Here is a 60,948-nt window from a genome sequence, read left to right on the forward strand (position 1 = left end):
TTCAGCCCGAATGTAGTGGACAGCTTGCGCAGTGTATGGAGTGCAACTTTTTTTTATCGCTTATAGGCATTTTAGTAGTGAATGTTTACACTAACCGTAACCCTTCTAGGTTATTGCATCCTAAGTCATAATGTTTGCAGATGTTGGATAAATGCCAAGAACAGAAGTGTGCTAGTGAGATCAAGATGGTATGCAACAAACCAAATGTACATGGAATTTTTTGAGATGCCAATAGACCTAGTACACAAGGCCACAAAAAGGGATGATAGCCCTAACCCTAATTCGCTACATTGGTGTCAGAAGTGGGATGGCAGCCATGGGAGAGGTGTGTACACGAGAGTGACTTGGCATAGAGAAGCATGAGGACACGCTCTCCCAAAGGAAGGGGTAATGTAGTGAACTTAACCCAACACCTAGCAACCTCAACAACATGGCATAACTGGCATAACGGATAAGGTGTTGGCTTGAGAGTCGCTGGACACGGGTTCGAGTCCCGGTCGAGGCTACCCCTGAATTCAGTACAATATCTAATCCTTTACTAGGTTTCATTCCCCGCGTCAGGGTTTTTCATCTAATCCTCAGCCAAAACACAAATATGGTTCAGGTTGACTTCATATCCTGTTGAAATGCAATTCAATGGAAAAGACAATAGACAACCAGGCTACGTTTTTTATCTCACTTGCCCCTTGGAAAACATCAATCACACAGAAATTGTAGGGGATAGTCTCGACATATGAATTGAATTACTAAAACTCATTACCCATCACAGAACATTGACTTGAATGGGGATTTACGTTCTAGTAATTCTACTTTTATGACTCTCCCTTTCTCCTGTAGTAGTCGTTTGATCTTCATGTCAACCCTATGCATTACGGAGCTGACGGCTGGGGTCTGATTGACACAATAGGTTGTCATCGCCGTCGTGCAGGGCCTACCCCTGTGAAAACACAGGTCTCCGCGGGGGTCGCCAGCTTTCCGACAGGACTACTTAATGGCCTTCATATAATTATTAACAACCACCGTGTGGCTCCAGCTCCATAAATGTCAACTCCGAAAGTGGAGTTGATGCATTGTGGACTGGACTCTCATCTCCGTGAAATACATGATTTGAAACAACATTAACATGTGTCTGAGAGCAACTCGTGACAGGCTGTTTAGGGGGTTTAGTAATTACAGCTGAGATGGTTGAGGCTGCAGTCATGGGGTTCACCGGAGTCATTTTCTAGATCTGAATGCGAAAAAGAATACCAGTTTAAGCTGCTCCGTGCGGAATTCCATCAGTGGCACAGTTCAACAACTCTTCAGACTTCAAGTGTCTGGATAATGAATCACTGTAACTGCACAGCTATGCAATTCAGATTTCAACCACCCTCCACTGGACATGTTGGCTACTTAAACAATGTGCTATACCACTGAATATCCCCCCCCCCCCCCCCCCCCCCCCGTCCACTGTGCTTTTGGAAGTGGTGAGGATGGATTGAAGAGAACTGTTGCCATCCATAAGGGATGATGGACAGGAGTTGGGGATATACATTGAGCTCCATGTGGTAAGGGTCACATGTTTCACGCTGCCTGGTACTGTGCGGGGAGTTGTCAGAGAGACAGGGGGAGAATGCAGGCTCTTACGCACTGGTGTGGGCAAGGGGCAATGTTCTGCCAGGCAGCCACGTCACAGGCACACAGAGTGCTCTAAATTGCCTGTCTGTCTGCCTTTTTGCTTGCCTGCCTGCCTGCCTGTTTGCATGCCTATACACTACCAACGACAGATTGCCCGGAGAGAGTCCAAGCGAGTTGCCTGCAGAAGAAAGTGTGCTGAAGATCTCGACTGTCTCTCCAGTGTTATCCCGATATAACTCTCTCTGTCTCCTCTCTTGGTAATCACTACTCCTCTTCCGTGGAGGACACAACGGGCTGAGTTGCCTTGACCACAGTCAGGGAAGATCCTGCTCTACTCTGCACTAATGTTGACAAACAGCCAGAAAGACCATGCATAGAATAGAATAAAATAACTTGATTTTCCCTGTGAGGGAATTAAATTTTTGGAGAGGTTACTGTAGGCCTTTTCACATGCAAGTGTTGGGAATTGAACTTTCAGGACACAACGCTTAACACTATATGATGTGACTGTGACACAGTTTAAGTGTTGTATTCAAAGATATTGGTTATTAAAACCTCAAGTGTAGCACAATAATGAGCTATAATAACACATGGAGAATGCTTGTTTCTGTTCAGGCAACCTTATCAAGTCTAATCTAACTCATAAGTGACCAATGAGATCCCTGATCACAAGCTCAAGAGCACAATAGCCAGATAAGAGTGCAATCTGTCATTTGCATAGAAATAATGTTAGAAATTGAAATATATCTATCCTTTAAAAAAAAATATATGTTTTAACTTCTGACACATTGATTCAAATGGGCTCATTTGCATTTAGTAGACATACTGTATACTGGTAAAGACCAGCACCGCACAAAAAATTCACAGTACCATTGAATTAGCAGGATGTGTTATTGGAAATGTTATTTCCTTTTGATAAGTGACATGAAGGATATGAATGATGAGCGAGTCAGAGCAACAACTGTCAGTAGGTAACATTCTCTCGACACAGCCAGCATGAAAAGGAGGAGGTCAAACGGGAAGATTGCAATGCTACTGGGTCACAAAGAGACAAACAGAGAGAAAGAGAGAGAGAAACAAACAATCATTGATCTCTTATCTATCAGCATTGTGGGAATGAATGACAGGTTAGACGGGGGAGAGGCTAACCATAGAGACATACAGTATGGGGCCCTTTGAGATGAACAACATACAGCAGGCCATAGACCTCCAAGGAAAGAGAAAGTATGGTTAAGGTCTCTTTCTGATGAAGGTCTGTTTAGACTGAAACATCTGCACCCGAGGTTACACCAAATAAATACCAAGTATAATGGTGTCCTCCCTCAGCTAATGTGAATGTCTCATCTCCACATTTGGTAGCTATAAACCCGTGACCTACTTCATGTCAGAGGGACCAGAATCACAACACTGAGTAATAGGGTGTTCACTTTAATGGGTTGGGAGCTCAAAGCCCTGTGAATCAACATTACATAGAACTGTGATGTCTAATGTTAGGATTCCACTATCTGCTGGTGCTGGGTTGTCCCGTTAGAACGTGTATTTTTAGGAATAGACGCAATAGTCATCCACATGACTGCTTTGGTGGAAGATGCTGTGTTACTTACATAAAGGAAGTTGTCAGCATAGGCGAGGAAGGACTGAGGAATTTCTATGCATGGACAAATGACTCTTGCACTGTTTCCCGAAAACCAAACATTTTATTCATAAACATTTGTCATAAAAATAACAACATCAATATTCAATTTATCGAAAGTATTTTCGTATAAACTGTGTATATATACAAAATTCATTATATACCCAAGCAGTTAATATAACTTAAGGCGAGTTAAAACACTTTTTTTACAGTACCCTGACTGATTGGTGACATTCTCGCCAAGCCATAACCATTGTTTTTTTGCTAAAGTGAATAGCTTCCTCATCAGTAATGCCTTGTCAAGTCTTAAATCATCTCATCTGAAAAGTACATAAACTCGCAGCAATGTGTGCTACCTGATTACTCAACAGCAATGTTTTAGTGTTGTGCTGCTAGTCAATTCTGGCTTGACAGTACAATACAGTACATCGTACTGTACCAGAGCCATGTATAATGACTTACTAGTTTAACACTATAGTCCTCATCACGAACTGATTAGCAGTGTAATCAAATGATATTTCGAGTCACTGTTATACGAACAGTTAGGTCATCTTTTACTTGTCTTAGAAATATATTTATATCAAATGACAATCTCTCTAAAACACTATTTTGCTACCAGCCCTCCAAAGGTACACGCAAAACACTGTGAGTATGTTTTAAAAAAGCATTTTCCACTTTAACAATTCAAGGTTAAACAGTGGTCTTTTGAAATATGTATATACACAGCTATAAAAATACAAAGTACAGTCATACAAATATATTTATTTTCCATTTATGGTATAACTTTCACGATTTAATAATTCAACCATTTTGTTTAAATACAACACAAAGACCAATCAATAGAATACTGATAGCAAAGCAAAATAAATTCTCAAAACCTTGGCACAAATGGACTGCTTCGTGACTAAAGCCAAGAATAATGTGTTACATTCATGTCATAAAACGAAGTCTCCTGCACTTCCATTCGGCAAGTGGAGGACTAAGTTATTTGTTGGCTATATTCAATAATACCACATGAACATAAACATGCATTTGAAGAACCACTATATGACTGGTTGCAGTGTTAGTGGAATAAAAAAGCCTCGAAAGCATAAAATATAAGACTTTCTAGTGGATAGAGGATATCTCAAATTAGATATAAGTGCAATACAGCCCAGCAATTTCGATGCAGTTTGTTTTCTTATTGGTATATTTCTTCGTCGAGGTTTGAAGTTGGAGCTGTCCAGACGAAAGGGTGCTGAACTGCTGCAGGCATTTGTTATGATGCCTTGGTGTTTGGTTTGGCATGACCAAATTGGTTGATTGTAACAGAGAAATACAACAAGTGTCTGTTGAGCTGTCAACTCGGGAAGGTTTTACAATCAAGTTATGCATGTGTTGCATAGAGTCAGCAGCAGCAAGTAAACGAGGGTCGAAAGAGCAGACCCTTTTCACAATTCACTTTCCGATATAGCATTATGCAAATCAAACTCGCAAAACATCCTTATTCTAAGACTCCCTATAGAGACTTTCACAGTCAAACCAATTTCCCTCGACCTATATGTCACACCGCAAACGTTGATACGTCGACCTGTAATCAGCAATGAACTGTCAAGCTTTTTTATCTTCGACGGAAAGATTGTAATGTTGTGTGGACAGAGCTACTCCTGTGCGTAGTGGTGCCTCTTCAAATTCCCTCCGGAAGAGTAAATTGCCACGCGCTGATCACTTGTGGCTTCAGCTCCATCTTCTCTTTCTGTTTCAGGTGCACGCGACCGTGCCTTTTCCTCTCGTCGCTCCGGGCGAACCTTTTGCCGCATACGTCGCAGGAGAACGGCTTCTCTCCCGTGTGAGTCCGGGTGTGGGTGGTGAGGTGGTCGCTACGGCTGAAACTGCGCAGACAGATGCGGCACTGAAAGGGTTTGTGTCCGGTGTGGATGCGGATGTGCCTGTTGAGTTCATCCGAGCGGGAGAAGCGCCGGTCGCAGTTCTCCATGGGGCAGGTGAAGGGTTTCTCTTTGGCAGGCCCGGTGGAGGCCGCGGGGCTTTTCCTGACACGCGGTGCCTTTTGCGCGCGCGGGGTGTAACTTTGGGCAAAGGAGTCTGGCAATAAGGAGGAGTAAAGAATTGAGTCTATAGTACTGGGTAAAGCTGGTGAGGTAAGCTGGCAAGACGAATCGCACTGATTAGATAATGGCGGAAGTTCAATGTTGGGAAACATAGCTGGCTTGAGGAGGTTGTTGGTTGAGAGGTCCATGACTGGCACTGGGTAGTTGGAGTAAAGAGAACTGCAGAAACTCTGAGAGCAGGTGTCAGAATAGCACTGCTCCTGCTTGATTCCGCCTTCAACTTTGAACTCCATCTCTGGGTTAGGACACATGGGGGAAAATGAGTCCAAAAGTTCCTTTACATCCACTTGTTGGTCAGACGGGAAGTCAGTGGACATCGGGAACGTTTCTGATGATTGGAAGCCCGTTTCCAAATAGGAGTCCGATTTATTGAACGTGCCCCATTCGTAACAGCTGCTCTCGAACTCATTCTTGACCACTACTGGAAAAGACGCAGCTTCTGACTGTGGCTCGGTGGTGCTGTTCTGGTTTCGGACTTGAGCTGGGGAGTCGAAGCTCACCTGGGGAGAGGCTGAATCTTGAGCTTGGCCGCCAGATTGACCGTCGGGGTAGCTGGGACATGTCTGCCCCGGAGAGTACAGGGGCGGGGTGGCGCTGCAGGTGGAGGATTGCCTCTGGACGCCGGCGTCGCCGAAACTGCTGCTGTCCATGGTGCTCAGTTGAACTTCGGAGATTGGTAACGTAGAAATACCGACAATTTCTGTGATCATGTTGAGCAATGTCTCTGTGCTGCACGGCCCCCCCTGGGTCGCCTCCACATAGAAGCTGCCTGAGTAGGCGAGGGAGGAGGAGTAGCTGCCTTTGGGCGCCTCGCAGGGATTAAAGGCGAAATCTGAGTTGGAGGCCTCGGTTTTCAGGGTTACAGGTGCTCCCTCTGAAAAAGAAAGAGGGAAAGTTTGTCATTACAAATGTTGATTTTAGACGGATAAATGCACATAAATTAAAGTCGTTATGTAATCAATAAGCATACATGCGTAACATGCACCGCTGCAAATGGGACACATTAAATCCATGCGATGTTTTTAATAAATCACAATGTGCAACCACAAACTATGTCATTCAAACTATCAATGCATGCATATTGATTTATCACATAATGCAATGCAGCAAGAGGCTACTGCGAATTTACCATGGGTAAACTGGGCAGGTGCTCCTCTCTCTGCGTCCGAAAACATCTCCTGGGTATCTTTCCGAGCGCTATTTTCCATCCCCAGGGAAGAACCGTTACAATTCTCAAACTGAGGGTAGAAGGAATCTTTAGAGTTCAAATCCATGTTATTCAGCATGATTGCGAGATTGATTTCAAGTTTGTCAATCCAGGTAAGTGTAGGTAGATTAAAAAAAACTAAACAAAGCAAATACAAATTATGTGTCCTTTCCCCTCTGATGCACGGGTCGTCAATTATCCCCGAAAATGTGCTGGTGGTCGTATGAGGAAAAGGGTGTCAATAAATATTTCGAAATTTCCTTTTTGTCCAGATGACTGCGTGTTGTATCGCTTTGTAGCTTTTCGGCTATCTGTTGCTGTGGGTAGGTTTCACACCAGTGGCTTCCCTTGCCTCTCCTTATATACACTCCGGCGGGTCGATAGACCCCTCCCCCCATTCATCGGCTCCAGTGAGAGGATTCCCCGCTGCGTGTAAACTTCATGCCCATACATGGACAGAGGATGTGACGGGCTTCCCCAAAAAAAGGAGAGTTACGATTCTGACGTTGCAACAAGTCTCTTGGATCTGCAAGAGAGACTGCCATTGATTTACCATCGGATATGTTAATGTTATGTATGAGAATAAACGCTTGATTTATCAAATCATGTTAACAATATATCATGGCAGTGGCATGGCAAGTGTTCGTGCATTTAACTCGGTCGACTAGAAAACATGGTAGCTTTTAGACAGTCATGCGATGCCGTGTGGAGATGTACAATGTCTTCTGCCACCAATCAACACACCAACACACTTAATAACTTAATTTCTCATAAATTAAACAAATTAAGATTGGGAAGGCTTTAGGGCCTAAAAATTGATGAAATTGATGCTAACCGTAACGTCATATGGCCTAAACTTTAGGCCATATGACGTTACGGTTAGCATCAATTTCATTTCACTGTAGGGTTAATAGAATAGATATTATACAAATCAAGTTAACTGTGATGTAGCCAAGGAAGAAGCAATACCCCCCCCCCCCTTTCCATTGTGGCAGCTGAAGTTACTGCACCCATTAGTATTTAACTGGTTCTGAAAATTTGACCATGGGCTTGTATAACATAAAAAGGTAACAGTTGTAGGCACCCTGTTTCCTTTGTAGTGCACTGCTTTTGACCAGGACCCATGGGGAATAGGGTGCCCTTTGGGATGCAACCTGTAGGTTATCTAGGCAATGCACTTGCTCACATCAAAAGATGACACACCTTAAACTCAAAAGAAAGGCATTGGGTCACCTTATAGCAGAGGTTATAGACCTAATCCTTGAAACGTTTGAGATTTTTGTTGAACACTACATGACCAAAGGTATCTGGACACCTGCTCGTCGGACATCTCATTCCAAAATCATGTGCACTAATATGGAGTTGGTCCCCCCTTTGCTGCTATAACAGCCTTACTCTTCAGGGAAGGCTTTCCACTAGATGTTGGAACATTGCTGCAAGAGCATTAGTGAGGTCGGCACTGATGGTGGGCAATTAGGTCTAGCTCGCAATCAGCGTTCCAATTCATCCCAAAGGTGCTTGATAGGGTTGAGGTCAGGGCTCTGTGTGGGGTTGAGGTCAGGGCTATGTGCAGGCCAGTTAAGTTCTTCCACACCGATCTTGACAAACAATTTCTTTATAGACCTCACTTTGTGCACGGGGGCATTGTCCTGCTGAAACAGGAAAGGGCCTTCCCCAAACTGTTGCCACAAAATCGGAAGCACAGAATCATCTAGAATGTCATTGTATGCTGTAGCGTTAGGAATTCCCTTCACTCGATATAAGGGGCCTAGCCCAAACCATGAAAAACAGCCCCAAGACCATTATTCCTTCTCCACCAAACTTTACATTTGGCACTATGCATTGGGGCAGGTAGCGTTCTCCCGGCATCCGCCAAACCCATTTCATGAAGCTCCCGGCTAACAGTTCTTGGGCTGACGTTGCTTCAGAGGCAGTTTGGAACTTGGTAGTGGGTGGTGCAACAGACGATTTTCACGAGCTATGCGCTTCAGCATTCGGTGGTCCCATTCTGTGAGCTTGTGTGGTCTACCACTTCACGGGCGAGCCATAGATGGTCCTAGATGTTTCCACTTCACAATAACAGCACTTACAGTTGACCGGGCAGCTCTAGCAGGGCAGAAATTTGATGAACTGACTTGTTGGAAAGGTGGAATCCTATGACGGTGCCACGTTGAAAGTCACTGAACTCTTCAGTAAGGCCATTCTACTGCCAATGTTTGTCTATGGCGATTGCATGGCTGTGTGCTCAATTTTGTCATCAACGGGTGTGGCTGAAATAGCCGAATCCACTCATTTGAAGGGATGTCCACATACTTTTGTATCACATACTTTTGTATATATAGTGTAGCTGCTGCTACTTCAAACTCGATCAGTTCTAATGTCGTGGCCCCACTGAGCACATGTGGGCGACAGAAAGGTAGGCCTGGATGCTGTTTTCTTTTATAAATGCAACTCAGGAAAAGTCCTTGCTGGTAATTGCTTCCTACACGCTGCTGCTGCTCAGCACTGAACTGTTTTCACTCATTCACTTCCATCGTTGTCTAATAGCAAACGTGACCGCTGTGGTGGTGTTGTCACCGTGCTGAGAGCCTAAACTACAAAACACTAGGCTATCTAAAGGGTTGGCCTTTCAGGTATGCGGGGGAAATCGATCATACCCCGAAGTGTTCAGTGGTTGAACCAACCTGTCCTCACAGACGTTGACATTTCAAACAATAAAAAAGGCGTTTTATTTTCACTATCTGATGCTGGGTCCATAGAGGCGATGTAGCACATGTCCCTATGGGTAAAGTTGTTTAAATCGAGTGGACAAACTGTTATGTGCATGAGTTTTCTTTCTATGATATCAAAAAGTCGATAAACACTGAGTGTACAAAACATTAAGAACACCTTCCTAATATTGAGTTTCACCTGGTCAGTCTGTCATGGAAAGAGCAGGTGTTCTTAATGTTTTGTACACTCAGTGTACACTTTCATACCGGCAGCGCAAATCAGCCGTTGCGCTGTCCACGGTCCTGAAAGCACCCTTGTATAGCCACATTCCATCGGCCTTACATGGGTGATTTCAGGAACATGCCAGTGCAGATTTGAGCCCTGTCACCATTTAAATGCTATGGAAGCCCATTAGATCATATTCCCTGCTTAATTAATTTAACATGTAATCTATATTATTGCACAAGTGTATCGAAAACGATAGTCTAGGCTACATATTGCAATATGATGACAAGTGGTAATGGTATAGCCTACCTAAACTCGGTGAAGCCAAATGCATGAGGGGGTAGGCAATTTGAACTGAATTTCAAATAAAACACACATGGTTTGCTATCTGAGTTGTGTTCTCTCCTAGCTCGCAAATGACACCGATTTGAAGAGTAAGAATGGATCTTCAAAATCGTTGCCGTAACTGCATATGGAGAGAGGAGCACTCCCCGTCCACTTTCTAAGTTATGATAATAGCCTAATGCGCTACTGCTCGCGCCAGCCAGCGAGGCTTTGACATTCTCTGGAACAAATCGTTTTCACCTCAGTGACGTGCCTCTAGCTGCTCTAATTCTAGGGCCTCGAAATGTTACGTCTCTCGGAGATGTCTTCAAGTAAACCCATTGAAGTCTATTAAAACAGATCTGATCACACAGAGGTATCCGTCCCGAATAGCACCATATAGTGCACTACTTTTGACCAGGCCCTGGGTCGAAGCTAGTGCACTAGATAGGGAATAGTGTGCCATTTAGAGCCACGGGGTTTAGAACGCTGTTAAGATAACTGCAGAGTGCACGCTAACCTCTCTGCTCCCCGGCGAAATACCACAGGGCCAAGAAGCCTAATGGATTTGCGTAATGTCAGCACTTACCCGAGATTATTGCACGGAGCCCAATTTAGTGCTTGTAAAAGTTTAATGAGACACAGGTGTTATTGTATTCTGTGTAAAAGAAGTCTGATTTCTATTATGGAATTTGGTAGGCTAGTTTTAGGATTGGATGCTCGTTCTAGATCTTAGCATGGTGTTGACATCAAAGAATAATGTTCAACGTGTTGGCTAGTGCTAAAAAAAGGAAACATGGCTGGAATGAAAGGATATCTTCCCAGGTTCAGGAGGCACACTTTGAATAAAGTTGGTCCCACATGGCACCCTATTTCCCATATAGTGAACTACCTTGGACCATGGCACATAGTCAAAATTAGTGCACTACTGCATGTAGGGAAAAGGGTGCCATTTGGGACGCAGGATAGAAGTACAACATAATTATTGCTACACCACTATTAATAAAGTTACTAGTGTTGAAACACACCTCCTTTACCAGGACAATAATGACCTTTAAAAACTGTCCTAGCCTGGTCAACTCCTTAGGTCATTGTGAAGTTGGTGAGACAGCACAAACAGATCTGGAACCAGGCTATCTTTTGATTGAACTGGGTGTGATTTTTATTGAAAATACTGGGCTGTTTACCAAATGGCACCTATTTTCTTTACAGTGAAACATTTTTAACCAGAGGCCCTATGTAGGGAATAGAGTGCAAGTTGAGACATATCATGGATATGGATATACAGTCAACATGGTGCCTATCCCATTGCTGAAAGAGCACACAAAGCAGGATGCTTGAGGGAAACTGCAGAGCACACTGAAAGGCCCAGAAGACCTATATAAGGATATAGGATAAGGGTTAAGCATGCGCTCTCTCTTTAGCCAATCGAAGGTGTCAATTAACCCTCATCAAAGTATAACATCTGTGGTCATTGGAAGCTCCCCATTGGATATATGCAGTTCCCGGTAGAGACTAGAGAGAATACTTTATATACAATTCCTTGTGGAGGGAAGACTGTATACAGAGCATAGAGAATCCTCTCCTGAAACCATCCATATGGTAATGAAATGCATACACTATCATACTGTATAATGCAGGACTGTGTCCTAAAATGGCACCCTATTCTGTATTTAGTCCCCATAGGGCTCTGATCAAAAGTAGTATATAGGGAACACAACCATAATAATTATATCCAGTATCTAGGCTTGAGCTCAAGAGCTAGATAGGCTGTTTATTCACCGATACATTTGAATTTAATTACCTAGATTACAACAGGTTTTTGGTGGCAATACCACAAAAAGAGAAGGAGAAATCCTATAACCCCCCCCCAGTCCATTTCTGACAAGAAAGTCCCCCACATTAAAATATGAAATACCCCCCTTAGGCAACGGATGAGAGAACATCTCCGTCTAAACCTGGATGGATGTACAATAGAGCTTCTGAAGAGAAGCGAATAAAATGGATTGGGAGTGCTAACACCGGAGAAACCTCTGCCGGAAACACGACTCGCTATAAATACAAGATGCTCGCCTCGGCTGCCAAGTTTTTTTAGTTTTTTTATCCCTTCCTTCTCTCTATCTCGTTGGGCCACGCATAGTTACATATACCATCATTCAAACACCGGGTGATGGAGAGAGCAGAGAGAAAGAGGGAGAGAGAGAGAGGGAGAGAGGGAGAGAGGAGCGGAAGCGTGGTTTTTCTTTTGAAGGAGCATCTCTTTTTCTCTTTCTCTGTGGGAGTGATGGGTTAGGGAAGCCCGGGTAACTAGGCCCCTGTCTGTTGGTCGGTGTGGCAGGTTTCCCTTGTGTTCTTAAAATACACCCGTCCGCTCGCCCACCTCTGTCCCCGGCCGCCCCTTCCCTCTCTTCTCTCCTCTCTTTTCCTCTCCTCTCCAGCAGCGGTGGGATTAGAGCCTGCATTTCTTTCTCCAATCGTGACTGCAGATGGTGGCAGTGGGCTCCAGCTCCAGCGGTTCACCCAGCCCTCCCCCTCCCCAAAACACCCCCACACATCTCACACTCATCCGGGCCCCTACCCAACCCTGCCCTCCTCTCACCACAGGATCCCCGCTCGAGTAGCACTCTGACAGGCCAACTTGCTGGTCCCACTGGCCCTATGCCAGCTACCTGCCGTTACCTAACTACTCAGAGGCTTGGAAGTTAAAGTGGCGTAATGGAACACAGAGTGAAATTGTAACTGTGAAATGATACCCTTTGTGGTCGATGTTGAGGGTAAGGGCAATATTTAGCTTGGTTGGAAGTTACTTAGGGTGAAATAGAACCTGAAGTGCTAGGCTGTCATTGTGTTGTGAGTGACAGATGGCCTTGAACAGTGAAAATCAGATGTACAGTAGGGTGATGATTATACAGTTAAAACAAAGCTGAGGAAAGCTGTATGATTTTCTCTGCAAGGTGCAACAACTACCTCCAAGGGCACAAAATGCTCTACCCAAATGTCCACACAACATTTAGGCCCCACTTAAAAACCATCTGTACTATTCAAAATCAATAGGGACCAACATTCTGACTGCCTTCGACTGCCATTTGTGAGATATTCTACAAGCATATATTGACTGCTGAGTTTGAAGCAGGCTTGCTTATTTGATACATCGACAATATGCAACAGGTAGAATGGGTTATGATGACAGTCCACGCTCGAAATAAAGGATATCTGATAGGCTAAACAGTGATTCAATCACCTTTTTGATGCACAATAACAAGAGAGAGAGAGATAGATAGATAGATAGATAGATAGATAGATAGATAGCGAGAGAGAACACTGAATACAAACAAATAACTTGCAGCTGTTCTAACGCAACAAGACTGAGAGAATGCAAAGGCTCGGTCGGGCTAACAAAAGTAACTATGGTTACGGCCGCTCGGCATGGCACTAGCTTTCCACAGCTTCACTCCAGAAATAAAACTGTTGGGCTAAGAGTGAAGAGCAGGTAAAGACAAAAGATCCTGGGTGAGCACTATTTATAGCAGCCAGGCTTTACATAACCAGCACAGAGGGCAGTGAGGGTACTGTAGATATACTGGATGGAGCGGCTGCTGCTGGGTGCTTCTGGTTGCTGGAATGCACTGCAGGCTACTGAAGGGGATAGAGGGGTAGAGGTGCTGGGCATGAGGGAGGGGAGAGGGCCACGGAGAGAGGCGAGAGCCAGTCCTGGGGTGAGAGAATGAAGGGAGGGAGGGAGGAAGGGAGTGAGTGTGGTGGCATATCAGGGGAGCTCTATGTTGAAAGATAAGAAAGTGTGGAGGGCATTTGTTGTCGGTGGTGGTGAGGACAATAGGCCTAACTAGTGAGGGGAGGGTATTGCGCAGGAAGAGGATGTTGTTTTGTTTTGCTAACGGACGGACGAACACACTCGACGCTCCGCTCTTGCGTCTATCGACATCCCATGCTCCCCTGGGAGAGGTAGTGATGTCAGAGGCGAGGCGCCACCAGAGTGTACGCCCGCCGCTTGGCGTCAACATCAGCATTTTAATCATTGTGAGATGCGCTAACGAGTGTTTGGGAGCTGGGAGTGAGGGAAAAACATTAGCCGAGCTCAGAGGGGCCAGTTTAGCCACGGGGTGTGTTGTGGAATCCACACACACAGTCACACGCACAAACAAACCTAAACGTCATAACGTGAGCTCATAGACAGAGCCAGAGGCTGCCCGCATTCTCACCTAATCTGAAAACCTATGTCAGCAGAGAGTCAGGTGATTCCCCCCCCCCCCCCACATTATCATATCACCCCAGGACAAAGCCGCTGACAAGTCTCCCCTGTATCTATGAGAACACGCTCCATTGACTCTAATGTACGTGCCAGCATGAAACAATGATTTAGGATCTACGCACAGCCAGTGAATTGCCTAGAGATACTCTTCATTACCACCATCACATCTTACACAAATTGATCCATTAGCATAATTACCCATTTATAGGGCTAATGTACTGCACTTCTCAATTGTAAGTGTAAAGCGATAGTCGAACTGTATTCAAAAAGAGCTTTTCTCCAACTCCAGAAAAGCTTGATTAATTGGAAGTGTTGCTATATGCGGCCGGCAGATTTTGTATGGTGCCTGACGTCGGTCAGACTCACCACATGCCTCACCAAATCAAATCAACATTTATTTACAGTGTATTTTACAAACAAATGTGTCAAAATACTCCTTACACACAAAACAAAGAGGGAGAAGAAACAAATGACCAAAGGGAAAAAGGTGAGGGAAAACAGTCAAATCTGACCATAACTTTCACCCTAACCTCAGTCCCATTAACCTAACTCTAACCTTTAACACCAAACATTTCCTTAACCCTTAACATCCCGACGTACAAATCTGCCGGCTGTACAATGTTCAATTCCAAATGGACCCCTTGTCCTGGACACTCCTGTAGATCTGAAAGGATTGGATAAGCAAAACTCCACCCAACCTATCAGAGGGTAAGGTAAAGCTATTTACCATACTGCTTACATTTATCCAAGCCTTCCATGTCTACAGGAAGTCCTAAGGGGTAGGAGGCAGGGGATTACGGGTCCATTTGGAATAAAGAAACACACTTGGTTATTAATCAGCTCCCTCTAGCATAACTTTCTAGTCATTGCATTCTAGATAGCTGTGCTGAAAGAGGGGTTCTTCATTTCAATCTCCAACCAGCATTGCTTGAATGATGCTCTCCATATGTCATTTGCTTTTTTAAAGGCAAACTATACAATAATTGAAATGTGAGATTTTGCCCAACACATTGCTTCCTTCTAAAAGGGTATTGGGCAGTCACAAACTCTCCAGAGGAAGCTCACATATTGTTGGCTGTAAATCCATACAGAGAAAACGCACCAATGAATAGGCCGACACCACGGGCCTGACTCATCTGTTTATTATGCAGCCACATTAGTGAGCTCTGATGCCATTTGGCTATTATCCCATTTCAGTGTGAAAAAAGGGGTCTTCGGAACAGGGGAAATGCTCGGTGAATGCTTTAGTCACACTGATGGGCCGCTCTCTTCAAAGGAATTAACACATTTTTTTCTGACTGACTGCCATTGCTTGGAGGGGATGTGGAAATGTGGAATACATTTCCTCAGTGTGTGTGTGTGAGAGAGAGAGAGGGGTGTGTGCTTGTGGTTCTACCGTATGTATCACTTACTCAGGCCCAAGGCCCATGATGACCAGCGTTGCATTATCAGGTCAAGGGGTCAAATTCTAAGGCAACAATATATTAACTATGCACATTAGACCCAGCAGCACTGTGCTAAACCAGTGGTATTAGACCCAGCTGCACTGTGCTAAACCAGTCGTGTGGGAACCGGTCGCGTGGGAACTACAGTGGTTCCCCAAAATGTGATAAATTAAGAGTACAGATTATTGTATGGAACAATATACATGTGTTTTTTTAGAAAGAAAATTTGAAAGATACAATGTTATTGAGTAAATGTACTTATTTGTTTCTTTTCACTTTGATAAGAGATGAAAATGCAATGAATTTAAGGTTATTTGTTGATGTAAAAATCTGAAATTGACCCGATTTTAAGGTTGTGTCACTTGGGGTGGGGTTGCAACAAATTCTTGTAGGGAAAAAATGGGGTCCACTGAAATTCTGGCGGAGAAATTAGGGTCTCCGCTGAAAAAGTCTGAATACCACTGTGCTAAACCCTCTGCACTGTCGGCCTCTGATGTGGAACCTCTGACACATCTCCTCCCTACTGAACAACAGAGTGAACTATCACTTCCACACTCCACTCAAATTTCAGTTGCTAACATTCCCAAAATTTCAAAAAAAATTTACAATCGAAATTCCATTTGGAATGTTCCCGGAATCAGTAGGCTGGAAAACCTGGGAATTTGGGGAAAGTTACAGGACTTTTGCAACCCTGTTCTACATTGGGGCTAACGACGATAAACAATGAATGTCTCTCTCTATGTATATCAATAAAAAAGATAAATCACCATTAGCAGAATGTGAAATAAGGACTATGGCAGTTGCGCTTATGTTTTTTAATAAAACATTTCCAGTAGCCTACTTCCCAAAAGTGAGGGAAATTACACTAACACATGAAAGATGTCTGCTTTATGTTGGTGATGACAGTTTTAAGATAAATACTGAATGTTGCATTGCTCTCTTTTTCACCTTTTGCAATCATTCTCTAACTGCACTTTGGAGCCAGACTAGCTACAGCCAATGCCTCTTCCTCCTGAGCATAGGCCTATTATAGAACTGTAAACCTGACAGCGCCAAGACCAACCTTGAACTACACATCTAATCAAACGCTGTGATAACATGAAAGCCAGAAAGGATTCTGTCCCAGGGTCACGTGGAAGCTGGAAACCAACATCAGTGCAATCAGGAGCCAGGCCCTCTGTGATGGTGTTCATACACACTGCTGTGTTAACAAAGATCTAGCAACTGTACACTATGCTCCTGTCGTGTTTGTATGTGTCTCGACTCTCTGCATGTCAACGCTTGAAAAGAAGTTGACACCGGCGATGCACTCCAAGCCTGTCCATTTTATCCAATTTGCTCATGGGCCCCTTCACAACGATGCCTCGCCATGGTAACGGGCGCCGCAGAAACAATGGCTCTCTGCAGATTGACGTCAGCGGCTGTCCTTCGTGTGTCGCAGTCTGACAAAGGACCAGGATCAGGCTCCCATAGTGGCTCTTTCTCAATTAATCTTTCCTCGATTCCTCGCCTCATCTCTCCTCACCTCTTTCTTAAAACCCATCGGAGAAAGAGCTCCCAGGAAAGGATCCATGGACCATCTCGTCCAATATGGTTGAAAAGGAGGTTAGGAGAGAGGATGCAAGGAATCAAAGCGAGACAAATTGACCCAGTCACCGGTTACTGATCTGGAGGGTTATTCCTATCAGAAGTGTAAATTAACAGCTGTAGTTTAATACACTTTAATAAGCACTGCTATAAACTATTAAAAGAAAATATCTACTTTCATTGAATTGCTAATATTTAATGATTGGTTACCAAAACCAGAGGCTAGAGTAACAACACCACACAATGGTAGATATTGAGCAAATAAATGTGCCTTTCCTAAAAGGCGCTAATGACTTTTGAATGTAAATCATCCTTCCCACAGACACTGGGGGGAAAAAAGGAATCAGCAGTCAGACACAATACACAAGGTTTTGACATATTTATTGTTCTTTCCACTGAAGATGTAAGCAACCAACGCAATGAAGTTACTCATGTTATTCCGTGCCACTCAGGATATCTGCTACCAGTGGAGATACAATACATCTTCGTCTTGTTTTGCATTGATAAAATTAACAGGAAACCGTTTGTTCGCAGCAAAACATTTGACGAAATAAATCAAAACTTAAATCTCAATTTTATACTGGCTTAAATAAGATTGTATGGCGGGACAAAGCAACCAGAAACAAAATTAACTGGGGATCAAATATTTTAAGACTGAATACACAATTTCTCAATACAGGTATTATTTTGTTCAACAGAAAACATCTGTGGAGACAAAAAACGTTTGAATGATTGACTTTGAAAAGTGCATTAGTTCCTACGGTAGTCTTGATATGATACCGTATGAATGATTTATATCAAGACTATTCTTTTACTACTACTATTGTTACTATAGTTCTTAAAAGGTTTCTGCCATCAGACAGACGTCTCTCAGTCAGGCGGCACTTGGAGTTCATTGATAAGTATATGGGGTATTCAAAAATAACCTTTCATGCGTTCTTTGGGGTATGGGGGTTTGTACAAACACTCAATGAGACAGCCAAAGGTGAAGAATTGGAACATTGGAGTTGTTTAGTTATCATTTGAGAAAATCATATTTAAGAAAATCTTAAAATCATAGACCTAACATCTGTTGGCATTAAGGAGACAGATGGAGGGAGTAAAAATGGCACATTTTAAAAGAACATCTTACAAAAAGCGAGATGAGATGTTTTTTTTTTCTTCATCAGTGTCAATACTGCTCAGCCATTATCAAAACAGTTAGTGCCGACCAGCCGGTGAAGGGGTGGCTCCCTTGCCCACTACCCGTGCTGTCATTGTACTGTTCCCATATATACCCAGTCTCTGCATACTGTCTGTAAACATTGCTCATGATATTAGTTCTGAGTTCCTGGTAGAGGGTGGCCGCCTTCTCCTGATATGGCCCCTCAGTGTTGCCATAGTGGTGCAGGGCCCTGACGGCCAGGTAGTTAATGTTGATCCATATGGGGCCCCGCCAGTAGGGGGCATCGTGCTCCGTGTTGCGTTTCATGTAGAGCGGGTCGGCCCTGGACAGAGAGCGCAGGCCGTAGGGCGTCCACAGCTTGTCCGCGTCCCTCATGTCTCTGAAGATGTGCTCTAGTTTGGGCGAGTCGGGCGTCAGGACGTGCAGCAGGAAGGGGAATAGGCTGATGTAGCCCAAAGCATTGACGAACTGCGGCTTGGGGGCCCGGCGGACCGAGCGCACCAGGCGCGCCACGGGAAACTGGTGCCTCGGCTGCCCTGGGGGCACGTACACCTTCTCTTGCTGCAGCGACACCGCCTGCGTGTGGTTTCCATAGTCGCTGAAGGAGCGAAGCTGGTTTGACCAGTGCAGCTTGTCCAGCAGTGCATTGTCGCTGAGCGTCTGGTGGGTGCGCTCGTACTCCTGGTGGGGCTCTCCCAGCAGCCGGGCTACGCTGGCCATGATGCCCGACGCCAGGGCCATCCAGCAGTGCAGGTCCACGTGGCGCTCCTCGGCTGATGGGTGCGAGGCCCGCGGATAGTCATCCAGGCCGGACGTCAGCGTCTTGGGATTGAGGAAGAGGTTGGTGTCCTTGTCACGGCCCCGCCAGCGATAGGAGTTGGGCAGCGGGCCTGTCTGGGTGGTGTTGTACCACTCGAACCACGTCTGGAGCCGGGGGTAGAGCCTGCGGAGGAAGGGCAGGGTGGGCCGTGAGGACTCTGCGTCCGGGTTGGCCTGGAACTGCTCCACTAGCTTCTGCAGGGCCAAGAAGAGGGTGGGTGGGTTGGCGTTCTCGTTGCGCTGCACCACAAACTCGGCAGGAACCTTGCTGCGCGCCTCGTCGCCAAGGATCTGCTCCCGGGGAATCCATCCCTCCATATTGACCAGGTCCAACCAGTGAGCCGTGGCCTCCCGTGTCACCTGGGGGTCCCACTTGCTGAGCAGCAGCTGGTGGAAGCCTTCGTCCCACAGGAACCCCCGGGGGAAGAAGGAGCGCGAGGGCACGGCGGTGAACAGGGCACCCTCGGGGTAGAGCAGCGGGTACTCATTGTACACCGACTGGACCACCGACTGGCCGTAGAAGTAACCAATCCCGCCCAGCATGTTGCTCAGCGCCGCCTTGCTGAACTTCACCTGGGCCTGGCCCAAGCCTTTGGCCTGGAGGCCGAACGTTTTCTCGAACTTGGCGTCGAACGCCGCCTTCCTCTTCTCCAGCTCCTCTGTCATGGCCGCCGCTGACAGCTGGTTGGGACGATCGCGGAAGCTACCAGACTCGAACAGGACCTCAATCTGGAAGGGCGTCTGGACAGTGACCTGGTGCAGGACAAAGTCGCTCTCCTTTCTGGGGTCGGCTGTTTTCGGCTGGTGCGGGGGCTTGTAGGTGTCCACTGCAATGTACTGCCTCTTCTCGCCAGAGGGGGGGCTGTAGACGAATCTGCGGTTCAAGCTATTCCTCACGATGTCCGTCAGCCTCTCCAAGCCTGGCGACATGGTCTGGAGGTAGTTGTAGCTGAGGAAAGAAGGAGAGAAGACAAAGGTGAACCACCCTGAAGGTAGCAGGAATCTCTCATGTTCTCATTTTGCCAAAGCTTCCTCTCAGAATTGGAGCAAGGCACCAATATCTTTGACCTGCAGTCACCATAGGGTTTTATACCCTACAGAGTGCATTGGCCTCCTGGAAAGTGGCAAGACCTGTGACTTCATACTACTTCAGCCAAGGGTCAGGGACAAAGAGTACCACATACTGACCGATATGTTATGTTGAATGAAAACTGAAAAGGAGCCTTGTCCTTTCCTGTCTAAATGGCAGACACACTTGTGATCGGCTTGTTGTGGTTGCTGTGTTCCTGCTCTTCCTACCTTCTATTCAACACTCTTTTCTGGCCTGCAGTATGGCTTGATTGTGCAACCTCCTCATGAAACCTTGCTGTTCCTTCAATTTCTATGCATCGGAGTCTCTATTGACCTTGTCCTCACCACTGGAACAGATCAATGTATCTCTGTTCTGTCCCTCAAAAGGTTGAACAAAACCTTTATATCAGAGCCAGAACAGCAGTTTGGCTGGCCATCTTCATCGCAGACACTGAGGAAATGTCCTAGCTCTGCTTTGTGTCTCAATGCATTGCGGTAGAAGTTGTGCCTTTATTATTTGCAATGCTTTGTTTCATACTACATGATTTCTTTCACATATCATGTTTGCCTCTTAACAGGCTCACTGATTTTATTGATAAAGATTGATTATGTGCTATTTCTATTTTTCACTTAGAAAATCTTCTTCTGATTTTCTTCATATTGCTTGGTATTACTGTATTTACATGATATTAATTAGGGAATATTGTGGCATATTTGTCCACTGTTTTCAAAATTCTTTCACTCTGTTGATGGTTTTTGGGTTAGAAAATGCTAACGTTAGCAGTTTGGGAGAGTACCTACCTGGCGTATTTGGCACTGGGGGACTCCCCGGCGACAGGCTTGCGGAAGGTGATCTTGAAGTTCCCCAGCTCCTCTGAGAACCCAGTGATGGAACCCAGACGGTTCCTCTCTTCCACGTGGGCCTCCAGGGAACCCTGGGTGTCGGCAGCAGCGTAGAACATCAGGGAGATGACCGGCGCATGGGGAGCCGAACTCTGGGGAAGGAAGAACTGGGTCATGCTCAGTAGGAAGGAGAAAATGTTTTGAAACGTAGTGAAATGGGAGAGAAAATCTGTGTTCAGTAGCATTCAAATAATTTTTTTTCATACCATTAGACAATATGAATAGTTTCAAAACTCAAATGTCTTTCAATGTAAGACAAATAATGAGAACAAAATATGCCTGGTTAATTCCCAGGTGGGTTTAAAGGTGTGCGAATGTTTCCTGTCATACTCACATGCTGCTTGGCTGTGATCCTCCAGGTCCAGTCCCCTCCGTGCTCACCGCCCATCCGCTTGACAAACTCTGTGGTGAGCGTAAAGTCGCTGTCGTGGATCTCCTGCACACCAAAGCTGAGGCCGTCATGCATCAGCCAGCCATAGCCCTGCAGCCGGTCGCCCTGCTCGCACGTGTGCCTGAGGTTCACGTCCACCTCAGAGAACTGACGCATCCACATCATCCCTGGGGTGTAGAGAAATGGAAACACATCATTTATTTTATTTATTTCATAATTCCCCAAAATATGAAATCTTAAACATGTACATGGATTATGTATAAATATGTATAAATTAAAATGGCTGCTGGTCAAATGTCCGGCGCCACATTTTCTAACGGAAACCCATATTATCCAGGGTTTCCGTTAGAGAAATGTGGCTGGACATTGACCAGCAGCATTTTAATTTACCGGACATTTCATAAATGTAACGGATCCATACGCAGTTAGGTGCGTAACTTGATTAGAGCGTCCACCCACGGTGCTCAGAATGAAATCAATCACATTATGGTTATTCATCTTAACAAAACATGCAATTTGAGGATGCAATGGCGTGTGTCCTTCCTACCGAATTCTGATGAGCAATTTGACGAATAACTGTCCACATTTACTTTCCCGCAGCCAACGAGACGAGTAACGACAAGAAAAATCACTCGCCAATGTCAATCTACTATCCCCCATAGTAGAAAATTTGACCTATTATTTTGGTCAGCTTGTTCTGTGCGAGAAAGAAATATAACAGACAAGGACAGTTGAGACGATAGATCCCAAAATCATACAACCAGTTGGCCTAGGCTACATAAAAAAAAAAAAAAAGCAATGAGGCTCATAACAGATCCGAACGTTTAGTTTAAAATGTTGATCAAATATTATTTATTCACATTATAAACAGCAGCAATGCGCAAAAGGCCGTAAATTGGGTATGCGCGAATGTTCGTTCCCTAATGCAATTAGCGGTTTCATGAGACAGATGACAATATCCATTACAAATGTTGATGGAAAAGAATGGAGATCTAAAGACAACTAGTCTGGGTTTTCAATATGTCTGGGTTTTCTAGGATTGTGCCTTTGGCTACGGGACAATAAAATACAGTTGGTTTCAATGGCATATGGAAGTCTTTATAAAAAAAATAATTACCTGCACGTTTGTTTGGATTTTGGCTAGGCTACTTTGAAGCAAGGAAAGACATGCCTCATATGTAGTAAAACGTTAAGGTTTCAAACAATTAAGTATATGTTTTGAAAATGCAAACTGCCTCCTGCTCATTGCAAAGTGGTGTGTGACGCGCTGAAGCCTGCCTAGTTGTCTATGCACCTGAATGGCAAGCTCGCTTCAATAACCAGTTGAGAAATAAAAAGATAGGGTTAGTCTTCCCACACCGTCTTATCTCCATGTTACAGCGAGTGTTTACGGAAGACAAAGGGTTCCCCTGTGCTAACTAGCATGCTCCGAACACCTGTGTTTAACGGAAGAAGGCCGCCAGAAACGTGTTGTCACTGAAAAATACTGTTGGCTGCAACTGTGATAAAGCCGGATAAAACAGTGTACAGTATAATTAGCATTTGTAAAATGATTTTGATGTGACATGAAAGTAAAGGGCTTTATATTTCAAGAACCAACTCGCAATTAAGAATCGATCACGTTTAGATAAGAGCATTTGGCTGTTTTAGCTGCTAGAGCCAGTCTACCTCTGAAAAGAACATAAGATCCTTGGACCTTAAGGGGTAACGATAGGCTCCTTAAGAGGTAGGCTCCTAACATAAACCCTGATATAACTTATTGTGTTAACCTCATATTATACAACTTATTTCCATTGTGATCCTCTGGCAAGTAGCTAACAGGTTAGTACCGCTTGCCACATAGCACACACAGTTATTGCCAACTGCCACTTTAGTCAATAGTATTAGCAAATATTTAAGGGTGAATGTAGAGAAACGACAGTCTTGTACCTGTGACAACAGATCTTGGGCTCCTGGTTTTCATCCCAAAGTAGACCTGGGGTCGGTAGGAGCCCCAAAACCTCTCAGGGGACACCTCAGCGCTGGTGCTGTTGGCATCGAGGACAGGAGGTGAGTGGTGCAAAGTTACCACCCGTTTGGCCAGCGAGGAACGCATGTAAAGGGCATAGAAGAACCAGATAAGGCTGAAGATGCAGAGGCCGATGGAGATGTTGATGAAGATTTTGCCAATGTCGAGCTTCTTTTTTTTCTCCTTGCGTTGTAGGGTGGCAGGCTTCTCGTCTTTCCTTGTGGGAGGGGGGTCAGCCTCGCCGGTCACCACTCTCTTCCTCTGCCTGCCCATCCTTCCAGCTGAGGAGGAAGAAAAGATACAGGCGTCCTTCCTAACTTAGTTGCATGATAGGAACGCAACCGCTTAACGATTTCGCCATGAGGTCAATGGTGACATTAAAACAGTTATAGGTGATAGGAGAAAACTGAGGATGGATCAACAACATTGAAGTTACTCTACAATACTTACCTACTTGACATATTGAAAAGAAAGAAGCCTGTACAGAATAAAAACTATTCCAAAACCTGCATCCTGTTTGCAACAAGGTACTGAAGTAACACTGCAAAAAAAGTGGCAAAAGATTTTTTTCGGCTGTTCGTGCACATTACATTTTTCTCGAGGCAAGCAGAATTTCGGTAGTCTAAGTCTAGGCCCCTTCGTCGCTCATTGGTCAACAGTAGGGATTCTTCAATAAAGTTTTCGCTGTCATTCAACAATAGTCGACTTGTTTTCATGCACATTTTTTATTTGAGAAACACTGCATCAAACTTCCTAGTTAACTTAAGAATGTAATTTTATATTTATCTTTGATTAATTCTGGCTATTTTGTATACTGGCTATGGCATCTCACAGTACTATTGCCACTTGTTTTTCAAGTGAATGTCTTTAAAGGGAGTATGAGAGCACAGTTAGGTGCCAGCCGAACCAAAGCATGCAGAAGCCTTTAGTTTCTTCCCAGCAATGAGTCTGGATCTGAGTACCTCCCCAACGATTTCTAGAACGCAAACACATTCTAACTGGTCACTGAAACCGATGGGTTGGGCCAGAGCCACACCTGGTTAAAGCAGCGTTTTGAAATCATTCATTGGCTTTGATACTTCAATTCCTGACGACTTGTCTTTTACAACACCAAAAACGACTTAAGTATGTAGCAAACAGAGCAGCAGAATAATTCAGTTTAAATTGTCTGGCAAATCTCGCGGAGGAATTACATGGGTCTACAACAGACCTACGTTTGGGTTTTGTTTATTTATACATTCCATTAATATTTGTTTCCCTTCTGGAATTCCGCCTACAGTCAATCTATAGAGTAAATTGAAATTGTATTTTATTTAACTTCTGGCTTCTGGGGGAATATTACGTTGTTTTGTAAGCCAACTGCTAAAAGCAGCTAGCTACTTAGACCTCATCTTCAGCAGTAGGTAACAACATTGCTTGCAACTACTGTACAGTACTAACTAGTAGTAGTTTGCTAGCCAATGTAATGTTGCCTCGTCGACTATGAAAATAACTACATAACGTTACCTGCAAAGTTGTATAAATAAATACCTTTAACTATTACAACGTATTACATATTTTTTTAGGAACTGTGCTAGGCAAAGCATACATTCAAGCGTTTCGGCTAAAGCTAACTGGCTAATGAATGGTTAGCAACCCGGTGGCTGTCACTAAGGTATCGGGCAAACCTGTTTTAGAACGAGGTTGCAGAATTTTGAAATAAGCTTTCATGCCAATAATGCAGCACATTAATAAAAAAGCACCGAGAAAATGTAATATGGACAGTAAATGGGGAAAAACTCACCTTTCAAATGGACAGCATATCAGCTACACATTCGCGCTACTTCCTGGTCCCCTAGCTCTCGTGAAACACTGACGTGTACATAGTGTTGACAGCCCACGCCAGGGGCATATTCATTACGCCTATTGTTGCAAAACGTTTCTTAAAAGGAAGAAAACGAAACGGGTAAATACCTACCCGAATTAGTCCAAATTAAACTCGTTTGCTGCAAAACGCAACGTTGCAACTCTAATGATTACACCAGCTCGAGTTGTCTGGCCAGAGGTCACAACATTGAATCCATGCAAACCATATACTTTGGACATACTGTAGTCAACTACTGATGCAATGACATTTGGGACTATGCCATCCTAAGTGTTTTCACTTACCAGAATATGCAGATATTTTAAAATCCAAATTCATGTAGTCGAATTGGGACAGGTTGTGCAACGCATTCCAGTGTTGATCATTGTTTATCATTCAATCCTATACATTTTCTTTCCAGTATGGATCGAGCATTTATTTGCCATATGACTACCACGATCATGTAGCGTGTGATAAGAACTGGTTATACAAAAATGTCCAAAGAATATTACACTGAAGAGAAATATGGAATTTTATTGAAATTGTAAAATGAACTGCATGAGGAAGGGCATTGGAAACAGTTCAACGTTTTAAAGTGGTTCACAGTAATACAAAGATGGCTCTGTGGGGCTTATGTATAAAAAGCCTCAGTTTTCTTTTTGCGATGAAAGCTGGACACAATGCATTGAACTGTGAATATGATTGAGATCCTTATCAAACTGCAGTTGTGTGATTTGTATAAGTAACAAAACTAAGGATTTTCCTATATGTATCAGCTATGAACTTTTCCAAATTTAACCGCTGTAAAATAAGTGATTACTTATGGAGAATGACCATCAGGAACATGTGGTTCAGAGCGGATGACTAGGCGTAAACGCTGATGTCAGGCACCTCCTCTGAGCCCTAGGGAGCGATGACCACTCACCTCTAGCTCATTCTTAAAGCCATTCCCAAACCAGTTTATGTAAACAAACAGGGGTGATGACTCACAACCTCAGTTTGGTTACAATTATCAATGAAAAGCTGTATGTTTTCCCTATCCAGAACCCTCACGTTACGAGTCTGGGGCTTATTACTTTACATATTGGTCGACAAAGCAAGGAATAATCCATTGCATTCTCATACGAGACCCTAGATCAGCGATAAGACTTGTTTTCTTCGTACTCTCCTAGGGCCAGACCTGGGTTCAAATGTATTTTCTTTCATATACTTATTAAGCTTTTGATGTAGCCTGCCTGGAGTGCCAAAGGTAGGGAGACTCATTTATTGTTTCCATTGCACCAGACAAGTCTAATCAAGAGCAATAATGTTTTTGATAAAACCCCTACTTTTTAAACCCAAGTCTGCCTAAAACAGATTCCACTGGATGACATGTAACAGTTGGAGTTCGTGAATTGAACATCACACTACCAACACAAAAGCCTGCAGGGTGTTCCAGTTTGTCTATCAACAGCTCAGCGAAAGGAAGAAAGGAAGAGGGGTTCTAGAGATCCTGAGTATTTGTACTGTATATTTCGAGATGCCGATTTCCCACTTCTGACACTCAATTACAGTGTACTAGTCGGGATAGTCCTCCACTAAGGGGAAGGAGGAAGGCCCTGATCTGGGCTCTGGTTATAAACTAGACAGGCTTTTGTGACTGCTGCTGTGCTTAAAACAGTTTAACAACCCTGCCTAGGATTGAGATACAAACGTGGAGTGGACAGATAAATAATCCAACTGACACAGAGCAAAATCACCAACAGAAAGAAAAATAAAGAATCATGTCTTTATGTAATTACAGAAAGCTTTGGCCAAAAATAAATGCAGAGGTCCATGTCATTCCAAAGAGCGATTCAGTTCATAAGAGCGTGCGATGCAGTATGCTGACAAGTTGTCTTTTTTGACAAGTGTTTTGTATTTTTTTTTATGAGCGTTATACATGCTAAGCAAAAATAAAATTTGAGAAAGACAGTCAATGGTGTAGCAAAAAAATGTGTTAAGCCAAAATAACCCGTGGCCAGCACAAGACAATACAATCTTCTTTCCACTTCTCCATTGACCCAGGGCCTCAACTCAAGACTCAAAGAACAGACTGAAAAGAATAATCAACCCCAGGTTTTTTTGTTGTTGCTTTCTTACAAAAATGACCAAAGAGAGAGAAAAAACTGATCGCCCGGGCCTGCCTCCTCGGTCCTCCACCTGATGTCGTGGTGATGAGTGGGCCGGAGAAAAAGCAGGGGAGTCTGACCGCGAGCCTGCCCAGCCTCAGGCCTGCGGATCTAGGGGCAGGGGGGGGGACGGGACGCCGAGCAACCCCCCCCCCCCCTCCTCCTACACACTAGTTCTTGATCAGGCCCCCATCTCCCTCACTCACAAACCGCTTCCGCCCCCTGGTGGACAGACAGAACAGGCGATTCAGTACTTCATAGGCTACCAATGAGTTGAGATGGGTCCTCAACCTTACAATATAAAACACTTGGGGCCTAATAAAGCTTTAGATTAAGTAATTAAAATACTCATTGAGTGGGTTTACATGTACCCTAATAACTTGATATTACTCAGACTATGGCCTTATTAATGTAAACTCTTACCTTAATTGAAGTCATTAAGTATGCATAATCTGATTAGTCTCAAAAACATGACTGCTATACAGCCCCTCTAGGATTTGAGATTGTGATATTTGCAGACAAACACTTGATTTTGATGCAGCAATTCTGACCCTTCGCATGACAATATGAAATGATTTGTGTCACAAATGCGCTGAAGAGGGAAAGGTTTGTTAACATGTGGCTTGATTTACTCATTATGCAGTAAATGTACAGTGATTGGTTGAAATCGCAAGCCCTCTATTTTGTAGTGAGGTGATGGGTCAATGTTTTTAGTCTTATGCAGAAATAGTGCAGTGATTCACCCTCGTATAATATGCAGGGAATTGTTGATTTTGCTCATAAATACGATTGCAGAATCCTGGAGGGACTGACTATACCCAAGAGACAAAATGAAAGGGAGTTTACAACACACTGACCTGGAGGGACAGGAGTCCCTCAACTGTTTGGTGATAACAGACTCCTGGTAGCAGAGGTCTGTAAAGGACTCCATGATGGAGAGGGCATGGGGCACATCCAGGTTAATCTCTGGCAGCTCGTCGTACACACGCTGGAAGCCCTGGATGTTACAACACAATACTTGATGAGTAAGCCAATCATAGGGCAATGTAAGAGAAGATTAATCAATTCAGTCACTTCAGAGCTTGTCAGGTAACAAATTAATGCCTTGACAGTGACTACAGAGAATAACAATATATACTGTAGCTATAGAGAAGAATATGAGAATGAGAATATGGCCAAATACTGTAGCTATTTCAGCAACCAGTAAATATGCCTTGACTGAGGATGTCTACGGATGGGTTTAAATCCACAAAGTCTGACGTTGACAATTACTAATTTAACATTCGATTCATGCTATGTTAATTGTAGTGCTGGAAAAGGAAAACCTGCAGTCATTACACTGGAAATAGTTTAGAAGTTGAAGTTCTTTTTTTGTGTGCTAGTGCTACCAGCGAATTTGGTGCTACTTTCTGGTGCGTAAGGGGACGTACCCGGTTCATCTGGTCCACTGTGATGAGGCCAATTTTCCAGAAGGCCTGGAGGAGCTTACACATCATCTTGACGGCCGTGTCCCCCTTGGACTCTAGCACCATGACAACAGCCTGGCGACCAGCCAGGAGAAGAGAGAAGAAAATGCATTAGACTTCATGCTAATGTCTGAACAAGATGTTCATGTACAAAATGAATGTTTAAAAAATAAAGTGCCCTAAATGGCACCCTATTCCCTATGTAGTGCACTACCTTTGCCCAGCGCACTATAAAGGGAACGGTGTGTCATTTGGAACTCCGGTTATGTCATGGACAGTGTCTTAAATTCTCTGTTATGTGGATTGTCAGCTTGACCAAGATGAGACTGAAGAGTGGAGGAAGAATGACATAAAGGCGCTGGTCATCTTTCTATTTTCAGTGAGGTTTCAATCCCTTATTTAACCACATTGGGGCATCATTGCTTTAATTCTCACCATACTGCATGGATTTGGCAATCTTTTTTGAGTAACAGATTACATTTAATTAGTATCTAGGATACTGATGCTGGTGGAATAATGTTAATAGTTTCCAAGATAACAGAAAAAAACAAATCAAACTATTTGCAGCAGAATGGACCATAGATAGGTTTATGACTTGTAGTCTTACCAATATTAAAAAGATTACGCCACACATATTCAACATTGCACGCATAGCCAACTAGCTACATAACTATTGGAAGTACAGTAGCGCTATCAATATCCTTGTGCTGACAGCAAAGGCCATGTTCAGTATGGAGAAGGAACAAAACAAAAGTTAAACAAAAAGGGAGATAGATGACATATTTCACCGGATGTATAAAAGAGACATCTGGTTGGCGTTTCCTCTCACTACCAAATATGGTAGTGAGGAAGCACAGTGGCCGGCAGTGGGAGAAGATTGAGCTAGAGGGATTTAGCTAATTTAATGAAACATTTGATCTCGTTGGTTGTTTTTAAACAAAATACCTAGCTACAGTTCTCTTGCATTTTACAATAGCTAACGCTACTGTAGCTAAGTCTTAGCGACCTACAAACAGTAAAGTTACTTTAGCTAATGCCCTCTACAAAACATTTAATCTAATTTAAATAACGTATAAAATTACTCTTGATGGCGTCAAGTCTCAACAACGACTAGTTACCTAACGTGTTGCAGTCCCTCTTCAAATCTACAGTAAGTCTGCAACTCATTTTTTACTTTTAATTTGAATATCACAATTATTGACCTCACTAAGCCATCTGATAGACCAATAAACGCGACTTTGAAAAACCCATCGACACTTGCCTCCCATTGGAAACGACAGGATGTGGCCTATCTTATTAGAACATCTTTAATGTGGTTGTCAAATAGCATATTTTCGCTTTCTGTTGCAAAACATTTTTGATACAGTGTGCCCTTCTAAACTGGACCCAAAGCGCTTTTAGTGTTTACCTCGTAGACAAGCTCGTGGTGGAAGTGAGGTACTTCTAGGTCCCGCAGACAGCGTTCCGCCTCCTTCACCTCTCCCGATACCAAGTACTCCTTCAGCAGAAAGTTCATCTGAAACACATATCGATAAAGTATGAATCAATCACTCTCCATCATACCAACCATCATTCACCACCCATGGCTAAAACACTGCTAAATACGGATTTGACCGACAAAGGTTCGAAGACTTATCCCACTGAACTAAAGCCTAGATCCAATAGATAAAATATGCATCTTCTCTATAGTTTGACATTTCTCAGCAGTGACTACCGGGCCTGGTTGATTTGGTAGTGCAAGATTTTTCCTGTCAAAAGGTAAATCATGAATCGGGGAGACTCCCCCCAAGTGATTACTGGCTGGACAAATGGAGCAAATAGTCAATCACGATGCTCAATGACAAACAAACGTCTGGTTTTGTGTGTAGTACTCAACTCTCGTTTCTGTTCAGTTATGAACCGCGAGTGCAACTGCAATTCCGCAAACGCTTGGTGCTTCGCTGACTGTTGGTCGACAATTGTCTTTAGTTGAGCATATATGTTTTTTAAATGGCATGGTGTACAAGACACCTGTCTGAGTAGACTAATCTATTGTGAAGGCAGTGGGGATGGCACAGTCCATCAGACTAAGACATGCTATTGAAATTGTATAGGGTTATATTACGTAAGGACAATGATGTAGCACTAATATTTTATATATTTTCTCCTGCTTTGGATAGAGGTCGCTGCTGTACATACCAACACGTAGACTAGTCACAGGACGCATTCCTCCTTATTGTCCTTAGAATTTCTAAGGTATAAAAGCAAACAGCTGGAGGCAGGGCTTTCTCCTATAGAGCTCCATTTTTATGTAATAGTCTGTCTATTCATGTGAGACGCAAACACGGTCTCGACCTTTAAGTCTTTATTGAAGACTCATCTCTTCAGTAGGTCCTATGATTGAGTGTAGTCTGGCCCAGGGGCGCAAAGGTGAACGGCAAGGCACTGGAGCGACGAACCATCTTTGCTGTCTCTGCCTGGCCGGCTCCCTTCTTCACTGGGATTCTCTGCCTCTGACCCTATTACGGGGGCTGGGTCACTGGCTTAGTAGTGCTCTTTCATGCCTCCCCTTGGAGGAGTGCGTCACTTGAGTCACTGACGTGATCATGTCCGGTTTTGCACCCCCTCGGGGTCGTGCCGGGGGAGGAGCTCTTCGTAGGCTATAATTAGCCTCGTCTCAGGGTAGTACGTTGGTCTGTTTATCCCTCTAGTGGTGTGGGGGCTGTATATAGTGGGTGGGGTGATATCCTGCCGGGTTGGCCCTGTCCGGGGGTATCTATGCTGCAATAGTCTGTGGCGGGAGGCTAGGGTCAGTCTGTTATATCTGGTGTCCTGTGTAAATTTAAGTATGCACCCTCCAATTCGCGCTCTCCCTCTCCTCCCGGAGGACCTGAGCTCTAGGACCATGCCTCAGGACTGCCTGGCCTGATGTCTCCTGGCTGTCCCCAGTCCATCTGGTTGTGCTGCTGCTACAGTTATAACTGTTCTGCCTGCGGCTGTGGAACCCTGACCTGTTCACTGGACGTGCTGCTGTTTAACTCTCCCTCTCCTGCTGTTTAGAACTCTGATTGCTCAGCTATAAAAAGCAAACTGACATTTACTCCTGAGGTACTGACCTGTTGCGCCCTCTACAACCACTGATTACTAGTTGACCCTGCTGGTCATCTATGAACATCTTGAAAAACAATCTGGCCTTAATGGCAGTCTCCCACCAGGGTACCTCAGAGCCAGGTACCTCTAGGTTCCTGCCTTTCTGGGGAGTTTTTCCTAGCCCCCAATAAACCGTTCCATGTTGGCAATTGCATTCACAAATGCATGAAACTTTAGTCTTTGCTGTAATTAAGGGCCCCTCCAAACAACCAAGAATTCCCCCATTTAGAGTTTCACGTCATCTGCATCCATTTTGCTGTCACATACGTATTCCAGTGTTCAGAGTTTATAACCAATTTATTAATGTAATATGCTATAGGTCAGGCCCTATGCGATTTATACACATGTCATGTAAAGAGTAAGGGTTGAGGGAATAATGAATGTTTTTCCTGAACAAATAACAGAACCTTTAAGTCAAATGACTAATTATTTTGCCAGTTCAGCATCACAAAGTGTGGTCGCTGCAACGGAGAAAAAGGGAGACAATGGGTCAGTCAGTCTTTTTATTGCACAGCAAGTCTGAGCCCGGCACAATCAAATCAATTGCGGTCGGACTCCCTCTAGTCATCTGATCAAACGGTGCACTTAAAGCATCAGACAAGCTCAGTGCATATAGTTGATTAAATCACAGGATGTCGATATGAAAAAAAAATACGTTGTAACCAATCGATTGGTCGAAAGAACAGATGACTCAGTCGACCAAGTACATTTTTTGTTGTCTGGGACAGCCTTATTGCGGACACTGGTTCTGTTGGTACGGCCCCAGCTGTTAACAATCTCTTATGGAATGCGCTTGCAGGAGAGAACACCTAGCCCCCCCCCACACACACACCCTCTCCAAACATCCCTCAGCTGGAGCAGGCACACTGCCGACTACCCCTCTCCATAGCCAAGTGAAACAGGGGCAGGGTTCCAGCGGTTGCTGCCGCTGGGGGTTTAACTGGTCTTCAATCTCACTGACGAATGTGTGATGACCCTCGCGTGACCAAGGCCTCACCCCCTGAGCAGTGAGCACGGAACTGCCAAACAACAACAATCCGGTCCTCTGGCAGACGGTGTTTAAGTGGTGAGAATAAGGGCATAAAGGCATGGCCGGGGGGTTGAAAGCCCAGATTAAGAGAAGCTAGACACAGATGTGTGTCCCAAATGGCACCCTGACCCAATTCCCTTTAAAGTGCACTACTTATGGGCTCTGGTAAAAAGTAGTGCACTAAAGGATATAGGGTGCCATTTGGGACACAAAATGCTCTGGAAGACTCCTAGACACTCACAGCACTGACTTATCAGTCCTATTCGGTTTGTGTATTCAATGGTACGGGATTCAATCAACCCTGGCTTAAATGTTTGCAGTAGTCACAGGCAGCTTTGTTTACAAAGATACTCTACACACACCCAGGGGAATAAGGGCACTTGTCTGACTCTCCACACACATCCCTGTATCATCCGGTTCTTGGAACGTGTTGTCAAATCACACCCTGAAACGGTTATTTCCAGGTCATGAAAGAAAGCTCCAGGGAACCTCACCACAGTACCAAATCCGTGTGAAAACGCCCCAGGGGGATACTGCTATTCAAATCTCTTAATACCCATACTCTTGACTTCAGTGTAGTCTGTGGCAGAGTGATTTGATCAAACCCAGAAGAAAGAGGCACAATCTGTTTCCCTATTAACCCTATCCCCCATGTAGTGCACTATTGGCCAGGACCCATAGGGCTCTGGTCAGTAGTGCAGTATACAGGCGATAAGGTGCCATTTGGCACGCACGCTAGTAGCTCCTATTCTGGCAGGCTGTGTGCCCTCTGTAGCCCAGTGAAGACCCACTCGATCAGGGCCTGAAGCCCAACAGGGACAGGCAGGAAATCAAACCTGGTCTGGAGTCTGCAGCCTACAGAGACTAACGTAGGATGAGTTACACAATACTCTTGCTCTGCATACTCATTCGACACATCACAAGCGTGTGTGCAGCCGTGCACATTCACACACGGGTGCCAAATGATCAATTTAGTTCAGGGAGCAAAGGCCCCTTTGACCACTAGACTATACAAATGCACGCACGCACACCTCATGACTTGAAAACCTGCACTCGGGTGTGTGAGTCCCTGTGCATCGGTTTACGTACGTACATGCGTGTGTCCCTGTGAGTGTGCGCATCGGCCTCTTTGTTCCAGGCTTTGCAGTCAGATCCAAGCATGGGGGACAGCATTGTGCTGACACCAGCCTAGCAGGGCTCCCCGTGGCTCTTTTCCCAGCATGCAGTTCTCTCCGCCTTGTTGTGTTTACGTTACATAACAGACGAGTGCAGATCCAGGACATGTCCAAAACGGCACCCTATTCCATACTTAGTGCACTACATTTGGGGACTATATAGTAAATAGGGTACCATTTGGGACACAACCTGACAGAGCACATCTCTCTGCACCGAGAGTATCAGTTCAGGTGGAGAGAACAAAAAGGTGTGTAAATACAATTGACCCACAATGAAAGGCTGCAGAGAAATATAACAAAGCTCTCCATTGATTGGTTATGCATGTTTCTAGCTCTGATAGATGGGTGTTAGCTGAATATATTGCACTTCAAATAATATTAACAGAACCCAGGTGTGTTGCCATTTACCCATATTTGATTCTCATTAGGTTTCTCCTATCACTTCCAACAAGGCATCACATTTCATGCATGCAGAGACAACATCCGGAATGGGAGGTTGCTTGTCTAACTGGAATGTTTTGTTATGAGTCACAAGATGATACAACACTGGCATGTGATGATTGGCGGGCGGGGTGCCAGGTCCCGCATACTTGGCAGCTCTTACCTCTTTGACGAGGTGTTTGACAGGTCTGAGGCCACCACCCACGCCCCACACATTGTCTAGCCGCACCATCTCCCTCTTCATGGAGAGGAGCACCGCCGCACGGTCCAACGCGGCTCTGTGGGGAGGGGAATAACCACAGAGACGCAATGAGAAAAAGGGGAACGTGTCAAGTCACAGCTAGATATTGAACATGGTCACATGAATTCAGAACAAAATGACTTTCTGAATAAAGCAGGTTAACTACAAAGTGGACTTTCCCAACTCATCAGAATAAATAAGTGGAATTTGCATTCTAAGGTTGAAAATGTGAGATTACAAACATGAGGTAAAACCAAAAATGGTCATCCTAGGCATGACATGTGGCTACAATCAGTTCTGGATGGGGATCATTCAGTTGCTTGGAGAATGACTGTGCTTTCGTGGTGAGAAGACGCAAACATTTACCCTGGCCCTCTTATCAGGCGGTTCTTAAGCGATTAACTGACGACATCAGCGACAGAGGTAGGTAACCACCACTTTGATGTGGAGTGGGCTTTTCCACCATGTTCCTTGTTGGCCACAGATCTAAGATCAGTTTCTTCCTTAATCCTTAGAGAAACCTGATTGTAAGCAAAAACTGACCTTAAGGGCAATTTCGTCTGAATGCTCCTCACCCTAAATGCCCAAAATGAACTAATCCTCCCTGCCTTTATTTAGTACATGATTCATATCATTGTCTCTAATGTGTTTGTCCATATATTGTCTCTGTGCCAATTTGTTGTTTGTCTGAAGCACCGCTTTAACCCTAAATAGAATTCTAAGGACACAAGAAGTTCTTTGAAATTAAAATCCCCTCCACCAATCAATGCACATCTTTTTATTTTATTATGCCCTCACTCCTTGACCTCTAACCCCTGCTCACCTAGCGTGGTCGCAGTCCACCTTGCCTTTATAGCGGTCCAGGAATCCCATAGGTAGAGCGTGGTCTGCGATGGCTCGGGCAATAAACTGTCCCAGCATCTGTAGAGTTGGAGAGAGTTAAAGGTTAAACCTAGGGTATATGATCGGTTGGGTTTAAAGCAGCATGGCAAATTATCATTTGTCTTAAAGAAAATGTACAAAGACTGCATAACAAATGGCACCCTATTTATTCCTTAAATAGTGCACTACTTCAGACCAGAGACCCATGGTCCCTGGTCAAAAGTAGTGTACTAAATGGGGAATAGAGTGCCATTTGTGATGAAGACAATGTATTTCCCCCCAATCCAGTACCTGTGGAGCCTCTGGCGTGTCCAGCATAAGATCGGGCAGCTCTTTGAGGATTTTGTCGAAGGCGCGGGCCATGTCGGACTCCGAGAGCCCCTTGCCGACCAGGTCACGGAGCAGCCTGGAGGTGAGCTCCCGGTGGCTGGCCTTCCCCTCCAGAGACAGGGACACAGCCAGGCTGGAGAACTCGTACTTGTGGTGGCCCAGGTTCAGCTCCTTCAACAGCATCTGGGAGTGGAAGAGGGGGGTAGGGTACACACACAGTTAACGTGACGTAAAATGATATGTCGGAACCCTGCGTGGTTGAGACAAAACAGTAAAAGAAAATGGATGCACCACCATCTAAAGGCCGCCTCAAATAACCAAACTCTTCCTCTTTTTAGTACAACATCAAACACTTACTTGGACCTCTTTTGTGTCCCCGTGCTGAAAGTACTCCTGTACAATGGGGTTGACGGTCTTCTCCAGTTCCCTCTCGTCCAGCTCTGGAACAACTGTTGCGTACACAGTGTCTCCCTTCAAAATGAAACAAGACATTATAGGTCAGGAATAGCCATCTAATAACACGGCCGGCCCGCTCATTAGGCAGGATTAGCCTGTAATCTGAAATGCTACTGGTGCATTTTTTAAGTCCAATGCAGCTGTTTTTATTTCAATATCAAACCATTTCTGGGTAACAATGAAGTAACTTACTGTGATTGTTTTCAATTAATGGTCAAAAATAAATAAATGGCTTAGCAAAGAGCAATTTTTCAAGCAAGAATTCTGCTAGATCTGTCCGAGTGGTGAGGCGAAAACGAATTTACTACATAGTGACGTCACCATGGAAGGCAAAAACTCCCCCCCACCAAAACAGGCAGAAATGTCAGGTTGTCTTTTCAAACAGTTTTTAAACTAAAAAAAGGGCATATTCATAATTTGTACTATTCCAACCTTGGGTCAAAATGTATATAAATCACTGACTGCACTGGGCCTTTAAGGTATAGTGCAGGGGTCAATAACTGCCATCATATTTAGGCTGAATGGCCGGGATATGGCAAATGTAACAGCAGACAGCATTTCTGCCGACATACAGTGTACTTCTAAAACTTTGAATATTAACACCCCAGTCGCTCCGGTGAAAGTTTTTTCTAAACAATACGAGCAGATGAGTGCCTTTGGCTGATTCCAGAGAAACAAGAGAAAGCAAACTTCCTCAGTGAGCAGGGCTTCAGGAAACTAGAGCAGAGAGTGAGACCTCTATTGTTTTGACCTGCGTTGAAAAGAGGGGAAAATATCACTAGAGGGAGGGAGGGTTTCAGCCATTACCCAATGCACTGACTCAACTTCCTGTTTTCCCCTCCTGGTTTCAGAAGTATGCTTGACCTTTAAGAATAACCACAAATGTTCAGACTGCACCAATGACCTGTTCTGGTATTGTTGGAATACTTTAAAATATTCTGCAGCTCACTTATAGTAACCATTGATCTTACTTAATTGAATTTGATTACACCCTTTAACTTCCACAGACCCAGCCGTGATTGATGAGTGATTACTTCCAGGAAGGGAGGAGGACCCATGGGTCAAACAGGATCCATGTGACCCTAACCACTCCCTTACGACACAAACCACCTAGCTAGTGGGGATCCCAGACACACTACTACTGGGATATACTGGAGAGCAGGCCTGTGTTTCAAGAGAATGTTACGTCCAAAAGGCATCATATTCCCTATATAGTGCACTACTTTTGACCAGGGCCAGGCCCATAGGGCTATGTGCTTTTAGGAGGTCAGTAGAGCTGCGCTCCAGTGTCACCAACTCTGTCCTAGTTATCTGCTGCCACAGGGCAACTGGCTCCAGTACTGTTTCTGAAACAGCGGCACTCAAGGCCAAACTGCAATTGGCATTGTTCTTTTTCGAGGTTTTTATCTCTTAAACAATAGCCTTGGAGGCACTTTCCGCACTACATGGTTCAGTCACAGCGACCTCAATACACAGGATAGCAAAAAAAAGTCTGCGACATCCACTTTTAACTGATGTGTTTTAAAGTTACATTTTTTTATTTATTATAAGCAACAACCCTCAGACCAAAACTACAAAAAGAACCTGGCCCATAGTAGACCCCTCATCTAAGCAACTGTTGTCTTTGTAGTAACAGCGTGGGACACTGGTGTACAGGAGAAGAGGGGTGCGTGCAGAGGCTCTATTGTATAGGTTGGGGTTGGAGAGCGCTCATGTGGTTTACACACGTACACCTCACCTGTGCAACCTCGTCGTAGTTGGGGTCCTTGACATCTGGTTCCTCTACCTCGTACACCATCCCGGCTGCTCCCCACACACCTTTACCCCCTGCGCCACCTGTAGTGTAAGGACCACATCAACATCAGCGCTAGTCAGTTAGCACTATAGACATGTTTAGAATATGGGTTTTGTGAACCCAGGGAGATTACTGCTCTATGATCAGTTTACCAGACTTTAATCCTAAACAAACTGTTATGGCCCCAGACCAAAACTAGCACTAGACCACCAGGGCTTAGAGTAGATTACTTCTATCTCAACCATTATTAGCCTAGCACAGACCTTTCTTAGGCAGGTCCAATTTAGTCTTCCATCTCAAAGGTTATTAGCATAGTTAGCATTATTAGCTGTTAGCCTAACATTAGCACATACCTTTCTTGGGCAGGCCACGGCCCTTGCCTGTCCTGGACTTGCGGTCGTTGGGGACGGGCACCTTGCCCTTGGGGCTGTCGCCGTCGGCCAGCTCACCCGACAGCGACTCAGAGAGTGACTCGCTGCGGGATGACGATTTGCGCACACGCCGCTTGGCCTTGGCCTTGAGCCGTGCCTCGTGGAGCGCCTTCTCCTGTGGCGTCCAGTTGCCGTTCACCTCCGCCTCGAACGCAGCCTCGTCCTCATCGCCATAGGGATGGTCCACATCGTCGTCGAAGGATAACACCCCTGCAAATGGATACAAGGACAGGCAGTGAGTTTAAAAGGTGCAGTATGGAGTTTAATCAATTACATGTAAATATTAATAACATTTTACAGGCAGGACTGCACCCCGGTTGACCTAAATACATGTCTGCATATTTTTTTATTAACTTCTTGTCAATAGGGGGGCGCTGTTTTCACTTTGGAAAAAATCGTGCCCAAATTAAACTGCCTCGTACTCTATTCTAGATCATACAATATGCATATCATTATTACTATTGGATAGAAAACACTCAAGTTTCTAAAACTGTTTTGAATTATATCTGTGAGTAAAACAGAACTCATTTGGCAGCAAACTTCCATACAGGAAGTGAAAAATCTGAAAACGAGGCTCTGTTTCAGGGCCTGCCTATTCAACTGGCTTTTATTTATCAATATGCATGCACTTCATACGCCTTCCACTAGATGTCAACAGGCAGTGGAAGGTGGAATGGGGTGTCTAGCTTGATCTGAGGTCGAATAAGAGCTTTTGGAGTGACAGGTCCGGTATCTTCTTTGTCTTCGAAGGCGCGCTGGGGAGCTCGACATTGTCTTCTGAAAAGCGTTCGGTATACACGGCGAATATCTCCGGCTCTGATTTTATTTGATACATATGATAATAACATCATAAAGTAGTTTTTTTCAACCGAGTTTTATCAGTTTATTCAACGTTTATTGGGACTTTGAGTTTTCCGTTCTTTGCGCCAAGAGAGGATGGGAATGTTAGCAACCTTGGCTAGCATTGTGGCGCGAATTCGACAGAAGAAATGGACATTCTAAAAGCAAACAACAATTTATTCTGGACCAAGGACTCCTTGTACAACATTCTGATGGAAGCTCAGCAAAAGTAAGAAAACATTTATGATGTTATTTCGTATTTCTGTGTAAAATGTTAACTCCTATTCTCCGCCGTGTTGGTGAGTGCTGTCTCACAATAACGCAAGCTGTATGTTATGGTGTATGTTAAGTTATTTAAAAAAATCTAACACAGCGGTTGCATTAACTTCTTGCGACTATAGGGGGTGCCGTTTCAAATTAGCATAATTGTCTCTACAGATGAAACGGCTTCCTACTCAATTCTTGATCGTACAATATGCATATTATTGTTATTATTGGATAGAAAACACTATCTAGTTTCTATAGCTGTTTGAATTATGTCTCTGAGTGGAACAGAACTTTTTCTACAGCGAAATCCATGACAGGTTTTGCGAAGGTCTGAGAGCGAAGCTCTGATCTCAGTTCAGTTTAAAGGGGTGTGTATATCCTATGGAACGACACGAACTGCACCCGCCTTCCCCTGGATGTCAGTAACCAATGAGAAGTGGAATGGGCTTTCTGCGTAGCTCTCAGAGGTTATAAAACACCAAGGAGTGAGGTGCGCCATCTTTTCGACGTTGAACTTTACGCACAGAGAGACCTGGGCATGCCATTTAAGCGCTCAGTAATGAACTTTAGATATATCAGTCTGTAATTTAATTTGATATAGGTGTTAGAAACATCATAACGAAGCTATTTGAAACCGAGTTACATCAGATTATGCGAGTATATTGCTATTTTTCGGAATTTCCTCAGTATTGCGTATTGAGGATTTGGACACGTTAGCTAATGTTAGCAATTGTTAGCTATAGTTAGCTGCTACATCAGAAGTTGAATGCAACGTTTTACAACCAAGCAACGATTCTTTTGGACAAAAGTACCACTTGGCCAAGATTCCGATGGAAGCTCGTCGAAAAGTAAGAGCTATTTATGATGTTATTCCATTTTTATGTGGAAAAATGCAAACTCAATAATGGTAAATGGTGACGCAGTTATTGCGGCACTAGTCTGTCTGTAACGCACACTGTATGTCTAGTAACGTTAATTTTAAAAATCTAACTTAGCGGTTGCATTAATAACTAATGCATCTTTCATTTCATGGCCAACCTGTATTTTTTTAGTCAAGTTTATGAATAGTTTTCGATAAAAATAGTTGTATTATCATGATGCTGCCGGGCAGATTGCTTGAGTAGTTGGACAGTATTTCCATTGTGTAAGCACGATTTGTGCCGCTAAATATGCACATTTTCGATCAAACTCTATATGGATTGTGTAATGTGATGTTACAGGAGTGTCATCGGAAGAATTCTGAGAAGGTTAGTGAAAAAATTAATATATTTTGGCGATGTTTACGTTATCGCTCTCTTTGGCTAGAATCAATGCTCTGGTAACGTTTGCATATGTGGTATGCTAATATAACGATTTATTGTGTTTTCGCTGTAAGACACTTAGAAAATCTGAAATATTGTCTGTATTCACATGATCTGTGTCTTTCGATTAGTGTATGCTGTGTATTTTTACGAAATGTTTGATGATTAGTAAGTAGGTAAACACGTTGCTCTATGTAGTTATTCTAGTCCATTTGTGACGGTGGGTGCAATTGTAACCTATGACATCTACCTGAAATATGCAAATTTTTCTAACAAAACCTATCCTATACCATAAATATGTTATCAGACTGTCATCTGAGGAGGTTTTTTCTTGTTTAGTGGCTATCAATTTCTTAGTTTAGCCGAATTGGTGATAGCTACTGGTGTTGAGAGAAAATGGTGGACAAGAAAAATTGTGATTTTTGCTAACGTGTTTAGCTAATAGATTTACATATTGTGTCTTCCCTGTAAAACATTTTAAAAATCTGAAATGGTGGCTTTATTCACAGGATCTGTATCTTTCATTAGGTGTCTTGGACTTGTGATTTAATGATATTTAGATGCTACTATTTAATTGTGACGCTATGCTAGCGATGCTAATCAGTGTGGGGGGTGCTCCCGGACCCGGGGTAGGTGCTCGGTAGAGGTTAAGAACCAGTATCTTTCATTTGCCATACAACAAGTATTTTTATGTAAAGTTTATGATGAGTTCTTTGGTCAGATTAGGTGTGTCCAAAATATCTCCGGACATTCTGGGAAAATGTTGCTACGTATTCACAATGTATAACCACGATTTGCAGCTCTAAATATGCACATTTTCGAACAAAACATAAATGTATTGTATAACATGTTATATGACTGTCATCTGATGAAGTTGTTTCTTGGTTAGTGACTAATTTTATCTATTTTGTCGGTTTTGTGAAAGCTACCTATGCGGTGGAAACATGGTGAAAATATGCAGTTGTGTGTTTGGCTATTGTGGTTAGCTAATAGAAATACATATTGTTTTTGCTGTAAAACATTTTAAAAATCAGAAATTATTGCTGGATTCACAAGATGTTTATCTTTAATTTGCTGTATTGGATTTGTGATTTCATGAAAATTATATTATATGATATCCCTGTCTCGTTAGGCTATGCTAGTCAGCTTTTTTGATGAGGAGGATCCCGGATCCGGGAGAGAGAGCGGTAGAGGTTAAACATTATTTGTGCAGTTCTTCCAGTGGCCACAGGGGAACAAAGACAGCAGAATGCACCTTTGACAACAGGAGGTATACATTTGGTTGTGTAGCCTACAATCAGTGTTGCAAATTATGGAGATGGATATTCAAAAGGTTTAGAGGTCTGTGGAAACATGACAACTATTTGAATGTCAACTGCCAGCACTTCTACTACAAATTACACAAGCAGAATCCCTAAGTATGAGAAACGTGTCCAGTCAGTCATGAGATAATAACTAAAGGATTACAGAGAGCCAGTCAGTCAAGGAAAACATTCAAATCTGGATGTTCAAAAGAGACTCATTTCCCTTACAGATAACAACGAATTCTCTCATACCTGCAACGTTATTTTTGCACCGTGGACAATGTCTAGTGTAAATTGAGACTGGTGGCTTTTTAATGGACAGGACACATGTTAACCTTTGAGAATAGCCTAAAGCGGCAATAACTTTTTGGGCAACATAGAAATGTGAGTTTTCGTTTCCATGGGGGCTGCTAGCTAAATATGCTAACTAGCGCAAACAAAAATAAACAAACTGCAAAGACAAGCAATCTAACTTATAAAAGGTATACATATAGGTTGGAGGCTGTCATTTTTGGTAAGTTTGGACATTTACAAGTGAATGTGAATGAGAGACATTGAACAAAGTTGCCACATGCTTGTCTGAAGGAAGAACAGTACTGGCTCTGGAGCAGCATGTGTACACTCTGTGTCTGTGTGGACTCTGGAGTCGTTAAGGCAACAGGCCTACCTGCTCTGCTCGGAGAAGAGGGGTGGGGGAGCAGATGGGCAGAGAACTGAGAGGAGAAAAAAAACGCAAGGAAATGAAGCTAGCAGCAGCTGTACAGATTTCTCAAACACGGCAGAAAGCTAACACTATGATGCCCCGTCTTCCTTATTAATTTAGCCACTTAGATAACAAGCCAAAAAAAAAAACTTGCTACACTCCTGAGGCACTGCATCGCAGTGCTGAGGTGCCGCCCATGACCGGGAGCCCTATATGGCGACGCACAATTGTCTCAGCGTCGTCCGGGTTAGGGAAGGGTTTGGCCAGGGGATTTCCTTGACTTATCGCACTCGAGCAACTCCTTGTGGCAGGACAGGCGCCTGCAAGCTGACCTCGCTCGTCAGTTGAATGGTGTGGCTGGCTTCCGGGTTAAGCGAGCAGTGTGTTAACCTGAAGATTTTGGTTTTCTAGAAATCCTGGTTGGAGGATTCCTAGATTTCTTGCCTATTCCTTCCTGATTCTATTAATCTTCCAACCAGGAGTTTTGAGAAAGTTTACGGAGTTTTTCCAAACCTACTTTGCGTCCATTACCCCACTGACTCCAATCTGTTTGGCTGTGAGTGACCTTACTGAACTGCCACTATCACCTCATACAAAGCAGCCATTACAACTGGAACTGGGTCAATTCTCCCAGCTCCAGTGACCCAGCCTCTCACCACGTCCAAGCCAGTGCCAAGTGTACACACACAAGGGATGTGACAAATTAACAATTTTGCTTAACATTTAAACTGAACATTTTTTACACCATTTTTTTCTGTTAAAATGTGATGTAAAAAAAGACTTAAAATCCCATGTCAATTCCCAATGCAGAATAATGGTCCTGTTACGTATGTAGGACCGCTAAGGCCGGGCAATGAAGTTATCTACCGCAGTCATATACCCTTGAATGGAACTAGGCTTCTACAAGGTGTACACTATGGACTTTTAACGACGACACGAAACCTTCTCTGGAGATACCCGTTCAGTGGCACTTCGAAACTATTTTACTTGTCTGTAAAGGAATGCCGCTTCTGAAAGGAATGCCGTCCATCACTAGACGACCAGAACTGTCAATAAAATTAACTTGAGCTGCCTGCGCGCAGCTAACCTGCTGCCTGCTCACCGACCACTCTTTCCTAAAAAAGTACTTTAAAAAGTTAGTTAAATACTGTGACTTACCAAGACATTTAGTAGAAAGACGAGTCGATTCCTAGCGGAAAAGTTTCTGAATCGTTTGGTGTGCTTTCGTCGTAAAGCCTTTTTGAAATCGGACACTGTGGCTGGATTTACAAAAAGTATCTTTAAAATGGTGTAAAAGACTTATGTTTAAGGAATTATAATTATGAGATTTCTGTTTGAATTTGGCGCCCTGCACTTTCACTGGCTGTTAAGTCGATCCCGTTAACGGGATCTCAGCCATAAGAAGTGAACTGCCTTGTAAAGGGGCAAAACAACATTTTTACCATGTCAGCACGGGGTTTAGATTCAGCAACCTTTCGGTTACTGGCCCAACGCTCTAAACCTCCTAGGCTCGGCCACCAGACAGACTGAATCAGGACTGTGTACTAGGCCTATACCAGCAATCAAAAGCTGTATCTCGCAATGGAATGCTGTATTTCCTGGCTTGCAATGTCTCGCAACGTCAGTAAAGCAGAGCCTATCACCAATGAGTAGGCTAGGATATTCTATACGTGACAGACTGAACACACACTCACAACATTAGTGTAGAGAGGGCAGGCAAGCCAGCTGCAGTGTGAATTTTGTGGGGGGGGGGACACGACAGTTTCAGTTAGAGATCCCAATTTCATTAAAAAGTTCACACACATACAGGCCAACTGAATACCATTTACAGTTACCCATGTAGCCTACTGGCTACTAACACAGGAATATAAGGGGTTGTTTTTGACAGCAAAGTTCCCCGCTGACCTGGATCAAGCCCAAAGCTTTTAGGAGGATCTGCTGTCTGCCCTGCTGTTTAGTGTTTTATTTTTATTCTGGTTAATTTACTAAGGTTACTGTAATACCTTAAAGAGGAGTGATTGAGAGAAAAGGAGTTTCAGACTGGGGGGGGTAGCCTATGAGCTAGTAATATTATTGTCTGAGTGCTGGTGGGGAAGTCTGCATTAAATACAGAGTGCAGAATGGACCCGTCTTATTTGCATCAGTCATCGCCATGCAGAAACTTGCCACTCACTGTTTGAATCCACAAATCGCAATACAGTCGACGGATTCAAACATTTCAAAGGACATATCTGGACACTTACGTATACAGAAGCACTTCTCCATACAGCTAGGCTGCCTATGATAGACACTTACAAAAAAAATAGTTAAAAAACAAACCACACTGAAGTAGAGAAACTAGTTTCTAGCACGTTCAGTTCCCTATACAGTCAGTGACCACCTACATGGCTCAGACCACAGATCACTGCATTATAAATGTCAAAAGGCATGTGGCCAGTACTAGCTAATTAGAGAGGTATAAGGTTACCTTTGCTTGTTAGGTAGCACATTTTGTTTTTCGGGTTTGCAATGCTTGACTTGGCAGAACCCTATTTTCCTCTGCTCCTCCTTTTCTTCCTTTTTCCAATTGGCCAGGCCTGTTTTTGGCTGGCTGACATTGGTCTTTCCCTAATTTACTGCTCTGGCATGTGTTTATTTGAAGGGAGTTGGAGGAGGACGAGAGAATTGGTCAGTTGTTTACAGCTTTGCATGCCCAGGGAGTGGTTCTGACCAATGGTAGGCCGGCCCACGCTTGTGTTTAGAATCAGAGAGCGAGGACACTTCCTGTGTATGTGCATACTGTACAGCAATCTGTTACACCTTTTACACCCTGCAGGAATCCTTTTCACTTGTTCCATGTACAAAACGCATCACTGGCCACTAGCTCATTTGAATGATTGACGTACCCGTGGGGTCCTGGCTCATCTAGCCCTTCTAGGAGAGCAGGCACACAGGCTTTGTCCCAAAGTGCACTAATTTTAAACCGGGCCCGATGGGCTCAGAAGTAGTGCAATATCTAGGGAACAGGTTGCCGTTTTGGATTTAGGCACACACAGCACTCATGGCAAGTAAAAGTAGTTTGGCTGGTGCTAGCTCCACTCCAGTCAGTGCTGGATCTGCTCTGTGGTTGGGCCGCCCTCCTTGTCCCTGTAATCTATAGGGCCATACCTCCTCTTAGGGCTCGGCGGTGGGCTTTGTAGGAGGGCTCTGGGGTATTCGTTACACCCTTAGAAATTCCTGCTCCTCTTGAAGGGTCATTTGACTGGCTGTGGGCCCAACACTGCCATATGTAGTAAGACCCATGCTGAGGATTAGCGACAAGGAGGATTGAAAAAGACCCCACGTCAGCATCCCCCCCATATGCCCTTCGCTTGCCCTCACCACTACTAGGGCTCCACTTCAACTCCATTTGTTATTGTTCCCACAAGATGCTTACTGTACACGGACTTGTTCTTTTCCCTGGCTCCATACGAGGGAATATATATTTTTTGTTAATCCTCTAACAGTCTTAACTAGCTACTGCACCTGTGGGCTGAATGGCTGGTGAGTGCAGGAGAGTGTGTGTGTGTGTGTGTGTGGTCCGTGTCCATAATAAACTAGGATTAGTGGGCTTCCCTGGTGTTGTAAGGGCAGAGGCCTTTGAGTCTTCTGTGTGCACAGGCTACCGTGTGCCTGCTAAAAGGGTCGCCGCACAAATGTTTAATATACGGAAGTGGGCCAACTATGCTTGGGGTAGTAAGGCAGTGTGTCTTACTGTGATCGGCATAATGCATGTAATTCTCTCTCTCCTGGTCTGTTGTAGCTCAAAGGTGTTTCGAGACTTGGGTGTAGACTATTAGGCGCGTTTTGGTTTACATATGTTGTGTACGTGTGGACTTGCCTCTGTAAATCACCTTATTAAGCTATGTAGTGTGAGCAGCCACCAGCTGGTAACGTCCCACAGGGCCTGAGCATGCTCTGCTGTTTGAGCTGACGTGTTGTTGATGTTAGAACTGGAGAGATTGAAGCGCTATCGTTGACCAAACCATTGGCTAGTCGTTATCACTAGAATGCAAACCCTTTAAAAGCAGATAGGACTTATGGGTTATGCTTAACAGACCAATATTGATCAGAACTGACCTCCGTTCACCCCATTCTTGAGTTGACCTGATAAAATAAGGCTTTATCGTAAAACAGGGCGGAGGCTCGACACTTGACAGAGGAAGGTATAGGCCTAGTCTAAAGCTGGACTGTTTACCATTAAGACACATTTTTATGATTCTGGCTTTATGGGTCTAAGCAGTTAAATTAGTTAAACTCTTAAACTCTGTAGGGCCCCATTCGATCGTGCAGTTGATAACATTGCATCATTTTGTTAAAGCAGCAATCAGCAGTTTAAACAACAAAGAACTCCCTGCCACGGTTGGACTAAAAAGCTGAGGGATGGGCTGGAGAAATGGAAGCACTCAAATATATAGACTGAGCTATCAATGCAAGGACTAGTTATGTTTTGAGGCTATACAGTGTTTGTTTACGAACATTGGAGTAAAACAAGCGCATGTTTTGGATTCTGATGGGATAGGACAGTTCAACTAAGCTCATGAGGCATTTATAGGTTATATTCAAGATTCAAATGGTTACATGTAATTAATTTAAAGTCACAAAATTGATGGACTTCTTTTTTTAAAGCTACAGTACAGCACACAAATAGACACGGCCACATTTTTGACATGGCAGAACTGTGTCTGATGTGAAGCACTTTGTGGTTGTTGGTTTAAAAGGTGCAATATGCAGAAATCGCTCCACTATTTCCATTCATGGGCGGTATACTGGGGTATTTGGAAATGACCACGGGATGGTGTTTAAAACTTCTTATGGCTGAAGGGGCAGTATTGAGTAGCTTGGATGAAAGGTGCCCATATCAAACGGCCTGCTCCTCAGTCATAGTTCCTAATATTTGCATATTAGTATTGGATAGAAAACACTAAGGTTTCTAAAACTGTTTGAATTATGTCTGTGAGATTAACAGAACTCATATTGGCAGGCAAAATCCTGAGTTGAAATCAAAACAGGAAGTCAGAAATCTGAGCCTGTGTCTATTCACCAGAGTCCCTAAAGAAATCCACTTGAGCTATTAATGATGTTGCACTGCCTAGGGGTTCCACTAGATGTCAACAATCAATAGAAATTTCAATGAGACTTCTATGATGTTGTGGGAGAGAATGAGAGCAGAATCAGTCAGGTGTCCATCAAGCAGCCATTTCCTTACCATGCTTTTTCTTCATGCAAGCCACTGACGTTCCATTGCTCACGCAGACAAGAACGAATACTCCGGTTGGAACTTTATTGAAGCTATATGTTAAAAACATCCTAATGATTGATTCAGTACTTAGTTTGAAATGTTTCTTTGACCGGTAATATCACATTTAAGTTTTTGTCCGATATAACACTGACCAGAATTAGTGTTTGGATATGTAAACCAGACGCGCTAACAAAAGAAGGTATTTGGACATAAATAACAGATTTCGAACAAAACAAACATTTGTTGTGGACCTGGGATTCCTGGTGTGCTTTCTGATCTAGATTATCTAAGGTAATGGTATATTTATCATGTATTTTTTTGTTTATAGTGACGCCATCTTTGCAGCTGTGGTATGCTGTTTTTGAGCGCCGTCTCAGATTATAGCGTGCATTTCTTTTTCCGTAAAGTTTTTTTGAAATCTGACATAGCGGTTGCATTAAGGAGAGGTATATCTAAAATTCAAATTATCATCTATATTTATGATGATTATTTCTGTTGAAACGATGGGCTATGCAAAGTCACTTGATGTTTTTGCATTTAGTGAATCTTGTCGCTTCAATATAAACTCAGATTTTTTGATAAATATGAATTTAATCAAACAAAACATGCATGTATTGTGTAACATGAAGTCCTATGAGTGTCATCTGATGAAGATCATCAAAGGTTAGTGATTAATTTTATCTCTTTGCTTTTTGTGACTGCTATCTTTCGCTGGAAAAATGGCTGTGCTTATTGTGGTTTGGTGTGACCTAACATAATCATTTGTAGTGCTTTCGCTGAAAAGCATATTTGAAATCAGACACTTGTGGGATTAACAACAAGATTACCTTTTAAAAAATGGTATGAGACATGTATGTCTGAGGAATTTTAATTATGAGATTTCTGTCGTTTTGAATTTGGCGCCCTGCACTTTCACTGGCGGTTGTCATATCATCCCGTTACCGGGATTGCAGCCATAAGAAGTATGGCTGGGGGCAGTATTGAGTAGCTTGGATGAATAAAGTGCCCAGAGTAAACTGCCTGCTACTCAGGCCCAGAAGCTAAGCTATGCATATTATTAGTAGATTAGATTATTAGTAGACTCATATGGCAGGCAAAAACCTGAGAAAAAAATCCAACAAGGAAGTGGGAAATCTGAGGTTTGTAGGTTAAGTCTTTGCCTATCCAATATACAGTGTCCATGGGGTTATATTGCACTTCCTAAGGCTTCCACTAGATGTCAGTCTTTAGAACCTTGTTTCAGGCTTCTACTGTGAAAGGGGAGAGAATAAGAGCTGATTGACTAAGGTCTGGCAGAATGCCATGAGCTCAGTCAGGCGTGCGCCCGTGAGGTAGCTGCGTTCCTTTTCATTTCTGAAGACAAAGGAATTGTCCGGTTGAAACATTGAAGATTTATGATAACATCCTAAAGATTGATTCTATACATCGTTTGACATGTTTCTACAAACTGTAATGGAACTTGACATTTCGTCTGGCCTGCGCTTCGTCAATTTGATTTTGTGAACTAAACGCACAAACAAAAAGGAGGTATTTGGATATAAATTATGGACTTTATCAACTGGGATTCCTGGGAGTGCATTCTGATGAAAATCATCAAAGGTAAGTGAATATTTATAATGCTATTTCTGACTTCTGTTGACTCCACAACATGGCGGATATCTTTATGGCTTGTTTGGGCTCTGAGCGCTGTACTCAGATTATAGCATAATGTGCTTTCTCCGTAAAGCTTTTTTGAAATCTGGAGAGGTGGATCTTAAGTTCCATGTGTAATACTTGTATCTTTTATCAATGTTTATTATGAGTATTTCTGTAAATTGATGTGGCTCTCTGCAAAATCACCGGATGTTTTGGAAGCAAAACATTACTGAACATAACGCGCCAATGTAAACTAAGATTTTTGGATATAAATATGAACTTTATCGAACAAAACATACATGTATTGTGTAACATGAAGTCTGATGAATATCATCAAAAGGTTAGTGATTAAATTTCTCTTTCTGCTTTATGTGACTCCTCTTTGGCTGGAAAAATGGCTGTGTTTTTATCTGACTAGGTGCTGACCTAACAATCGCATGGTATGCTTGTCGTAAAGCCTTTGAAATCGGACACTGGCGGGATTAACAAGTTTCTTTAAAATGGTGTATAATACTTGTATGTTTGAGGAATTTTAATTATGAGATTTCTGTTTGAATTTGGCGCCCTGCACTTTCACTGGCTGTTGTCATATCGATCCCGTTAACGGGATTTCAGCCGTAAGAAGATAAGTTACCAAAGTTTTGAAACCCTAATGACAAGGCAAGGGGCCTTCACATGATGAAATGCAGTCCAAAACTGCTGTCCGACATGGCCGTGTTCAGTGTGGAGAATTTGTTTTCAAACCGGGTGAAAGGGGGAGATGCTACTACCTGGACCTGCAACACAAATTGGTTTCTGTTGCTAAATGTATTTAAACGATGTGCCCTGCTGAACACAAACAAGCACTCTGGGGCTTGATCCGGGACAATCAGACTTATCTGGTGTGTTGTTACAAATTGGGTTAAGGAGGGAGAGGGAGGGGTGTGGTTGGTTGTTGGTTCTGTCCTGGGGGGGTTCAACTGTCAGCAAGGGGTGGACAGACAGGATTGTGTTGAGTTCAAGATGAGTTGACTGGGCTTAAATGGGAAGATATTGGACAATTTCCAATTAGGTCTATTATTGAATTAGGCTTTTTTTAAGTGTTGTTTTGGCCTCCTTTAATTGACACGTTTTTGAGTAAATAATTGTTGGCACTAAAACGAGCCAATGAGGCTCAGTGTCTTTTGCTTAGACCTAAGCTGCATCCCAAATAGCATAGGGTGATAGGGAATATGGTGCCATTTCGGACAGGCCATATCTTTTCCCAGCTGTGTTTGTTTTCGGTCCTCAGTTGGAATTAAGCGGCCGTTTCAGTGTAGTGACGCTCCATTATGCTTTACTTTCATCCTATATTTACCTCAGGACTACTATCTATAGAAATGTTATTACAGGTAGTACCCTACAATACTGCTAAAATAACACTGCAGCCTATCATTAATACTCTATAGGCAGGTTGCTGCTCCATTCAAAAGCTGGGTTACGTTCCACACTCGCGTCAGATAATCATAAAATAAGAGACATGCCAAAGCAAGCATATTATCAGAATGTCAACACAAACAAGTATACTACTAGTAATTAAAATGCAATTTGTTCCAGTTGCTGCTAGGCTATATGTAAGCGGTGATGTGGACGTTGCAGCATTTCAGGGGTGAAATAATTTCACTGTGACAGTTGTGTTGAACTCAATAGGCCTTTGTTTGCGGGAGGGTTTTTACTCCAACCCACACAAAGGCGTCTTTGACAGGGAGTGTTATCACCACAGCAGCTGAGCTGTTTAACCAAGCGCGACAGGCCTTCCTCGAGTAGACTTGGGCCAACAGAGTTCATATGGAAGAGCAACAGCCCATATGTGCAGCTGTATTGACCACTATGACTCAAGCATGGAGTGTACCATTAAACTGCACATTCTTGGCACTTAGTTGTCTTACATATGGGGGGGGGGGTGTATTATGTACTGGTGTGTTTTCTTACAATATTTTCAGTAGATCTGAGTGAGTAAACCCAACAACAACAAAATGTTATTAAACAACTAATTGGACAAATTCGGTTCAATTACGTGAATTCCATGTAGTTCATTTTTTTGTGAGCCCAACACACCGTTTCTTTCAGGAGAGAAATCATGCCAAGACCTTTGTGGTTTGCTAGGCTGAAGGGAGTATTGGTTTTTATTTTAAAAAAATATTCTGCCTAGTTCAGCACAACAATGTGGTAATTAACTACAATTGACCATAATCCACTGCGCCCGTTTTCCGTTTGATTGCTACCGCCTGCGCAGAGATGACTGAGGAATGAAAAATAACACTAGTTAAATAAAAAGCAAGTAGTATTTTCACACGTGACACTAGAATGAAACCCTGGGTTTAATTATGCTTAACACTTGTTGGATTTAATGTTCATGAATTACATTTTTTCACTGAATTGTAATTATTTTAATCCTTATCAGATATTCCAAGTAGGAACTGTAGGTTGGTTTTAGTAATACTGAACAAATGACACAATTGCAACCCGATCTCCAAAACATAATCTATATACTATAAATAAAAAGGGCATCCATTTCACATTAGTACATTAAGCACATGCATTATGTCAAGTATTTCTATTGGTCCATATAGCGAGCTATACATGCCCACGTCACTAATCTTGTAAGGCTTGATGCTGCATTAGTAACCAAGTGGGAAGTGAGAATTTCCCACCATAGAGTGAGATAGGACTCTAGATAGATAAAACCCAATTTGGCATGGACATTGCCCTTGAGGGCTTCCACCATTTTAAATTGTGGACTGGGTGGGCCTTCCTATCGGTGAAGGATCACATGATTCCATCCAGGTTATCAGCCAATGAATTATACACGTGAGCAAACGTTCCATAAATATAGGTAGCATTAAATCACTAACCTTGTTTGAAGAGGTATAAAGGCAAAATACTGGCAGTACACACCCTTGCAGTTTTTTTTCCAACTCAGAAGTAGTAGATAAGGAAAAGTACTACTTCAAAAAGTAGATTGCCGTTGGCGTTGCCCGTGCGCTCAGACGCCATAAAGGGACATGTAAAGATGATATTCATCAGTCTTTACCACAAGACTGGGGGGGAAAAAAATTTGAACGGCCCTCCAACTGGTAATTCCTTGTGGGAAACTTATTTATCGTCGCTGAACTCCGACTTCTCCCACATGGCGACCTCTGACGTCACCTACTAAGGAAATTACCTTGATAAATGCAACTACATTTTTTTTTTAATGCAATCTATTCATACGTTTTTGAAGGCTATCATTTGTTTACAAGCCTGATAGCTGTACTTTTAGTTTATGGTTGACACAGCTTGTTGGCCATTAGCCAAATTGGGTGTTTCTCAATGAGTTCAAAGCATGCAAATGCATCCAACTGGTATTTACGACTTGAAATGGTAAATGACCACCTCCCACTTGGAGCTGAAGGATGACCGACTAGTTTCCCCACTAGTATCTACCAGTTGGAAGGCCGTTCAAATAGATTTTTCCCAGGTGTATGTGGCAAACAGAGAATGATAAAGATATCATCTTTGTATATGTCCCATTATGGCATCTGTGCGCACAGACAGCGTGATTGAGGCCATCTCCATTTTGAAGTAGTCAATTTTCTTCTATTATGAGTTGGCAAACAAACTGAAAGGGTACATACTAGAGGTCGACCGATTATGATTTTTCAACGCCGATACCGATTATTGGAGGACCCAAAAAATCCGATACCAATTAATCGTCCGATTTAAAAAAAATAAAAATAAATGTATTTGTAATAATGACAATTACAACAATACTGAATGAACACTTATTTTAACTTAATATAATACACCAATAAAATCTAATTAGCCCTAAATAAATAATGAAACATGTTCAATTTGGTTTAAATAATGCAAAAACAAAGTGTTGGAGAAGAAAGTAAAAGTGCAATATGTGCCATGTAAGAACGCTAACGTTTAAGTTCCTTGCTCAGAACATGAGAACATATGAAAGCTGGTGGTTCCTTTTAACATGAGTCTTCAATATTCCCAAGTAAGAAGTTTTAGGTTGTAGTTATTATAGGAATTATAGGACTATTTATCTCTATACGATTTGTATTTCATATACCTTCGACTATTGTTTGTTCTTATAGGCACTTTAGTATTGCCAGTGTAACAGTATAGCTTCCATCCCTCTCCTCGCCGCTACCTGGGCTCGAACCAGGAACACATCGACAACAGCCACCCTCGAAGCAGCGTTACCCATGCAGAGCAAGGGGAACAACTACTCCAAGTCTCAGAGCGAGTGACGTTTGAAACGCTATTAGTGCGCACCCCGCTAACTAGCTAGACATTTCACATTGGTTACACCAGCCTAATCTCGGGAGTTGATAGGCTTAAAGTCAAACAGCGCATTGCGAAGAGCTGCTGGCAAAACGCACGAAAGTGCTGTTTGAATGAATGCTTACGAGCATGCTGGTGCCTACCATCGCTCAGTCAGACTGCTCTATCAAATCATAGACTTAATTATAACATAATAACACACAGAAATACGAGCCTTAGGTCATTAATATGGTCAAATCCGGAAACTATCTCGAAAACAAAACGTTTATTCGTTCAGTGAAATACGGAACCGATCCGTATTTTATCTAACGGGTGGCATCCATAAGTCTAAATATTCCTGTTACATTGCACAACCTTCAATGTTGTCATAATTACGTAAAATTCTGGCAAATTAGTTCGCAATGAGCCAGGCGGCCGAAACTGTTGCATATACCCCGAGTCTGCGTGCAATGAAGGCAAGAGAAGTGACAATTTCACCTGGATAATATTGCCTGCTGACCTGGATTTATTTTAGCTAAATATGCAGGTTTAAAAAGATATACTTCTGTGTATTGATTTTAAGAAAGGCATTGATGTTTATGATTAGGTACACGGTGGAGCAACGACAGTCCTTTTCCGCGAATGCGCACCGCATCGATTATATGCAATTCAGGACACGCTAGATAAACTAGTAATATCATCAACCATGTGTAGTTATAACTAGTGATTATCATTGATTGATTGTTTTTTATAAGATAAGTTTAATGCTAGCTAGCAACTTACCTTGGCTTCTTACTGCATTCGTGTAACAGGCAGGCTCCTCGTGAGGCAGGTGGTTCGAGTGTTGGACTAGCTAACCGTAAGGATGCAAGATTGAATCACTGAGCTGACAAGGTAAAAATCTGTCGTTCTGCCCATGAACAAGGTAGTTAACTTCTTGAGGGCAGGGGGCAGCTTTTTCACTTTTGGGAAAAATAGCATGCCAAAATTCAACTGCTTGCTACTCCTACCCAGAATATAAGATATGCATATTATTAGTAGATTTGGATAGAAAACACTCTGAAGTTTCTAAAACTGTTTGAATCATGTCTGTGAGAATAACAGAACTTATGTAGCAGGCAAAACCCTGAGGACAAACCATTCAGAATTTGTATTTTTTTGATGTCACTGTCTTTTCAATTCATTTTTTTTGAGACACCAGCTTTCTAATGGACTTGCTTGCAGTTCCTACCGCTTCCACTGGATGTCACCAGTCCTTAGAAATCGGTTGAGGTTATTCCTTTGTGTAGTGAAGAAGTAGGGCTATCGTAAATGAGGGTCACATGAAGTACATTTTTGGAGAGAGTCACGTTATGAAAAGTTGCGTCAGTTTGGTTTCGTTTTGTATATAACACAGATCATTCCGTCTTCAAATTGATCGATTATTAACGTTTAAAAATACCTAACGTTGTATGACAAAAGTGGTTTGAAATGTTTTGGTAAATTTACATGTAACTTTTTATATATTTTGTAGTGACTTGGCGAAAGTTGGAAGCTGTGTTTTTCTGGATGAAACGGTCCAAATAAATTGACATTTTGGATATATATCGACGGAATTAATCGAAAACAAAAGGACCATTTGTGATGTTTATGGGACATATTGGAGTGCCAACAAAAGAATTTTGTCAAAGGTAAGGCATGATTTATATTTTATTTCTGTGTTTTGTGTCGTGCTTGCAGTGTTGAAATATGCTACTCTGTTTACTGACGTGCTATCATCAGATAATAGCATCTTATGCTTTCGACGGAAAGCTTTTTTTAAATCTGACACGTTGGCTAGATTCACAACGAGTGTAGCTTTAATTTGGTATCTTACATGTGTGATTTAATGAAAGTTTAATTTTTATATCATGTTATTTGAATATGGCTCGCTGTATTTTCCCTGGCTATTGGCCGGTGGGACGTTTGCGTCCCACCTGCCCCAGAGGAGTTAACCCACCATTCCTAGGCCGTCATTGAAAATAAGAATGTGTTCTTAACTGACTTGCCTAGTTAAATAAGTGTAAAAAAAAATGTAATTAAAATTTCATCCATAATTACCGAGTTACGATTGTTATGAAAACTTTAAAAATCGGCCCTAATTAAATCGGCCATTCCGATTAAATCGGTCGACCTCTAGTACATACTGCCATCCAGAGTTGTTTGACCAGGTATAAAGCCAAGGATGGCGATTTACTGACACCTACAGTTATGGAATATTTGCCTCACAAGTATAATCTATTGGCGGATCACTCCTGATGACCCAGACTGATGACCCAGATGGAATCGTGATCCTTCCTTCACCCATATTAAGTCCCACCCAGTTGACTACTTTAAAATGGTAATGCCCTCAATGCAAATGTCCACGCCAAAACTTGTTTTATTAATCTAGAGTATCTTACTCTATGGTGGTAAATTCCCACAGGTTATCAACTCAGCTTGAGTAGTCAGTCATAGGTTACACAGGGTTGTGTTTGTCTACTAATCGCAAATTCTTTTCTGGAGAAAGACAACATTTATTATGTAGAAGTCCATAGCCACATGAAACAGTATATCTTCGGCTCATGCAATATGTCATGCGACCATTTTGCTACCTGGTCCAGCAAAAATAAGGCAGTTTATACAATTTTAAAAACATTACAATACATTCAGACTGTGTGACCTCAGGCCCCTACTCCACCATTACCACATATTCAGTACAAAATCAATGTGTACGTGTGTGTGTATATGCGCCTATGTTTGTGTTGCTTCACAGTCCCCGATGTTCCATAAGATAGTTTTTTTTTTTTAATCAAATTTAACTGCTTGCATGAGTTACTTGATGTGGAAAAGAGTTAATGTAGTCATGGCTCTATTTAGTACTGTGTGCCTTCATAGTCTGTTCTGTGCGCCAGTAGTTCAGACAGCTCGGTGCATTCAACATGTCAATACCTTTCAAATACAAGCAGTGATGAAGTCAATCTCTCCTCCACTTTGAACCAGGAGAGATTGACATACATATTATTAATATTAGCTCTCTATATAGATCCAAAGGCTGCTCTTTTCTGAACCAATTGCAATTTTCCTAAGTTGTTTTTTGTGGCACCTGACCACACGACTGAACAGTAGTCCAGTTGCGACAAAACTAGGACCTGCCATGATGATAGTGTTAAGGCAGAGCAGCGCTTTATTATGGACAGACTTCTCCCCATCTTAGCTACTGTTGTATCATTATGTTTTAACCATGAGTTTACAATCCAGGGTAACTCCAAGCAGTTTAGTCACCCCAACTTGCTCAATTTCCACATTATTTATTACAAGATTGAGTTGAGGTTTAGGGATTAGTGAATATTTTGTCCCAAATACAATGCTTTTAGTTTTAGAAATATTTAGGACTAACTTATTCCTTGCACCCACTCGAACTAACTGCAACTCTTTTTGTTAAGTGTTGCAGTCATTTCAGTTGCTGTAGTAGCTGACATGTATAGTGTTGAGTCATCCGCATACATACACTCTGGCTTTCCTCAAAGCCAGTGGCAATTCATTAGTAAAGATTGAAAAAAGTAAATGGGCCTAGACAGCTGCCTTGGGGAATTCCTGATTCCACCTGGATTATGTTGGAGGCTTCCATTAAAGAACACCCTCTGTGTTCTGTTAGACAGGTAACTCTTTATCCACAACACAGCAGAGGGTGTAAAGGAATAACACAAGTTTTGCCAGCAGCAGACTATGATCGATAACGTCAAAGGCCGCACTGAAGTCTAACAAAACAGCCCGCCCAATCTATTTATCATCAATTTCTCTCAGCCAATCATCAGTCATTTGTGTAAGTGCTGTGCTTGCTGAATGTGGTGCCATCCTTCTCTATAAGGCTGTTGAAAGTTTGTCAATTTGTTTACTGTAAAAATAGCATCGAATCTGGTCAAACAATTTTTTCTAAAAGTTAACTAAGGAGTGGTAACAGGCTGATTGGTCGGCTATTTGAGCTAGTATATGGGGCTTTACTATTCTTAGGTAACGGAATGACTTTTGCTTCCCTCCAAGCTTGATGGCACACACTTTCTAGTAGGCTTAAATTGAAGATGTGGCAAATAGGAGTGGCAATATCTTCCGCTATTAACCTCAATTTTCCATCCAAGTTGTCAGACCCCGGTGGCTTGTCATTGTTGATAGACAATCACTTTTCCACCTCTTCCACACTAACTTTACAGAATGTAAAATTACAATGCTTGTCTTTCATAATTTGGTCAGATATACTTGGATGTGTAGTGTCAGCATTTGTTGCTGGCATGTTATGCCTAAATTTGCTAATCTTGCCAATGAAAAACAATCATTAAAGTAGGTGGCAGTATCAGTTGGTTTTGATGAATGAGCCATCTGTTTCAATGAATGATGGAGCTGAGTATGCCCTTTTCCCCAGAATTTAATTTAAGGTGCTCAAAGCTTTTTAACCATCATTCTTTATTTCATTTCTTTGTTTCATTGTGTAGTTGTGATAAATGATGATTAGAGCTCGTTTACAAATCCGTCCCATTCAACATAATGAATGATGTTCAATGTCAAACACGTATTTAACTAATATGCATAAACGTTATTTGGATGTTCCTTTAAGTATTTTTCAAGTAGCCCAATAAAAATGGTATTGCACGCAATGGATTGCGCTTCTAGTAAGGGGGCGTGGTGTCGTTTGACAACATGAACATTGAGTTCGTCGTTTGACCGCATGCTAATGCAAACAAAGGGGTTTGTCAGGGTATTTAGCATTTAATCAAATTTCCGAGATTGATTAAAAACATATAGCATTGGCCAAAAATGAAAGCACTGTTGCATCAATGTTTATGGACATTCCAGACAAGAGGTACAGGAAATGTGTTCTTCAGAGCAGTAACGTTAATCACAAAACATCCCTTAATACAAATAAATGTGTAGGCAAATGTCCGTAATTTAAACATTTGACAGGACAGTATATAACTGCTAGTGATTGGTTGCGCAACAACGGTGTACTACAGCATGTTGATTGGCGAAAGGCTAAAGTATCTGGCTAGCCAGTTAGGTAACAAGATGTAAAGAGGAAGGTACTGCACTGCAAAAACACGTTTCGAATGGGTTAAATATTAGAGAGCGTGTTCACATATGCCCAGCAAGACAATGGGTCCATAAAAAACTATACATACTCAAATATGTCGTTCAGCAATTTGTGAGTTGGCCGTCGAACTAACTTGCTATCTAGCTTCATTGCTAACTGGGCTCGCGCTAGTACAAGTGCTCGAGCACGAGAGCACATGGTGGAGTGTGGCTGGAACTGCAACCCAACCCTTTGAGACAATAGCGAACTGAGCAAACATGTTTTCCTCGTTCAAGCCAAACGACTTACTGCCTTGAAATAAGCGTGCATTCGTGCATATGCTATTCAAATAACTCACCATCATGCTTTTGAACGGTGGTCCATGTCTCCCCTTCAGTCGCCATGGCGCTGTCTTGAAATGGTTGTTTACCGTTTAATAGCAATCCCCACCGTTTGGTCTGTCACGAAAACAAATAGCAGAAACGTGCAAAACAGCGTGAACAAACAAAATGTGCATCTAAAGTATACATTGATGTTATGCACATGCATGGCGAAAATTGTGAGAACGTTAATCCTCACCCTTAGACAGTTTGCTTGCTCGCGCTATATAACGTCAGCTATAATACCCCCAAAATATGAAATGCAGTAACAAAATTAATGTCAAATAAATTCGACACTTTCTTTTTATTAAAGTAATATATAACTACTACTCCTTTCACAATAAATCTGACAAGAGCATGAGAACTGATGAGCAAAGAGAACTAGTCCGTGCACATTTCAGCAACGACCTGAAAAATAAACAAAGTCTGTTTTTAACTTTGGAACGTCTGTCCTAATATCACGTGAAGAAAGCGCGAGCGGGGAGTGGTTAATACATGGGCAAGTCCTTATCCGTTCTGGCCAATCATTTGGGGTTAGTGTTATCCGAGATCCTTGGGACGTCCCTACCCTAAACCCTAAACTTAACCCCTACCGTTACACTAATCATAACGGTACCTAACCGTAACCATTTTTTATTTCAACTTCAATGGGGTAGGGTCGTCCCATGGAACCGAGATTGCAAGGACCAATCATACAGCAGTACAATATAGACAGGACAATGGCGGTCATAGATTTACAATCACAAGCAACAATCGATACATTTCATGAAGCTTGACCATACTCCTCATAGCACGTTTCAATGCTGTTGAAACATGCTATGAGTAGTATGATTTTTACCTTATGGTGTTCTAGCAACATTACACCACAAAATAATTATCTGCTTGCATTTGTAAAAAAGGAATGAATCCTATGTATGAATGACCAGGGCAGCTTTAATTTGCATACAAATGTGATAACACATAATCATATGCTCTGATGTACACACACAATTGCCTTTAGTACAACTGAGTAAGGCACATTAAATGCAAAGCCTGCATAGCTGCATTCTCATTTCTAACAAATAGCT

At 42.9% G+C, this 60,948-nt stretch overlaps 3 protein-coding genes across 3 annotated transcripts; all 3 read right to left on the reverse strand.

Annotated features, from left to right (window-relative positions):
- Positions 1-3,294: 3,294 nt before the first annotated feature.
- Positions 3,295-6,906, reverse strand: LOC129855803 (early growth response protein 4). The gene is made up of 2 exons (XM_055923830.1): positions 6,488-6,906; positions 3,295-6,232 (listed from the first exon to the last, which is right to left on the reverse strand). Exons 1-2 carry the CDS (start codon positions 6,642-6,644, stop codon positions 4,917-4,919), a joined length of 1,473 nt encoding a protein of 490 aa, XP_055779805.1. The 5' UTR covers positions 6,645-6,906; the 3' UTR covers positions 3,295-4,916.
- A 10,586-nt stretch (positions 6,907-17,492) lies between these two features.
- mogs (mannosyl-oligosaccharide glucosidase) lies at positions 17,493-25,471 on the reverse strand. Its single transcript, XM_055923831.1, has 5 exons — positions 25,269-25,471; positions 23,407-23,766; positions 21,421-21,644; positions 20,985-21,178; positions 17,493-20,061 (listed from the first exon to the last, which is right to left on the reverse strand). The coding sequence occupies exons 2-5, from the start codon at positions 23,756-23,758 to the stop codon at positions 18,300-18,302; spliced, it is 2,532 nt and encodes an 843-aa protein (XP_055779806.1). The 5' UTR covers positions 23,759-23,766; positions 25,269-25,471; the 3' UTR covers positions 17,493-18,299.
- Positions 25,472-25,842: 371 nt separating this feature from the next.
- On the reverse strand, positions 25,843-60,335 carry LOC129855805 (programmed cell death protein 4-like). Its single transcript, XM_055923832.1, has 12 exons — positions 60,081-60,335; positions 59,860-59,959; positions 38,777-39,064; positions 38,367-38,464; positions 36,530-36,643; positions 36,134-36,355; positions 35,784-35,881; positions 34,883-34,997; positions 30,353-30,460; positions 28,909-29,019; positions 28,336-28,475; positions 25,843-27,700 (listed from the first exon to the last, which is right to left on the reverse strand). The coding sequence occupies exons 2-12, from the start codon at positions 59,903-59,905 to the stop codon at positions 27,649-27,651; spliced, it is 1,392 nt and encodes a 463-aa protein (XP_055779807.1). The 5' UTR covers positions 59,906-59,959; positions 60,081-60,335; the 3' UTR covers positions 25,843-27,648.
- Between the last annotated feature and the right edge of the window lie 613 nt (positions 60,336-60,948).

This window comes from Salvelinus fontinalis, chromosome 5 (assembly GCF_029448725.1).
Source record: "Salvelinus fontinalis isolate EN_2023a chromosome 5, ASM2944872v1, whole genome shotgun sequence".
In the NCBI taxonomy this organism is placed as follows: domain Eukaryota; kingdom Metazoa; phylum Chordata; class Actinopteri; order Salmoniformes; family Salmonidae; genus Salvelinus; species Salvelinus fontinalis.

Excerpts from the sequence above, each read along its gene's own strand:
- LOC129855803 (XM_055923830.1), bottom strand. The coding sequence starts at position 6,644 with ATGCTGAATAACATGGATTTGAACTCTAAAGATTCCTTCTACCCTCAG. Across the intron at positions 6,233-6,487 it reads ACCTGCCCAGTTTACCCATG|AGGGAGCACCTGTAACCCTG; the intron begins GTAAATTCGCAG and ends TTTCTTTTTCAG.
- mogs (XM_055923831.1), bottom strand. The coding sequence starts at position 23,758 with ATGGGCAGGCAGAGGAAGAGAGTGGTGACCGGCGAGGCTGACCCCCCT. Across the intron at positions 21,645-23,406 it reads CCCAAGATCTGTTGTCACAG|GGATGATGTGGATGCGTCAG; the intron begins GTACAAGACTGT and ends TCTACACCCCAG. Across the intron at positions 20,062-20,984 it reads CCCAGTGCCAAATACGCCAG|CTACAACTACCTCCAGACCA; the intron begins GTAGGTACTCTC and ends TTCTTTCCTCAG.
- LOC129855805 (XM_055923832.1), bottom strand. The coding sequence starts at position 59,905 with ATGGCGACTGAAGGGGAGACATGGACCACCGTTCAAAAGCATGATG. Across the intron at positions 39,065-59,859 it reads CACCGTTCAAAAGCATGATG|GGGTGTTATCCTTCGACGAC; the intron begins GTGAGTTATTTG and ends ATCCATTTGCAG. Across the intron at positions 30,461-34,882 it reads TCAAACACCTCGTCAAAGAG|ATGAACTTTCTGCTGAAGGA; the intron begins GTAAGAGCTGCC and ends TATGTGTTTCAG.